Here is a 72,089-nt window from a genome sequence, read left to right as displayed (position 1 = left end):
GAGGCCCAACGAATCACAGCCATGATTGAACTAGGTCATAAAATAGTGAGAGCAGACTTTGTCTCTTTGTATATGCAGGTAAACACACATGAACACACGCGTGCACAAGCGCGCCCCTCATCCAACAGCTCATCTGTTCGGTTAGAGACGGTCTCCATGTCTTACATAAGGTATGTTCCCTCTAATAGCAGCTGCTTTGCCTAGCAGGTGAGAATGAAACAGAAACATATTGATTCTGGACAAACAAATAGCTACCAGCTCGCTCACTGGGCAGAACTTGCAAGTAAACAAAATAATTTAAAAAAAAAACACACATACCAATATTGATTCTAACAAATAAATAGCCACCAACTGACTGACATGTGCACCATTTGTAAGTAAACAACACAGAAATGGAGGCGTGTTTCAGCAGGTTGTCGTGTTGCTGGTTCGGACCCGCTGACTGAACTTCCCTCGATCACTTTAAAGGCTCAAAGTTTCCCCAACGGTGGAGATAATCTCACTGCAAATAATATTTAGGACGCATGAGCATGGAGGGAGAAAGCTCCAGTTTTGTGCTCATATAAATGCATAAATATACATGTTTTAGGAACCCATGCACCCTTTAATCTGTGGCAGTGTGTAATCCCAGTGGGTTCATTTACAGGGCTAATCTTCCCCTCTTCTCTTAGGCTTCCACCTGCAGGTAAAGGTAAAACTAATTCTCATACCTTGGCCATAGCTGCTAATCCCACTTCCAGACGATGATTAGTCTGTGTGTGTGTGCACGTGCATATCTGCATGTGCATTTGTGTGTGTATTTGCTTGTGTGTCTGAAAAAAAAGCAGGACCTTACAGTATGGTATGGTTTGCAGTGTGTGTGTGTGTGTGTGTGTGTAGCCTTCCAAACTCTAGAGGCAATGAGGTCTCTGATCTATTTCTGCCTGGGAGGAGCTGCTTCATCACCGACATTCAGCAGCAACTGCACCTGGATAGTGTTAGTGCATGTGTTTGTGACTGTGTTGCAGGTGTGTGTGTGTGCGTGTGTACTTGCCATGCAATCCACCCAGCGTCCCTCAAGTATTGCTGTACAGCTAGTTGGTGCTCTTTTATTTGAATACCCTTCCGCCCTCCTCCTGTCTTCTTTGTCCACTCACGAGCGTCCGGCTACAGTCCACCACACACACGCACACACACACGCACACACACACACACACACACACATTAGTTTGCACTAATTGCACACAAAATTAATTTTTCATTGTGGGGAGCTTATCCAAAACCCCTAACCTTAACCATAGCCAAATCCTGAGAGAACAACTGGTCCTGACAGGAACTCAGACCAGAACAGGTCCCTAGAAGTGAATGTGCACGCACACACACATACAAATACACACAGACAGACAGACACACACCTCTCAGTCGCTGCCTGCTGCGATGTCCAGCGTCCAGTGCTGAGTGTTGCTGTATCTGCATTCGCAGCAGGACATACACACATTACCCACTCACACAAACCTCCACACACACACACACACACCTCCTCAGACCTGCTCTACTAAAATGTGTTCACAGCGGGGTAAACCTGATTCCAACAGCTAGTCAGGAAGTCCTAATGATTGATGATAAAACCTGAAGAACCGCAGCCACAGCAAAATCACACAAACAGGTTACCTGGGACCGCCGAGCACTGAGCTGCTTTCACATGGCAGCAGAGTAGCACTTGGTACAAGCAAGTCTGTAATACCCCTTCCCTCGCCCAGGCATGCACATGCACCAATAGACATGAGCCCAGAATATGCACAAGTGTGTGCACATGTGTGAATAGGTTCTCGCGCACCAAATCACGCTCTTGTGCGCTCTACCGCTGCTGCGCTCTCCTTTTCGCTCGTGTACTTTGAGACAAGTTTCTGCTGAACTGCTGAGGAAGCAGGCAGGTAAGCAGGCGCATCAGCAGTGGGGCAGAGGTGCAGTTAGTCTGATGAGCAGTAAAGCTGTCTAGAACGCCGGAATAGCTACGAGGAGATGCATTTATGCTTGTGTTTGCCAGCCTAAAAATCCAGGCCTGCCTCATAACGCTCCCTTTCCTGCTACAGTATATGTTCATGTACACACATACACACACAGAGAGAGAGAGAGAGAGAGAGAGAGAGAGAGAGAGAGAGAGGGGTGTTAGAGCTGAAGGGTGTTATTTGTTGTTGTGTTATTGCATGATGAAGGTGTTGCAGCTATAAAAACAGTCTGTGAGTCTTTCCTCACTTATTCCGGAAAGGCGTATTCTCATAGAGAACAATGATGTAATGGACCATGAGTGTACTAGTTAGGCTCCTTCTCTTCACTCCCTCCTCCTCAGTGCCCCCCCTCTTTCTCTCTCTGTTCCCATCTCTGTGTTTTTTTGTTTTTTTTCCATTTCTTTTTTTGTCTTGGCAAGCTACTCCTTTAACTCCTCTGGGATCACTGAATAAAAACCCAACAGCTCCCTCACTAGGTCACTAAAGGGAACTACATCTTGATAGAGTCGTTTGCCTGTGCGCTCCCGTGGCACACACACACACACATCTTCTCTCTTTCCCTCCATTTGCTTTGATGTTATTCCCACTCAGTCACCATGTTATGATACCCAGGACAGTCCTTGAATAGTTTGTCAGCTACTTTCTAAACACAGACAGTTCTTTTGTCACATTAACTGTCAGAAACGTGAAACATTTATTAGATTCCCCTTCCCGCTAAGGAGTCCCGTTCTAGTGTTCCTCCTCCTCCTCTTTCTTCTCTGCTTTTCTCTTGGTGTTGCTCATCAAAGGAGAACAACTGTCTCTGTCTGTCCCAGGGGAGAGAGCTCCACGAGACAGAGGAGCCCTCCAAGCTCTCTGCTCTACTTGACCATCCCAGTGAGAGGTGAATAAGAAAAATGACACGGTTGCAGACTTTCACAAAGACACACACACACACACACTCTTTGACAAACACCACTTTTTCTTTTGGGGAGGCCATGCTTCAGTTTCATGTCGAATGCCACAAAGGGATCACCACAGAAATGCACTGAAAGTCACACAGACATGAACATCAAATGGGTCGACACTATACTTATATTCATAACACAGAATTAATAGATACTGCTTTGTCAGGCCAAAGGAGAGCAGTCACTTAGCATGTGTGTGTGTGTGTGTGTGACACTCAGCCACATGTTGGTGGTCATGAATATCACTTTCCTCCAAATACATATTATTAATCGCTCAGATTTAAATTAGGATTTGAATTCGCATCCAGCGGCACGTGCACATTTACATTTGCCTCAAATGTCCACCCCGACACAAAATGTGAAAGTCAGTTGAAACTTTTTTGTGATATCTCGGGGGGGGGGGCAAAGAATGCATAAATGAGATAATACTAAATAATGTAAATAATAACGTGCGCATTTTTAATGCCCACAGATATGTACGTACACAATTGCCTAAGTGTAACTGGAGTTTTGAGACAGGAAGCTCGCAACATAAATATCCAATTACGCACAGAAGATGAAATATTGATAACTTTGAGACATTTATGTAATCCACAATGGCGCCTTATATAAGTGTTCCATTTCACAAGGAGAAGCAGGAATGTGTAAGGAGGTATTGTTTTTTTTTTTTTTTAGATTTTTTTAACATCACAGAAATAGAATGGTGTTGCATGTTGCTAGACGATAATGTGAGCATGAGAGAAGAGTGGTTGAAAGGAGTTTGACAAATGCGCTGCCTCTCCAACTGTCTCGCATTAAGTGCTCAAAGCAAAGAATACACGTGCACAGATGCACCTCAGTCGAACGCCAAGATTTGACTGTGAGGCAAATAAGTTCGTGAGAAACAATAATTTTCTCATAAAACAAAAACAAAACATGAAATCGAAGCATGAAGAGTGATGACTTGGCCGCTCATGTGGCTATAACTCTGGTTTTTGGATGTTGCAGTTATTAGCAGGAGTGCTTTAATTAATTGTTTAATTTAACTGTTGCCATATGGAACTGATGGATTGTAATTGTAAATTATCACTTGAATAAAGCAAGGATGCTAACGGATGGCTGGATGGATGTAGGCTATGTGTTTGTGTTTTCATGAGCAAAAATGAGGGGAAAAAATGAGGGAAAGAGTGAATAAAGTTACTGAACTTTCATGCCTGATCAACAAGCCACCCTTCATGGTTTTTGCTTTTGAAAGTGCTATTCCCCACTAAGGCCGAATAAATTAGAACTCTAAATAGGAATAATAATGAGAGCATGCATTATTCCTGTTGTTGGCACTGGTTGATGTTGTTGTTGTTGTTTGTGTCGGCAGGAAGGCTCAGATCTCCATATATGCAAAAAAGGTAACTTCTCGGCTTGTTTTATGAGTTTGGAGGATCATTTTAATGATGACCCAAAAAGATGTCCTAGATATTTAGGGAAGATCCTTTTGAAAAAATTCCTGAAACTAAAGACGGAGAGACACGGAGTAGAGGAAAGAAGAGAGAAAGAGAGAAGAGGGAGGGATTAAATCAAAGGGGACTCCTTACTATGTTGTTAAGGACATATAATTAAAAACACTTCTTTGCTCTTTCAGTTAAAACAGATCGCTCTACCAGGATGTTTTAACATGTTTCGTACAGTCTGCAAACACAACATGATTTACGTGTGAGAACTGATTCATTCTATTGAGAATTAACGACGCATTATCGTAAATCATGCTCATTTGACTTCGCTAGACCCCTCTACTGGTGTACGGTAATTACCTCAGCCCTTAGCCCTTAGAGAGTTGCTGGTGCCATTTTGAATACATTGAAATCATATTGGAAAATCAAATATGCCTTAATTCTGTTAACCATGCATTTACTTAGAATGAATTTGTGGCTAAAGAGCAAGAAAAACATACCTATAAATAGATTTGTCTTATTGCTTTGTTCTTAGTTGAGTCTATTTTCTTTAGATTTTGGTACACTTGCACAGGAAGTAAAGACTTGTGTATCCCATATAGGCCTGTATGCTGCTGTGTGCTTGCAAGTCACAACTGGACTTAGCGCTATTCACTTGAGAATTTATGACCCACAATGCATGTAAAATGTAAGACGTGACCAGACTCTATGAACAGTGAGGGGCCTTTATAATGAATGTGATTGGATTTGTATACTGTGTTGCCTGACATCAAAAATTAATTACAGATTTTTTTTGTCCTGCAACAATGATTGCATCTACAAAGCAGCCTGCATGAAAGTCCGCTTGGATGCTGCATTTTTGTAATACAGACAGCATATTACTTACTAGTGATGACTTTTCTTGCCTGCCAATTGTGTTTATTGACTTTCTACATCTGCGCCGTGTTAGCTTTCAAGTCTAACATTGCCCCAAAAAAGATGAGAACTGAAAAATCTAAAATTTGTGGACACTGTAGCAATGGTTGAATTGTATTTTACTGGATTTACACATAAAACTGTAGAAGTTTTGTCACATAAACATCTTAGTTATACATGCTGATTGAAGGAAAACAGCTTTTATTGTCACTAATCAAAGAACTAATCAAATACACTCTCTCTTTTTCTTTTTGATTGATCAGTCATCAGTACTGGTGAGCATGGAGGGTGGACCAGGCCAGGGTAGAGGTTACTGTTGACTACTTACACCCACCGCCCCCTTTTCACAGAGAGCAAATCTGAAATTCCAACATTGACATGTGAAATACAGACAGCAACTCCGATGGACTCCCAGCAGCGTAGACCAACCTCACACACACACTACTTGCTTTCACCATCTATGCGCTTTGGTTCATTAAATTATGTCAAATCATGAACCGATTATTACTGAAATATGTGATTTAAATTTGTGTCATTATATTTTGGCTACATGTGTGTTAATATGAACTGTATGCATATGTTCATATCAAAGCAAGAAAGAGTTAATGGTTGTGCATATTGATATGTATGTAGACAGTGTGCAGCAATGTAAAAATTGCCCTCCCCAGCCTAGGATCACGTGGTGCAATGTGAAGCTCATGTGACTGTACTAACCTTTGAATCATAAATGACAGGCAATGAGGAGATATCAGAAAATTTCAACAACAAAGTATGCACAAAAAAAAAAAAAACACAAAAAAATTCAGATATGTTTCATTTTTCCTCTGAATCCTTCAAGTCTCAGCTCCTATCTGTGGTTTGTTTGACAGACAGAGAACGTAGACTTTAGATGTGCAGAAGTGCAGATTTGGCAGCGAATTGTACAGCAAATCGAGCTGAAGCAAAGATCACTGAGCAGCAACCCCCTCGTGGCTTCAAACGTAACAATAGACCACAGAGTATATCGCCGACGTGTTCTTATACCTCATAGTGACAGCAGAAACAACTCTCCGTTGTGAATAAAAAGAGAGTGTTCCTGCTGAGGAGCCAACCAGATTAAAGCATACAGATCAAGACCAGGTCACATTGCTGTTTGGGCATGAGAGTAGAGATTACTTTTAATCAGAATTAGCAGCAAGGACATAGCTTCACACAACGGCTAATATATGATCGACATAACGCATATTATTCTCGTCAAAGGGAAGGGGCAGATTGATATTAGACGTGCGTAAACAGAACCGTTATCTTTATCTGGCAGAATATATACATTTAAATTAGACTTTAATGCAATATTTAATTTACTTACTTTGAACTAAACCAATTTAAGACCCAGTCCTCATTTCTCATGGACACAGCCATGAATGAATGGAGCCAATTACATTGAGTATAAATGGCTCTATTTCTAACACCACAGTTGTTAGATGCTTTTAGCATGACAATAAATAATCAGGAATGAGTTAATCCTCTTTAAAAAAAAAAGAATGAAAATTGTTTATGTATGTATGGCTCAACATTTGAGTGCCAAGGCATTGCCAAAGTGAAATACCACGCTTGCTCAACTGGCGCTCCAGGCCCTGTTTCTGCACTTCCACCTTATGTGTACAACACATTTTTGTTTAGCCATCAATTCTATTTCATTTGCTGATTATAATAGACATATAATTAATGACAAGGAGCGCTTCCTTCATGAAGAAAATTGAAAGACGGCACACTGAAACGTAGTCCACGTGATTGTTTTGTACATTTGGGATGCCTCAATGATGCTGACCTGGATATGAATATAAATAAACCCCTGCACAAAACTCAACTGGGACTCATTCACTGCCCCGAGCTATAAACTGTTGCTGACACCGACACTTGCAGATAGATCCCGGTTAATGTAACACGTCTTTCAGTTTACCATGTATTCCTGCACTAACAATGCTATTATGACCCTGACCAGGGACACCCATGTAAAATGAACATACTTTCTATTACATGATAGGCATGCATGTCTTTATGAGAATACAAAATAGTTGTAAACCACAAGGCTTTGACTGCGAATAAAAAAAAAAACACTTCCAAGTAGGATCCCAAGTACACAAATGATTTCTGGTCTTATGTGTGAAGCACCCACTGAAGAGAATACTGGTTTCATTGCATGCATTATGCTGATACTATGAGCTGTCTTTGTCCTATCGTCAGATCTACTTTGTCTAACGCTTCCCAAACCCCAGTGGTAGCATGACTCAACTCACAGCCCAACTATAATTGCTTCTCCAGAGTTCGTCGTGTGTGTGACATGCCACCGAAGCTTCACCACAGACCCTGTAAGGATTTCAAACGCATCTAACACGAAAGTGCTACTTTACTGCCTCCACCCAACTCCCATCGAGACACCTGGTGGCATGAAGACGCCTCGGGGTGGCAATTTTTAACATGGCGATGCTCTTTTTCACCCGCCCTCATTTCAGCGTCACCTGCTAACATTACCCTCACTGGCCAAGCCCAATTTACTTTCCAGCCATCCAAGGTCGACACACTTGAGATTTTCAATTGCGAGAGTGTACACCACAACAAGACAGAGCACAATTGAAAGAGCAATAGGACATATTTGGATAGTTTTTGCATTTTCTCTGACAGCATGGAATACTGCGTTTTGAAAGGAGTCATACTGGTTTTGTTGATACGGCACTGCAGATCCGAAGGTAGGTGGAGCCAAGTTAACAAGTTTCATTACTTTTAATTCATGATGTGTTTAAGTGAGACTGTGAAACACGTAAGGATGAACCGAGGTATGCATTTAATAGTTAATCATGTAATCGGTGGTAGTAGTCACTGCATCATGTGCTACGCCAAACAAATAAACCCAAGCCTTGAACCTGTTCCTTGAGTCATCAGCATTTTGTCATCATCAGTATCAATATTATGAATGATACCATACATCAATTACTCTAGGTTAGTCAGAAGTTCATGGCTTCTACAAAACACGTATAAAAGATCTTTGATACATTCTCCTTAGGTCTTTCTAACTCCCTCCAAACTTCCACAGTGGCGACCCTCCAAGATGGCCAGGCTTCACCCCAGGAACAAGACTTGCATCCTGCAGAGGTGGTACCCTTGTTGGTTCCCCCTAGCCTGGAGGAGGTGCAGCAGGTTGTGCAAGAGGCCTCTCAGCAGGTGGATGGTCGTGCGGCAGAGGAAGTGTTAAAGGAGCTGTTAGAGAGAGTAGTAGAGGCTGCTCTTGGGCACGTAGATGAGGGAGACGAAGTAAAAGCAGATGATGTGGAAGAGCAAGTAAAAGTTGCGGCAGAAGCAATGGAAACTGAAAAAGGAGGCTCTGAAACTGCCACAGAAGCAAAGGTGGAGCAGGCAGTCGAGAAGGAGGCTATGGATGAAGATATGAGCATCACTGGGGGAGATACTGGTTTTGAGGAGCATGCAGTGTCAGAGGTGAACGCATTTGAAGAAGGGCAGGTTGAGATGGCAGCGGAAGAGACCAAGGAGGAGGCTGATGTAGAAACTGCAGGTGCAGAAGCAGAAGAAGTGCTAGTGATAGATGATTCTCTGGACACCAAGGTCAGTCATGAGGTTGTAGAGGAAACTACGTCGGAGGAGACTACAGAATATGAAGCAGTAGTGGAGGCTGAGATGGAGAACACCCGGGGGCAGGCTGAGTTGGCAGAAGGGAATGAAACAGCTAAAACAGAATTGCAGGTGACAGAAGAACCTCCAGCTACTGTTGGGGTAGCAGCAAGTTCAGATTCAGAACAGGAGACTGTGGTAGAGTCTGATGCAAGTCTGTCAGCGGTTGATATGGAGCAAACAGGGGATGTATGGGAAAAGGATGAATCCCTAAAGGAAGAAACCCAAGTAGATGAAAAAGAAAGGGAGGTCATAGGACCAGCTTCTGATAATTATAAAATGGAGATCACACAAACTGTCAAGAGACAGCCAGTAGAGCAGGAAGACATACTCATAAAAAGAGACAGTGAGGGACCAGAGGAAGAACAAAGGGATTTAGTGGTTGAGGGAGGAGCTATTGAAGAGGTAGTGGGAGATAGACCAGTGGGTGAAGCAGAAGGGGGCAAAATACAGGGAGAGAATGTCATTAATAAAGAATCAGTGGCATCGGTCAGTGGGGGGTTTGGCGGCCAACAACTTGGAGAAGAGGAGCAGATTGTTTGGGAGACATTCAATGGCAGTGGAAAAAAGGACAACGGTGAGAAATTGCTCCAATGGTTATAAAATAATATCGGAGGGAATGGGAATGTGCAGTGAAGATGAAAGTTGGCACCAAGATAATACGGTTTAACGTTGGCACTGCTGTCACCAAGAAACAATATGTTCAACTCCAAATCCTATCCAAATCTTCTCAAGGATTTGGTGAACATTTTACGAGGCAGCAAACTTCGGTCCATTCATTTAACATTCAGCATGCCATTGTCCAATAACTATTTGAAATGTTGACTACGTAATACATGTTCATAATGTGGATTAGAGAAACCTGAATCTCAAAGGGTATTCGTCTTCATGTTTGAATTTTATAGTAAAAAACTGTTGTCCTAAACAATTGTGCAGTTTGGTTGAAGTTTGAGCATTTTCATAACACGTTTCCGCAAGTGTCTCTTTAAAAATGTGAGAAAATCATTAATCAGAATATGAACATGAATTATTTACGAGTCAAGACTTCTAAAATTCCTCTATGGCCCAGTGGTTATATGCAAAAAAGCTAATTTGATGCATTGAGTTAGCTTAGCTTGTCTCTTGGCATCATTTTCGTATGTCTGTCCTCTCATCTTCTAGAGGTCCCGGTGAGCTCTGCCCCGGAGAGTGATGACAGTACGGATACCTCGATAGAGAAGAGGCCTGGAAACCAAAGTCCCACAACAAGCCCATCTCAAGTTAGGGTGGAGGCCAACAAAAATACCCTTGGCAACGAGATCATCACCTCTACTGATGACCTTTTACAACATGACCTTGTTGTGGCCCAACCTGCACTGGAGAATTTTAGTCAGGACGTTCTTGCTGAATTTCCTGAAAGGGAAGAAGCGGGGGAGGCCAGTGAACTGGTGGAAAATACAGCTAAAAGCATAGGTAAAATAGCAAACAAATAGAATATTAAAAGAAAACACGATATAATACAGTTTTTTTATCTGGCCATTTACTTTGTGATTCAAGCCTATTTTTTCACTCATGAAATATATTCAAAGGCATTGGACTTCTGATTAAGGAAGAGTTCAGTTCCGGAGCTGCATATCAGACTCCAAATGGTGATATGTTACAGCCTATTGTCTCCTGATCAAAAGTTGATTGGAATTAAACAGAAGAAAACAAATCATCCCGACTATGCCAACAAAATCCGCGGATGGCCAAATTGAAATTGTCCCATTTGAATAAACAGAAAAGCAGGCTAACTATACGCAGGGGGAAAGACCACATATATAAGAGCATTTACTCACAATATTATTTTCTATACTTTCTGAAAAGCACGAGAAATATTTAGACTTTTTTTCCCCCTCATATAAGACATGCACCTTCAAGCTCATGCAGTTTAAAATAGCTGAATCGTAGATTCTAAAAAGCACGCATTTTTTTTTCTTTAAACTTTATGATGAAAATAAATGGGCTGTCAGAGAACACTTCCTTAATGGGCACCTGAGGGCCAGTACAAAGTGTAGTGAATCAGTTTTCTTGTTTCCGATGGCTAAATACTGTATATTTCATCTCTAACGCCAGTGCCTCCCTCCTCTTCTGTCCTCTCTGCTGTCTTAATGCATCAGAGACAAGCGAGCTGGGCCTGGAGACCTGGAAGATTGGGGCTATTTCTGCATCGGTTTTGCTGGTTTTGGAGACCATTGTGATCGTTATCTATATCCTCAAATGTCGCAGCAAAAACGGGTAGGTCGCACTCTGCTGTTCTCTTTAGGAATACTCACTGATTGCAGTTGTCTTGTACACTGGGGATATGGACCAGATGTCCTCTGCTTATTTCTCCTCTGTTATGTTATCATAGCATTCCAGCCATTGATGTGATTTGGGGAGCTTGAGCCATGTTGTACATCCAACAGCCTCGTGCAAAACATTGATTTTAATTAAAAAACCTAATCACATTGTTCGTGCATGAACTTTTCTCCTGGCTCAGTCTGCACAGAACAGACTATTTTCCTCTCGTTGCTTTTTTCGTGAAAGGGAATAGAAATAATAGATTTTCTGCATTTACACTCGTACCAACCACGTCCCAGTGCATTTTTTTTTTTGGTCACAGCCAAAACTGCCCATCTGATTGTTTGTTTGCTGAATAGATCCAAAAGTGCTGCAACCACAGATGGGACTTAGAGCAGTGCTGGTTCGTGATTGCTTCTAATATTGTCCAGGCTGTAACTTACATTTCCACATTGATAGCTGATGACACGAGGGCACTTGTTTTAGTATTGGTTCACTATTTCTCAAAACAAAAACATGCTGTACTACTTCAAATGCATTACATTTGTCAGTAGTCGTGACTGAGATGCATGGTATTTTGTTGGCGTATGTCTGTGTGCATGCAGAGCCCGGTGCCTCCACCAGACATGTGAGGAAAGCTGTGTTGAAACAGAGGCAGCTGCGAGAGGTGACTGCAGCGATGACACACTCCCTGCAGACAATGGGGACGCTCAACAGTACGTTCAGCTATAAAATATTATTAAAGTCCAACGTTTGTTTGAGTGGCGGCGTGATTAAACACCATAAACCACAAACTGCTAGGTTCGCTTTGGCTCAGACTTCATAAACAGGACCGATGGGATAATTCCTGTTCTTCCACAGGACAAGGTGGGGTGTTTTGGTGATGGTGTCGGATGAGAGAGTGATGTCTAACATCCCTTTTGTTGTGATTGGAAGCATAGATAGAATATCATGTTTTTGTTTGTAGCTGTCAATAAATTCAATAAATACAAAAATCTCACAGTCAGCCTTCATCACAGATGACCTGGGAGCTATGCCGCACAGGTGTTTAAACCATTTCAAGGCTGAAGTGTTCTCAGCCATCTTAGACAGTGCTCCCCCCCACATACACACACACATACCCAGATAGTCTCAGTTTCTTAGTATCACAAATATTTCAAACGTTTCAATTAATTTCCACTATTGGGCGATTGGTGTTTGCTGTCCTCAATGTTTTTGGCAAAATCTGTAAAGAAGAGAAACTTTTAAAAGCTGTGATATTTTTCTTGTTTGCTCTTTGCGACCGTGTCTGAGGTCACGCGCTACTCTGCAAACATCTCCGTTGAGAGTAAGCATAAAATAATGTTAATCTGAGACAAATGAATATGACTTAGAACATTTCATTTAAATAACATGAATTAGATTTATGGACAGAAGTATGATAAAAATATTTCTGATTGCTTTGCTGCTTCTCTAGTGGATTATTTCGCAGCATCAGTTCCGTTCCCGCTGACACTAGCCAGATGTCAGATTTGTCCACTGTCAGCTGACTGAATGTGGTGCACTGACGTGAAAACTTAGGGTCCACAAGACCGTATGATCATCAGCTGATTCTCAACCTGAAAGCTGTGCATTCAGGAGGCTGATCCGTAGCTCACATGAGCGAGTGAGTCTTGTGAACCCAAATAATTACCATTTAATACCACAATTCCTAATCAGACTAGCAGGCTTGGATCGATAATATGTAAAAGGAATGAGTTCATGGAGATCAATCATGTGAAAGTATATGAAACAACAGAAAATCATGAAGACAGGCATTAGAAAAAAAAACCTTTGCACTTAAAGTTGTGTGTCTGTGATGCTTTGTGTTCTGCTTGTGCAAGTGAAAGCGGTGTGAGCCCAGCACAGATGATAACAAAGAAGCACTGAATTATTTAGCAGTCGTCAGAGTCCTTCTGATATCTTGTCCTTGTTTAGAGACTTTATAGCTGCAGTGACGAGCCAGTTGTCATTGGAAGAGGGAACCACATTCACAGACGAAATAAATAATTCAATTATTAAATATAGTCAAGAATCCCAAGTATTCACTTTTAGAATATGATGTCATACAGTAGTCTCTTCTATAGCTGTGGTACCTTTCCAACAATAAAGGAACCACAAGCGACTTTGTGTGTGAAAGGATAGCGGAAGGAAGGCCCATGAGAGATTAACCTGTGGAAGCCATGAGAAAGGCCTCACAGAGATCACACGTTCTGGAACCAGGAAGTGTTCTTGTTGCACTTCCTTGTGTTTGATCTTTCCCGACAAGATATACATTTTGAAAATCAGGCAAAATCCGATTGTACAACAGACAAATGTTGATTAAAGAGGTAAAGACATCAGTATTCACACCAACTCAGTATATTATTATATTATACTACTGTTATGCACATGTGGTTGAGCGGGTCATCCTACTATCGAGAGGTTGGTGGTTCGATTCCCGGCAAATTGGCAGCCTCGCTCCAGTCAGTCTGCCCCAGGGCAGCTGTGGCTACAATAGTAGCTTCACCACCACCAAGTATGGAGTGAATGAATGTAAAGTATGTTTAAATGTCAAGCGTCTTTGGGTGCCTTGAAAAGCGCTATATAAAACCAATGCATTATTATTGTAGGATATTTGTTAAATGGTGAGTTTGGAATCACAAGGAAGTGTTTGACTGCTTTTTAACATGACAACGTCAACAGATATTGGTCAGTAATGTCAGTTTAAGTGATTATTTCCTTCCAGCATCTTCTTCCAGCAAATTGATGGTGAGGACCTCGTAGTAAAAACGTTTTTTAAATAAAATTTACCATACTCTATACAAAGATTGAAAGATTGAAATCATCATAATGAACATGTCTTAATTTTGGTATAAAACAGAATAGATTCTTCTTCTTTCATCGACTGGATGGGCTGATTGATTATTCCTACCATCCAACAGCAAGCTTCTCTTTATGAAATTCATTCATTGCAAACTTTTGCTCTCAATTGCCCTTCTGTACTCTTCAAAAGGACAGCAACACTTGACACTTGTGATGTGGCTTCAACCCTGGGTCAAACCAAAGAGCAGCACGGAGGTGAATGTGTGATTACCATGGCTGACCTCCTGCCCAGAGCCACAGAGCAGTCACCGAACAGCGGACCAGGACCAGACTCCTCAAAGAACCTCAGGACTTCCATCCTCTAGGGAATCCAGCTGTTTTCTTGGGAATCCATGACACCCACTCTCCATCAAGGCACCCAATTCCCAACAAACATAGTGAATGACCACAAATTGTCAAACCCTAACCAACCAAAACACAGACAGCCTCGGCGTCTGACTGCAATAACTACTGTATATGTAACACACTCACATTTATGTCTTGGTGTTGATCTGTGTGAGAGAAAATGGGAAGGAAGAGATGCACTGGCACATTTGGCACATGTGAATGCATGGAGGCAGAAGTCTGCACTTACGCCTGCGCTCAGTTGTAAATGTGTGGGAGAGGAAGAGCGGGTTTTAAAATAGCATGCACAATATATGCAAGTGCGTCGGAGAAAATGGCGTGACTCTTGTTTAATGTCTGTAAACTCTTTAGGATGAAATCAGGTTGACATTTTTTAATTCTGACAATGCTGTACAAAGCCATTGAACGTGTTGCACAAAGAGCAGTGAGTGTGATGATGTTTGAGTTTCATCAACAACTCAGTACAAGTGGATGTGCAATAATTGAATGTTGTTGTGCAATGAAAAAAAAACGAAACAAGATTTCTCATTGTTGAGATGACGTTTAAATAGCTTAATTAGATTTTTATTTGACATATCTTCAGACATTTGTCATAATTTGAGCATATCAAATGAAATGAAGAGGTTGAATTGCGTCCTCATTCTTGGGCCCCTTGCAGGAATGCTTTAGTCGTATGTCTGCACTGTGGAGGGAACAGTTTGAAATTGTTCCATTTCTGAGATCACACATTAAGTATAATTACAGAGAGCAAATTGCTCATTGACTCTATGAAACCTGACCGTCTCCACGGAGCGCAAGTCATTACAGGTTGCATCTTTGTTGAACATGACTAATGTAACTCCAATAAGACAGAGTGAACATTATCTCACATGTTATCTTCCGTTATTTGAATGATCACAAATTTGGGGTATATGATCACATGACATATGAATAAATGTTTCAGAGAGTGCTTAAATCCTCTCATCCCTCTATTTTAAGTGTGTCTATTGTGTATGTGTGTACAAAACAAAGTCTGGTCATGTGCTCAATAACCAGGATAAACTCACAATTTGAAAGCGGACTGAAACTGAGGTCTGTCAAATTACTGAGAAAGTAACACAGGACAAATGTCTTCATTAAAACATTTGGTGTGTATGGTTCATCAATTTTAAGATGCAGTAGCTCTGCAAAACACATGATAAACGCTGGCAACTGCTCCTTGATTGCCAAATTATCCCATGCTTGTTGTTACATAATCAATTTGGTCAAATTATTCGGCACTCCATCATCCCCAGCCAATGGAGCTGCTGAATATAAGTAAAGCTAACTCAAAACAGAGCATAGCGTTCATGACCTTTTGAATTATGAAAAGTAACTGCTTACTGCATGCTGCCTGCAGGGCCGTGTGTGAAGTTAAGTTTCTGAATAATGCTCGGACAATGGAGTTTAGCAGTAGACCAACATACCGTAATCTTGATTGACAACCTTAGTTAACTGGAATATTTGGTAGTTGTCTTACCAAATGTTTGCTGGGACTGTGGGCCTTTACCAAGAACCCTGAACATGGATAGGAGATGTAAAACAGCAATTCTCAACACATTAAGCACCAGAACGGCCCTGATCCATTTTCTTCCTTCCTTCCGCGGGTTTTTGGAGAACGTGGAGAGTGGGTTTCCTGTTGGTGACTCTGTCTGTCACCCTATCGCTGGCCCAGTTCCCCCCCGGGAGTGTGTCAAACCCTGAGCAGCCAGTGCTGCCCATCTCCATCAGGCGCAGCGTGAGACGAGTGTGGAGCCGACACAGGCTGGGGGGGGGGGGGGGGGGTCTGTGTGTCCATTGTTGAAGACATCCGTCACCATGGACCCCAGTACCCTCATACTGGGCGCGATGACAGAAGGAGGTGGCCGCTGAGGTTTGTCAATCAGTGTAATGGGAATATCAGTGGCTACAACTGTGGTCGATGTCGACATGGTCTGACTGGCTGACAGAGATGCTGCATATGGTTAAAACCAAGGCAACAAACAAATCAATGCCTACTGCAACTCCGACTGTATACTGTACACATTCTCAGAGGACCCCAAATACATACCGGAGGAAAATACATTACTTCAAACTACTCTACTAGTTTTCTTCTTCCTTCACCACACCTCCGATACCTCAACAACCTATCGTTTCCTCTCTGAATGCCCGCCTGCCTGCCTTCTTTCGCCCATTGATCTCCCTTCAGTCAGGAGGACTATAACGCAGATGAGAGCAGCCAGGAAGCGGACACTTGTGAACGCTTTGGACTTAGCCAAAGAGAGCTGTCTACCCTGTCCTGGTCATCTGTACATGATGGTATGGGCATCCATCCATCCATCCATCCATCCATCCATTCCTCCATCCAGCCGCTTTGTCTGTCTTGCTGGAGCTGACTACAGGTACACCCCTGACTAATCGGCAGCACACACACACACGGACAATTTGGCGCAATCAATTCACCAGAATTGCATGTTTTTGGAGGTGGGAATAATATAAAATCGTTTCAATTACTTGCAAAGGGATTAAATGAAAGGATGATGCTGCTGGATGCTGAACATTCAATGAATTAAGGCAAGTCTCAAATCAAGACGGTGACATTTATGGGTTTTTTCAAAAGACCTGCTCAAGACCAAGCTCAAGTCTGTCGGATGATCTGTAATATACCGACGGGTGAACTTGTGATCTATTGTGAAAATTATTGGGAAACCCGGGGCAGTTTTCTGGTTAAACTGCAGGTGGGAGAACAAAATCATCCATTTAGTCAGGAGTTGACTGCTGAAAATTATTGTAGATGAATTCTCAAGCGTTTTTCAGCTTTTACATGTAACCCTCCTTTACCCACCATATGAGGTAAGGGCTCCAGAGGGTCTTTTATGTAGTGCTAAAAGACTAATAAAAGTCAACTGCTTTCTTTTATTTATTGTCTCTTAATTCATGCGCACCTTGAATTCCCAGTTTAAGTCTCATATCACCTTTCAGTGCACACAGTGATCAAATCACGGCGACTCACACATTATGATGAACAAATGATCAAACTGTAAACTCAATGAATTTATCATTTTCTGAACATGTAAACAAACAAAACATATCTGCTCTCGAATTCTGTGCTACAAATAATAAACTGTATGTCAGGGGCCCACTCACCAATCACACACACACACACACACAGGCCAGCTTATTTAGCTTCAGGCCTGAGCGATGCTTGGGAGCGGTCAGGCCCAAAACTATATGGCCGCTTCATTCTATGAGCAAACCAAAATAAGGAGGTACCTGATTTAGTAATTCAGTGCGTGGTCCAAGCTCACGTGAAGAGGAGGCGCCAAAGGTGTCCCAAGATGGCGGCGATCACCATCTGCCAGTCCAAGTTTAGACTCCTGTGAGCGATGTCCGGAGAAAATATATAAGTTTCTGACCACTTCACTTGTGGCCGATCTTCACACCCAGGCCGGAATAATAATAATAATAAAAAAAAAAACAGTCTCCACAGCAAGCTGAGTTGGCTAAACCGGTCCTTGTGCCGAGCATCCACTTTGCCAGCAAATGCTAAAGGTTTGTGTGCTTAACTGCTTTAAAGTATCACAAAACATTCCCTACTGCAGGACAAACTTCAAGCTGAAATGTCCATGAGCGATTCTAAAAACCCATTAACTGAGTGTCCATTACAATCGAGAAACTCATCTAATTAAACAGCGTCACACCTGAAAATCTCTCTTCTCACTCAATTAAAGATAATACCTGCAAATGACTGGCAGCTGTTGTATACACAGTGCTTCCTTTAGCTTTTCACAATAAAACAAAAATAAAATACATCAAAATAATTTTATATACTTTTAGCTTTACCCAGGTACCTTTAACAGTTTTTAAGCCTTGCAAAATATAAATGAAACACGATTCTTACAATTCTAACTTGTTCTTTTTTTTAATCTCTTCTAAACTGTAACATACCTTATGAACTTTATCAATACATTAATACATTTGTCTTGGTTACATACAGAAAAAAGCCTTTTGACCTTTTGTTTTAATCGCGAGGCACCACATATTCCCACTACTATACAGTCAGCAAAACATACCTGGGGCCGGGCCAGGCCAGCTGCGGTGGCATACACTTCTCTCATAAGGGCCCTGGTTTTGTCACCTGCCATCGTTTTTATCTGCTGCAACCGGAGAGAGACATGCAAAGGGAAGGAAGGGGACAGGAAAGAGGGGAAGGAAGAGAGGATGGGTGATGAGATGATAAAAAGGAAGAAGGAAAGAGCGTAGGGATCTAACGAAATGGAGAAAGTAAGGAGCGATCCTGGAGCGGGGAGGAGTAGCAGGAAAGGAGGAGAAGAGAGGGGGTGGCAAAGAAGAATATCAAAAGTTGGAAAGTAGTGAAAAAATAAGGTTCAAGTTCAACAGTCTTTATTATCCCCGTAGGGATAGGGCAATTTGGTTTGCAGCAGAGAAATTTTTTTTAATGAAGAAAAATGTTTTTAAACCTACATTTATATGTTGATTCCTTATTCTGTCTATCATATGCACATTCGCCCTGCCGTGCTGGAATTTTGCCATCGGGGGGGGGGGGGGGGGGGGCAGCGAATGTGACATCTGCACCGATGACCTGCTGGGAGCCAGTAGCTCCTTCAACATAAGCTACATAAGCCCCCAGTTCTATGTTCTCCCAGTAAGAGGGTCACCTGTGAGAGTGTGGATGGCTACGACACTTTGGGCAACCCTCCGCAACATTAACTAAAATCTCAGACACACACTGCGCTGATATACAATGCAGTCTCAGCTGCATCAGAAATGAGGACAAAGAGCTGATAAAGAAAGCATGTAGAACATAAGCTGCTATAAATAATACCTCACAGCTGTTGTGCTGCATTTGATATTGCTCGCTATTACTTCAGTTTGTTTCAAACTGCGCAGCTTCTTATCGGTTGATGTTTGCATTCAAAGTGCATTCAACTACTACAGCAAACAACAGGGGGAAAAAAGCAGGTTTTCAAGTTTTAATACCCAGTGGGTCAAGATTAAACTGGAATAAAGCAACTTTATAATATGCTGGATTTGCCAAAATCAGATTTGCGGGGATTGGATCTCATTTCTTATCCTTTTCTTTAGTTCTCAAACACATTCTCTTTCCATATAGTATTTTGGAATATTACAATGAATCCTATTTTAGTCCAGCGTTTGACATTTTGGAACAATTCTATATGCATCAAGATAAAGAAGGGACTTATTTTGTCAGGGTTACAACATGTGAGTATTCATCGTGTGAACGATCAGTCTCATTAATCCATCAAGAGAGTCGTGACAGACCTGCTATTTTCTGCACAAACAAGCAACGTCTTCCGTAAATAGGTTAAGGGGTTGCCTCATTTGTGCATGGGCTTGTTGAAGACAGGAATCCAGCAGTATACCGAATACTTTGATCTGAGGGAATAATCTTCAAACGGCTCCGTTATGTAGCCGTCTGTTTATGCACTTGTGCGCCTCACAGAGTGTGCGCCTCACAGTGCATGTCTTTGGGATGTGTGTCTGCATGTTTGTACACATATGGGAGATAAAACCCTAAAACAGAAATATGTCACCGCGTGCAAGAGGGAATAAGCTTTGGCTCAGCCCAGAGCTCCACTCACCACTGTTGACGTTCAAGAAATTATCACCATCATTTGTCAAGGCTGATCAAACTAGTCGAGCCTCCTGCATATAGTTAGACTGTTAAATATCTCATTCTATTTCCGGGAGGGCCGCTTGGCTTGTGTCCGAAACACAAGTGAATGCGCCTTGAATCACAAAACTGCAACTGCTGTGTAAATGCCAAACTGCTCAACTGCGTATGGGCATCAAGGTAAGCAGATAACCCTTGATTTGGATTCTATCATCTCTGACCTCAGGTTCTGTTCTTATCACCCAGACACGGAAACCAGTCCCATCCTGAGGAACCCTGCAGGCCATGTTGCTCGGCCCCAGGATGTCTCGGACTGTCTGTAGCTCAGCACCTTCAACACAGCTCCTCCTCCGAAAGCTTCAGGAACAGCGTTGAAGGCGTGCATTTATGCCTCATAGGTCAAGAGTGAATGCGGCATGTAAGATTTAACATTAAGCTGTCAATCAGGGGCGATATGCTTGTTCAGTTGGGCTCAGTTCTGGCTGCTGAAATGCTATGTGACTGCGCAGATACAAATAAAAAAGAAAGCCAGAAATGCACACACACATGCACGAAAAACCAATAAACTAAAGCCTCCACCCACGTGCACATATGGTTCGCTCTAATACAGCATTTGCTGTTCCTATTGTTGGAGAATCAGAACTTTCATTTCACGCCTTAGTTGCTATGTATTTTCTAGGCTCCAGTGCCCCCCCCAAGGGACGTATGACCCCATCATCCACAGCCGCCACAATTTGGCCCACCTCTTCCTCAATGGGCAGACTCACCTCTCGCCCAATGATCCCATCTTTGTTTGTCCTGCTGCGCACGTTCACCGATGCAGAACCAACCAGGTAATCTGATGCAGAAATAGAAATGCAGCCAAGTCAGAGGGATCAATGGAAGAACTTATTCTTGTCTAGTCCTGCAGGGGAAATAGCTTATCCTGAGGGGAACGCTCCTATTGGCCACATCAGGAGATTCAATATGGTTCCTTTTTGGCCTCCTTTAACCAATGCTGAGATGTTTCACTCTGCTCCAGCAAATCTGGGCTACTCTTATAAGGTCCAGTGGCCGAGTGAGTAGCAACACCAGCTTATGCTAAAATACACACATACACACACACACACACACACACACACATGCACATATGATCATACATTCACAAAACCCCAGTGACCCTGATGGCCTTCCACTCTTCCTCCAAAGCTGGTGCTTACACCTTGTCTGAGATCATTAGCATAGCGGCAGTGCTCGTGGGTGGGTGGGTGGTGGGTGTCACTGTCTGTGCGGTGCGTGCCCCCCACCCCTCCCACTCCGCAGAGGCCCTGGAACCGCTGCTGCTGGGAGAGACTTTCCGAGGCTACTCAGAAGTTAACCGGAGGTCTCTTATGGGAATCCAAGCCTTTCTCGAGAAGTCTGAATATTTTCATGCTTTTGTTAGGTTTTTTTTAATTATTATTATTCTCCTACTTCTAATAAAGTTGAACTGGTTTTGAACCCGGAGTCTGTGCGTCAGTGTATTTGCTATAAATTGCAAGGCGGCCAAATTCAGGCTGATTTGCTTTTGACACCAACAGCAGGCGAGATCAGACTGCAGACAAGATGCCAGAATGTCTTGCAGCAACTCATCTTCTAACGAACAGTCAAATTGCAACCAGTAAACAATACTGGGGACTATTTTTCCAATAAACGGTATTGTCAGTTTGACAGTTCCTGGTTATATATTGCTAATGTATTCACACAGACAGTGAGATGTGTGTATTCCTATTCATTTTTATTCTGGGTTTAATGTGTGGCGTTATGGGAGTGTCAATAAATAATAATATTTTTATAGTTGGACAAACAAGACAAACACTTATAGTGTTAATCAATTCATTGATTAAAAAATATTTAATATACAATTAATTATTGTAAAAAAGAGAAATGCTATTATAATTTTCCAGAACCTAAAGTAATGTCAAACCAGCAGCCAAATAGTTAAAGAAACTTCATCTGATATTATAAATGACAGCAAAGAGAAGCAAATTGTATTTAATGCTTTTTCCTTATCCAAGTAGTTGGGAGCCAATTGCCTATTTATGTACAACCAAATAAATTTAAGTGTCAGACTTTAAATTAAAAAGCAAACCAACCATGAATCCTATTTAATGTTGCTTCTCTCCCATGAGTTCGATCAGGTCTGTGTGCAAATATCCATGCCTTCATAGCAACGCCAACATTTCCCCCATGTGGACATAAAGTATTACTGCAGCAAGATGCTTCTACCTATAAAATAAATCATAAAGCCACACTGGTAAAATCAGCTATAATATATTTTTTGTTATTCGATTCATTGTGTGAATGTTTTTATCTACTGACCATTTGCCAAAAAGATCTCACGTTTCTGTGGAAGCAGAGATTTCACAGAAACTGAGCAAACACGTGGTTCTGATATTCAAATGGAACCCAGCAATGTTAAGTGAAAATATTCCAATGCATCAAGGGGATCAAAATTAATCTACTAAATCATTAAAAGGCACAATTTGGGTAAGACAACAGATATAGCTCATTTATCCTCATTACACTGCCCATGCCTGGGATACGCTTTGTGTCTAACTGTGCATTTATGCATTGAGGGGAACATTTTCACAAGCTCTGATTTTAAATAATCCATAATGGGAAAAATTAAGAAAACAAGACGTTTCATTGAGTTCATATTTTTGTTGAGCATATATAATTTAAAATCTGAGTAAAAGGAGAGAAAAGAAACAATAATGCAGTTTGAAAAATGATTTGATTGGCAGATTCTCATTTTAATGAGACAAGGCTGGTCTAAAAACGTGTTAAATGTTGTAACTTTCCATTTAGTCGATCTCTGCTAAACGCGCCTGTGTCGAGTTATTTTTTTGCTTGAGGCTATGTCACTGATAAACGAGACACATCAGCCAAGAAAACTGTAATTTATTAGTATGGACTGTTCCGCAAAGACCGATCATTTGAATCCCTGATGATTTTTTAAGCTGTGGCGGGCGATACACTTGAACAAATGTCCCACTGTGGTCTGCTGGCGAAATACTAATAAATGCTTGTTTGAAGGGGAACTTGATCCCGGTTGTGAAAACCAACAGATCAGTTTTTTGGTGGTAAATGAAAGAGAATAAAGGGAAAAGTCAATGCTGTAGCCTCCTGCTGCTACTCCCAGAACAGCAATATCGAAACCTCTTTGAAGTTCGCATGACAAAAAGTCATATTACAAAATGCATTTGCTTTTAGATGTCAAAACACAAAGCAGTTAAAATATTTTTTTTCCTCGTCACAACATTTCATGAAACCGTTCTTGAAATAAATACACAAGGAACATTTTTCCATTTCTCCATCTTCACACTCGGCCTGCAGGAGAGGCAGGCGTTCATCTGGACAAGGATAAAGCAGCCTGTGGTGGCGGGGCTTCAGTAAAGCTCGCTATGTGAACAGATGGTTTCCATTAATGCAGAGCGCCCCCCCCCCCCCCCCCCCAGACAGAATCTCTGTGGATGCCTTCTATTTTCTAAATGAGACTTTCACGTGTAAATATATTGTTTGCTGAGTGGTCAGCAGTAACTCCAGTAAATGAAGGTCCAGTGCTGGTAGGAAAATGGCGTGTTGGCTCATCGTTGGTGTTTCAGGGACTGAGACTGATAACATACCGCAAGGCTGCATTGCTTTAGCTAATCCTCCTCTCCTCTGTTGTTGTCGCAGTAATCCTCTCGCTGACTGTCTCCCTGTCATTCTGTGACAGACGACACACACTTCATCTTGGCACCTTAACTGCTGTCCTTCTGACAGAAAGAGAGAATCAATAAATACTACACAATCACATTTATTTTAGCAGTTGCTTTTCAGTTTTTATGTATTTACTTATATATATATATAGTATATATTTACTCATTAAGTATAAATTATAGCATTTGTGAACATGCACGAGTGTACTGAATATGAATAGAAGTTATTTCAGTATAGCAGTGAAATAAATATTCAGATGCAGACCAGCTGGTGACCTAAGCAGCAGGCTTCCATTAGAAATAAGCCTATTCTCTTTTTAAAACCAAGACCAATGCCAAATTATGGGCATGAAATTATATGTATACAGATATATATATAATTATTTAGATACATTTTTTAAATCCTTTTTGCTATTCGTTCACTTTTTGTCAGGAAGTTTGCAGTTTACAAGATGTCTTCAAAAATGTATGTCTCGTTCATTTTTCTAAGAATAACAAAATAAGTTGTTGCCAGGGAAACACCAAATTTTTTAAATAATACAGATTTCTAAATAGAAAAAGGGTTGCAGCATATGGTTGATGGGTAGCCAGGTTTCATGAAAAATCTCAACAATAGGTTCACAGACAGATGGATAGCATGATAGCTTTATCCCCATATTATAAATCCAGTGGCAAGAAGTAAATATAATTTGTTTTAAAGATGTAGTTTCCTGTCACATTTAAGCAATAATAACTGTAGTTGCAAACTCGTTTTACAATCAGTTTTTTGTTTCATAATTTTTTCAACCATTTATAAAACAAAATGTCAAATGTGAATTTGCTTACTTTCCTTTGATATATATATATATATATATATATATATTGTCTTCTGGCCTTTGGTAATTTATAATGATACTTTCTGAAATATTTGACATTTGATTGACAAAATGATTAATTGTAAAAAACAAAACAAAATTGCATCATCAAAAATGATTCACGTAATTGGATCCACAGTCTTCGAGTTAGTCCTGACCCTCATTCCGTTTTATTGTGTATGACATTCACAACATCCCGGCATTTAATTTGATCCAGGTTAAGGTGTTCAAGTTTGACAGAGACAAGTCTGTTCTGTTCAGCAACAGAACAACAAATCATGTTCAAGGTAAAACCGTTTTGATAGATGTAAAAAATATGCACAAAAAAGGAGCCAGCAGTACTTTTGTAACATCTCAAGAATGTGTCTCCACTACTTCATCCTGACCAGCTTCTTTGATCTGTGAAAGTCAGAGAGTGTTGAAGCCGCTGGCTCATCCTACTCGGTATTATCCCAAAGAGAATCCCATAAGAAAAAAACCTCTTGTTGTTTTCATAATAAAATACAATATGACAAATTCAAGGTTATTGATTGTTCCACTGTGATGTTCTACACAGAGGTCTGAACAGAATCCCTGCACTATAATATTAAAAAAGTTGTGCATGCAAAACGCTTGCAAATGAACATTTAATAACAGAATCAAGGTCACACAAGGTCAAACACAAAGCTGTGTATTGAGGACTAACAGAAAGGAAATAAAATGAATAGCTGTACAGAAAACTTAAACTCCACTGTGTACGGTACTTATATTTTCATATAAAACACACATTCAAAGATTTCTAAATAATAAGGTGCACATGCTACGACGACAATACTTATCTGAACAGCTGATCATGTCGAAGACTGTGAAAACAGTATTAAATAACACAACAAATACAATATTTAAACATTTTCAGCAACAACTTACTATTGATAATAATTTCATAACAGATGTAACACATTTTGTTTCACTTGCTAGGGAAAATGGGGCTACTGTTGCTAAATAGATGTCAAGCAATATATAAATACTGATTATAATAAGAGAATGAAGAATCAAAGACTTTCATTACAAATGTCCATCAACCGTATTGCCATACAAAAGATTGGCTGAAGCGTTTGGCATGTCATCTAACTCAATATCAGAATATGTTGAGCGAGAGAGAGAGTTTCTGCATTCATATCTGCAGTTGGCATCAACTTTTTATGAGTGTGTTGACATGAGTTCTAATAATTCAAAACGATATCATCTATACCTATATGGCGTCTTTTACATCAGCCTTTGACGCTTTGGGTTCGGCTGGCATTGCTTCCAGTCGTCATTCAAGAAATATTCCTGATTGGGGACACGGCGATCCAACAGTAAAACTTCACAGGAATTAATTTATGAATGTGAACACACCCAGGCTGTGTTTGAATGAAAATAGATTTTGACCTTATTTTATAAACAAAGCAAAGGTAACTTAAAAAATCCCTTCTTAGATCCGTCTGATTTCCACAGGATGCAAGCCATGCCATCTTTTAGGCCTCATTGCAACAACACGACAAAAGCGCCCCATTTTCTCAGGAGAGGACAGTTAGGACTACATTTCCCTTGGTCTTCTTCAGGATGTCCACAGCCTCAGCGTGAGTCACGCCCTCCAGACAGTGTCCGTTCACAGCAATGATCTGATCCCCGCTCTTCAGCCTGCCGTCCTCTATGGCCGCCCCCTGCAGAGCACATAAGCTAGTTTATCAGCATGTGCGGTGCAGATGTAACCAGTTTAACCTTCACGACTGAATTAACAATGGCTCTAAAGTCGTGCTGCTAAAAAAACCTCCTGCTTCTTCTTTGTGACATTTTCTCTTTTGCACGAGCTCTCTGTTGCACGGAAATCACATCTCTAAATCCCGGAATGCACCGTGATCTCCTCGCAGGTGTCCCTCCCCTCTCACCTTGTTGAAAACCGTTTTGATGTAGATCGGCAGGTCTCCGTGAGGGCTTCCAAACCCACCCACGATGCTGAAGCCCAGGCCCGAGGAACCTCTCTCGAGAGTGATGGTCTTATACATGCGAGCGCTGCGGGAATACAGTACGAAACAATGTGTCTCTGGGCATGATAGTGTTCAGAGAGCAAGCGCTGGTCCGGGAGTTTGATAAGTGAAACTGATTCTCACTGGAGGTTGTTGTGAAGGCAAGGCAGGCTGCTGGGCTGGCAAGACAACAGGGCATGGGCATCACTGTTGTCCTTTATGTTAGACCCACCAGAATCTGCTGCCACCTAGAAACACACATACACACAGAGATAGTTAATTATTTTATTCCCAAAGTTGTGGTTTCTAATAATTAATTTGGTTCCCTCAAAATAATTAAAGTATTTCCAAAAAACTCATCATTAAAAAAGCAGAACAAAATCTTTTGTCTCACACTCTGCTCACATGATCATCCAAAGACAATGAAATGCTCTGCTCATAATTTTTTATTCAAAATTAAATTCTTGAGGATCTTTCGTGCCCGAGAGAAAGCTGATATCTGTACATTTACTGCCTTCCTCTCACAATATTGGATGGAGACTGATGAAACAGGAATGTAGTACTCCACAGATGTTATTCTCTGTAACAGTACCTGCAGACTGATGGTTCCGGTGATGTTCTCCAGCAGGTCTTCAGCTTGAACATGAGTCATTCCCAACACAGACACATCATTGATACTGAGGATGAAGTCTCCTCTCTGATTAAAACACACATACACAAGTGCAAATGCAATATATACATATACTGTATACACATATAGTTTTGACATTATTCACTGCAGATAACCATCTCTCTGTAAAAAAACCCAAAACATAACTGTTACTCAACTTGACATCTGTAAATTAAAAGTGCAATAATATTTTTAAAGAATAGAAATGGTAAGAATTAAGAGTGACAGTAGGTCAGGGCTCATGATGTGATTACAGGAACAGACTTGTCCCCACGATGCCATAAATTCAGTCAAGTCCAGGCTCACACTCTTCACCTGCAATTGCTGTGTTTTGGCAGCGAGTCCACTGGTAACCATGGCAGCAATAAAAAGAGGTATGTTGTCATGGGGACTGTCCACTCCTCCTGCGAGACTGATGCCCAGGGAATCGCGTGGACCCTGTAGTGATATGACACACACACACGGCACTAAAACGTGAAGAAATACTCAAAAGTAATAAAAAAATGCATCTCAAAGTCAAAAATACTATTTTTTATGTTAAAAATTTCATGCTTTACCTTTTGTATTATTACTTTTCTGATGCCAGCGTATAACTGAGATGCTGTGGGAGTGGAAGGGAAATAGACATTCACATACACGAAATTGGGAAATGCGAACAGCATTCTCTTTACTCAGAGTAAATAAAAAAACAGGATAAATGATGTGCAGGATGTATTTTTGTAAAATCAACATGAAGACCACTTACAGAAACATCCTGTTTTGCTATCAGTCTCCCTCTGGTGGTCGATGGAAGCATCAGATCTCCTTGTGGGTGTCAGGGTTGAACAGTCAGAGTCTTCGCTCTGGATAAAACACAACTTAAAGTACTCCTAGGTTCACAAAGTGTTTTTGTTAAAAAAAAAACAAATAGTTGAACTGCTGAAAATTCTAAAATAATGCAAAAAAAGGTAACAAATTCTGATCTCTCAATGCTGTAGATGTGACTAAATCAGAATTGAGTAGATAATCATAGTTTACCTGACTCCGATGTGTGTACTCAAGCCCAGCTTTAAAGCGAGCCACTTCCAGGTGGACCACTCCCCTGCAACTCTGACAGAAAAACAACATTTTTGGCATTTGATAATGAGCCATAAAAACCTTGAACTTAACTTAACATGGCATGAATGTGTCAAACCTGCAGTCTTCTCTGTGCATGCTCCTGGGATGCTGTACGGATATCCTCTCCATTGATTGACAGAAGTTGGTCACCTAGCAACAGCCTGCCATCTGAATCTGCTACGCCTCCTCTGATGATGTCTGACACAAATATGCCTGTGTCGTCACTGTCAGAAGGAGACAGAGGTCAAAGCCACAGTTCAGTGAATTCTGTGAACTGTAAGCATTCAGTTTTGCATGATCACACCTGAGTGCATAAAAACATGAGGCAACTTTGAATTCTGCAACATTTGACTTCACTGCACCTAACCTGCCTAATCCTACGGCCAGGTTCTCTAAGCTTTACTGAGATGAGTCTAGTTACAAATACAGAAACAGCCTTAACAATGGCATCACACCAAAACACCACTTTACTTTTAAGATATTGCCACACAAACACATTTCCTGGCCGTGAACCTCAAAAATGAAGATACACTAATTAAAGTTAAGCGTTTTTTTCCCCCTCTGAAGTAAGTCTGAGAGAATACTAACGGCATTAACTCTTCAAAAATGTCTTCTACTTAAAAATGAAGTAATTTGTGCAATGCATCAAAGTAAACATCTAACTGCAGTATAGGATAATTTGGTCAGACTTGTATATGTGAAGGTTCTAGACTTGTTTTATTTCAGAAACACCTCTTTCCCACAGTCATGAATCCCGGCCCCTCTTCTGGATGAGGCTTCAGCTCCACACTGAAAACATCCCACAGGTCTTCCTCCCTGTAAGCTTCCTGGTGCCTGAAGACACATAGGCGAACACGCTGCGTGGTGAGGCGCAGCACACTGCTGGCTTCACCGTGAGTGGCCTGCCGCAGGTCTATATCATTTACCTGAGAAAGAGTGAGAAACATGGACACAGTTCAGGGGGGGGGGGGGGAAACGGGGATTAGATGAGATTGGCGTTGGACCTGATGCTCAGGGTAGGCACCATGGAGCAAGCATCCGTTATCTGGTCCACCTAAAAAAAGTCTATTTTTGCTTTCATGCATGGGTCCAATGAAAAGATTTGCCAACAGTGACCTGACTGCTAGCATTTAAAAGACAATGTTGAATATTTGCAACAGTAATTACAGTGGAACCTCGACTCTCGAACATAATTCGTTCCGTAATGCTGTTCGAAAACCATTTTGTTCGAAAACAGAAACTCTATTTCCCATAAGAAATAATGGAAACTAGATTAATCCATTCCAAGGCACCAGATAAATGCCCATTTACACGCCTACGGTTATATTAATATGTAACTACATGTAGCTAAATAACAGATAACAAATAAAAGTGTAAACAGTATTAAAAACTAAAACATAGTAGAAGTTAATTTACACAATTCTGTATCATTTACATACCGTTTTGGTATTACTGCTGCCTTTCTTTGGCTCCATGACTAAGGGCTAATATACAAACCTCATTTTTGATATAACAACTAAACTTAAAATGAAATTGCCCACAACAATGGCTTCCTTCCTGGTACTGAATTAGCACTCTTTAGTATCATTATCATTATTGACATTGAATCCACAACGATTTGAATGAACAGTAAAAACTGTGACTGAGTCAGTTAAATGAATACTTATACTTATATTATGGTATCGATATGGTTGTGTGTACCCATAATACCTCTAATATCTCGTCTCCAGCCTGAAGTCTTCCATCTCTCTGAGCTGCTCCTCCATCATTTACCTCATGGATTATTACTGCCCCCTAGTGGTAAAATCAGAAATCCCTGTATTACCAACTATAAAATATACAGTACAGTATTGCACTTCTCAGTATTTCAAACAAACGAAATGCTATAGAATGTGAAAATGAAAAATACCAACCTACATTGCCAAATTTGGTTATTATAAAAGATTCACAACAAATGTCCCTCCTCCTAAAAGCGTCATAACATTTATATGTCAAATATCAACTGACTCTCACCAGCAGAGAATCACATCCTCCTACGATGCTGAGGCCTAGGCCTGTATTCCCTTTGGAAATCTCTATGGTGGATTCCCTACCAGCCACAACTGGGCAACTCAGGGGGTCAGAAGATGTGGAAGACTGTTCCATGTGACAAGTCGGCATGGTCTTGAGGGATGAAGGTGAGGAAGGGGAGGAGAGAGGGGCGTTTGAGGAGGAGGAGGCAGAAGTTTGAGAGCTGGGTAATGAAGAAGATGATGGGAGATTTGGGGAGTGACTGATGGAGAGCTTGACGGTGACTCTGTGTTTGAGAATCAACCTGGACACCTAAATAAAGAGAAGACAAGCGAGAATCAGACCACTGAATCAGTTTGACCCGGAAATTCACATTGTGCTCATGTTTGTAACCTGGTCGACTGATAGTCCTGCAACTGGTTCATCACCCACTGCTATTATTCTGTCTCCAACCTTCACCCTTCCATCCTGGATACAAACAGAGACACCATCGCTTCAGTCTTAGCTGAAGAGAAAATTAGGCGATGCATCATAATTAGTTTGATAGTTAACAAAGAATACAATTATTTCAGAAATGGTGGTTCTGATCACCCCACAATCTGTCGGTATGTCTATCTGACAGACAGACATATTGATCTCTATATATTATGAAGGGGATACAATAAGTCAGAGGAGCAAAATGCATTTCAGTGCAAATCAAAACACACCCTCTGGACAAATCTCTGATGAACTGTAGTCTGGAGCCCGACATGAACGCTTCTGAGAACATGACAACACTTTCAAACACAGCAACCATCATCTCAGAATTAATGCACTTTAGATACCACCAGAAATATACAAGTAAAGAGACGAGACTCAACGCATCACGGTTCACGACTGCCTCTCTTGTACAGTAATGCGGTGCTCTCACGGTGCTAAGTGATAGCAAGGCTCGGATGAAATTCAATGCAACCTGTGTAGTACTTCCATGTCATCCAAGAGCATGTGTCAAGTTAGCAGCCAGGCCTGCTCAAGGGCCAGAATCTTTCTAAGCAGAAAAGTAAGGGGGCCGGACTTAAAAAAAAAAAAAAAAAAGTATTCTTCCCAAGTATAATTCAGGCCAAATTAGGTGATTATTGTTCAGTTCAACAAATGAACGACTCCTTATCTCAGCGAAACGTCTACTTCTGGAACTCAGAGAGCGAAGGAAAATACTAATTTGAGACTCAATACAACAGTTGGCCTATTAAAATAAACACGAATGACACCTCTTGTGACCCATAGACATGGCTAATGATCCTCTGATAACTCTGGGGTAGCTCCTCTAGTTTGGCCCAGGTGCTACCATTAGCTCTGTGCAATGGCCAGTCTGGGAGTCAGACGTTTTAATGCTGGGTCCATGAAGGAGCGAGTATGGGGCTGGGGAATAATCAGATTATGCTTCTTGACATTTTTCCAGGGTTTAACAAGCTAATTTATCACTTTCCAGACAGACCGGGCCTTCTCCACTGGTGAGTAATGTTAGATATGCGCATTTTGTGGCCGTATCAATATTCAGGTTTATTAATATTTTATTCTGCACACCTCCCAGAAGAGGAATGATTGGGATCAAATGCAGTGGAGGAAATTACCAAAGTACATTAATCCACTACGTCAACCTTTGCTAGGTATCCTTATTTTATGATAATAGTGAACGTAAAATATATGACAGAAAGTTATTTAAATGCAAGGCTCCAATTTATGAGGCTAAAACAATAAAAGCTTCAAGCACCTTAATGCATCAGCAATAAAAATAATACAATCATACAAACACTCTGTCAAGAGCCACTCTATTCCCATCAAGTACACGTTGACACTCAAGTCGCCTTCACACCAGAGCTGCTTGGTCCGTTTCAATCAGATCTTCCCAGTCAGGACCCAAACTAGGATCTGAACCCAAATGCATGACTCAAAGGAAAGTTAAATCCAGTAAGTTTTATTAACAAAGCATCAACAGAAAATCACTCTCACAGAGGAAGATAACTATGACCCTGAAACTGAGCAAAGTAATAAATCATCAATGGCAAAGTGACAAAGAAAATCAGACAAAGTATCAAAATCCAAATCTCACTTCTCATGACATGACTTCTCTGGGTCAAACCGCTCAAGACGGACCGGCACAGGCCAAAGGGAGACACAAACAATTTATGCATGAGGCAGGGGAACACAGGTGGAACCAATCAGGGCGGGATTGACAATCACACAAAGGGAGGAAGTTTGGGTCTGTAAAGAGGGAGGATGGATGAGTGCCAAAATAAAACAGGAAGTGGGAGAAACACATAGACACAAGACAAAATATAACCTAACATGACTTCCTGGACATGACAGTCGGCTTCGTTTGGGCAGGTGTGAAAGCTCATCCGAACTCTGGTGTGGACCAAACAAGCGAACTCTTGTCCGCCTGAAAATGTGGGTCTCGGTTCACTTGCAAGTGAATCCTGGTTCGGTTCTTATGCGGTGTGAAAGCTCACCGTACCAAACACAGGACCAAATGTACGTAGTAACGCTATACGCAGTGCATCTAGGGTAGAGGAAGTACAGCATGGGAGAGGGAGGGATTTCCCCTCCTACTTTGTCCAATGACGATGATGATGATGTAATACCTTAAAGGCCGTGCCATGGTGAATCAGGGACCTAACCACCACTCCTTCCCTGGACTCCTCCTCTGCCAGGCTGAGGCCGAGACCTTTGAGATCCTGGAGGGAGAATGGGAAAAAAAAGCAGACCGTCTAACTCTGGATGAAGAGTTAATGATACGGCCTGTTGAGCTGCTTAATAGATAACCTGAGGTAGGGTGATGTTCTGAGTGTCTCTGGATAATCCCCCAGAGTCCGTTTGGGAGTCGTCTGTGTCCTCGTGACCGGTCCTGCTGTCTTGGGTAAGAGGATGGCCAGCTTCGTTATTTCTAAACAAACAAAGCCACATCAGATTTCATCTGGATGTTTTCTATCATTCCCAGCATCCTGTTTTAGTGCAGGTTTGGAGGAAATGTAAATGCCATCAGCAAATCGCTCAGCATGTCCGACCTGATGAGAACTAGCTTGACTTTAGATGGAGCGTTATTGATGATGGTGGAGGCATTTTGGTGACTCCTGCCATACAAGATCTGTCCATTGATCTGGAAGAGAAATCAGGTCATGAATCTCCTCACCGATCCTTCTTTTGTCCCATCCATCTCCACATTCATCTGCCATCTTCTGTCATCCACTTCTGTCTCCCCTCCCCCTCTCAGGCGCACCTCTGCCCCAGTTCTCCTCATCATCTCTGGTTCTCGCAAAAAAAAAAAATCCAGCTCTTCACCATCCTTCAAACGGTGATTTGTGCGATAAATCTACCGTGCAGGTCCTCAACACTCGACTCATCAAAGCCGCCTACCCACAACCTTCTGCTCTCCTTATTCCGATCTTGATCTCAACCCAATTTTTGTAATTTTGTCTCTGTAGAAACTCCAAAACCTTTTTTTGGTCTCTACAATCAACCATCCATTACTCTAAACCCTCCTCCCACAATCTCACTTGATGTTCAAATCCAATATCTTCCTCACCTCCAATAGCTCGTCTCCTGCCCTTATCCTCCCGTCCAAACCAGCAGGTCCCTGAGGGTCTACGTCAGCCACATAGATGCTCATCCTGGCCCTGGATCCATCCCTGTTCCCTGTGAGGCTGATTCCTAGACCACGAGCAGCAGTGTCCTTCTCCAGTTCGATCACGTGGAGTTTCCCGGCCAGGCTGCCATAACGCTGAAGCATCTTTTCTAGGAGAGACAGAGTTAACAAACAAGATGCTGTTAGCAGAAGTTCTGATGGGCACGCCAAAGAGTGGAAGTGTGGAACGTTCTGATTGACACGTCGTGTGGAGATGAAACGGCGCAGCCTGGTAAGTGTGTGTTGCTGCATTTTGTCTGGTGAGGATGATGTCAGTCACGCTGACAGAAGGGTGAAGAATGCCTGTGTTTCTGCACCACTTGTGTGTGCATGCTTGTGCCCAGGGAGAAGATGTGTGTGTGTGTGTGTGTGTGTACGTGTACTGTATGACTAAAATATATGCTGTGTTTGTTAACTACTGTGTGTTAATGTGTGCGTGTCTACGTGTGCGTATTTACAAATATGATTAAAAGTCATATATGTGGTTGTCAAAGAAGCGAAATATTTCTGTCGCACTTTGGATGACTGTTTTCCACTTGTGGATCCCTATATATTCTTTATTTGTATCCATGCTGGTAAAGCATTCTACAGATTCTTGCTGCTTAACACTATTTTGCTGACTTACGCGCTTAGATTTCAAGGTTGCGTGGCTCCAGCTGCGACTCCCACTTAAGATCCATGGGTTTCCTTGTTCTCTTTATTTCCCTTGTGTCTGCCCACCTCCCTGTCTGTGATTATGTGTATGCATTTGCACTGCTTCCTGCTCCCCTGCGGCTGGGAAATCTCCACACCCATCTGCAATAACCTCATCCGCCCTATAATAAACACGCTATTTACCGGATGGTGCCACCTGACTCTCATGCCCACTTTTTTTTTTCCTTCTGTGTGGCTTTCTTTCCTGGATTGCCAGGACCGGTTCGTGAGCCCATGCCACTCCAGCCAACGGCCTCGAGCCTCTGCCTAACTCAGCAACGCATTGCTCCTCAAAGCCTTTCAGCTCCCTGCCTCGATCAGCCACGGAAACAAATAAACCTTTTGCTCAAACTCATCCTCTGTGTCTTTGTTTGCTTTTGCTGTACCTCAAGGATTGGCACGAGGGGGCTTTGATGCACAACACTGGATGTAAACAGAAACTTTGTTTGCAATAAAACTCCACAGGGCATTATCACTACTGTATGTACACAGAGTAAACTAAAGAAAGACTATAAGAAGAAAAACATTATTTTTTGGCCCAAGAGGAGAATAAAATCCTTTCCCATTTTTGTTTTCTTTTTCCAGGAGGTAATGCATTCTCATCCTGGACCAGGCCAATTGGCTTATCATCCATGGATGGATGGATGGATGGATGGACAGAATAAGTCTGATGACAAGATCATTGGTGGACCCTTCGACAATGTTTTGAAAAGTCTGTGTCACTTGTGAATTTGAGACACTCGTTTTTATTTGAACATTACACTTTTCTAACGAATGGAACTACAACATAATGATACAGGATCACTGCGCGATGAAGACTCACTCATGCAGGTATCATCCTCATCTTCAGCTGAAGCTGCGAGAGGCGTTGCTGCAGTTATGGGGCGTTCCCCATCCGTTTTCTCCAATGTCAGCAAAGGCACCTTGGGAGAGGTTTTGCATTATTGAACAGGCAGAGTTGGAGATGCCTCAGGGGTCCTTACAGGCATGAGATGGACTACCCCTGGGGCTTGTTTAGTGTGCTTGATGTAGCGGTGAGAAAAACTGACGAACAGGATGAATTAATGAGCACAGCTTTAATGCCGGCTAAAAATAACATGAAAGATGACCAGGAACATGCATTTTTGTTGTTGTTGTTGTAACAAACATGCACAGAAAAATAACTTCAAAAGAAAGTGCAGTCTATTTAGAGAGTTACGCCTTTCCGCCTAAAGAGAAAAAGAATGGGTTTAAACAACAAGGTAGCTGCAAGGGACTTTGAACTGTAAGGCTTCTCTCGATAAATATGCACCTTAATTAAAATGTTGGGAGGTTGGAATAGTGCAAATGCTAATACAAGGCTGTTTTTCAGATGTTCCCATGATAACACACACACACACACACACATGCACACAAAACAATTTACCAACCTTAAAAGGGGTGGGAGTGAAGGGGTTTGTGGGGGAGAGACTAAGGAACAGACCACTGAGAGTCTCTGCTTCCTTCCAACATAAGGGAAAACACATATGGCCATCAATACAGCAGCGCACCCCTCAAATCGCCCTAAAAAGCTTCGCCGTTCTTTCTGACATACCGTGTGGGTGTTAATGACTCACCTCTCTATGTATACCATAGTGTATATATAAAACATTCTCTACGCACTACAGTCGTACACATCCAAAAATCAGGAACAAAGTGGGAACAAAACCTGAGAAAAATGATTTCTTAACGTCCACTCATATGGAATCTGAAGGCATCAAAGGCTTGCAGAAGCAGCTATGGTGCACGACATGTTTCAGAGCGGAGCTTTTTCTGATCTTATCCTATCGTCTGTTGGTAGAATTTAAACCGAATGTTATGTATTAAGTTAGTTCAATGGTACCTTGCTGCTGTGTGAGCTGGGCCGTGGTGTCGGACTGAGTCTCTTATGGTTGGGAAGCATAGGAGTCTGTGGGCGAAATATAAGACGCAGAATAGACAGATGAGTATCTCTGTAGCGGTGAAACACAGATGATGAAAATGCTTCCATTGTTCTACGATGCTAGATTTATTTTATTTTATTTAGAAAGATATACTTTTGTTCAGTGTGTTGCGAGTCCAGAGGACATATTGTAATGTCACAAACTCCCACACACACACACACACACACCTCAGCTGGAAAGTCTGATGGGATTTTTCTACGGAATATACAGCGGCACCTTCCCTTTGCACTTGTTGATTATTGAAATTCAATGATAAGAGAACATAAAGCCTGAAGAGATTTAAATGCTAGACATCAAGATGTCTGTACATCTGCATATCATTTCACAGTACCGGTACATAAAAAAAGCAGCTGAAATGTGAAATGTGTTTTTCCTGTGGCACAGTACCTGAGATCGCTGCTGTCCTGATTGGACCAGGAAGATCACAGCGTCTCCAGCATTGCGGATGGCATCCACTGCCTGCTCATGGCTGGCATCTCGCAGGTCCACACCACACACCTTGACCAATTTAACACAGAGAGAAAAATATCATAGAAAAATAATATCTGTCTGAAGCTTTTATTTAAAGGGAAGTTGAAATATCTGGGTGGATAAAATCGAGCGGAATGTCTGTATGTGGGATACTCTAATGAAATAACCTGGGAAAATAACGATATGCAATCAATGTGTCAAACTCTAATGTAGATAAGAGCTGGAGTGAATAGCATTTTTGTGGGTATTAGAGTTGCATTATTGTTATTGTTGCATTAATATAACACATTTGCACCATGATGAATGATGTAAACTGAATAGCAGAATCTTCTGTCCTGTTAAATTTAAAACTATAGCCTTCAGGTTTTTTTCTGTGCCGCAATAGAAACCTTTGAATTGCTCATGTGAAGCAATTCAAACAGCCTCATAAATCATTGAAATAAACTGTGAAAGAAATCACTCATGTACCAATTTAACACACAATAAGGAACTCACCTGTACGGCCCCTGCTGCTCATTATAATTTAAAAACGCATTACAGCCTGCAGAGACCAGCAGAGGCAGAGTAAAAGACCCAGTGAGGGTCTTTAAATAGAATTACACATAGTTTTGAATGGGTGGCCGATTGTGTGTATACACTAATTTGAACGTCCCACGTTACTAATGAACGGATCAGGCAGCTTCCACTTTGATTTATGGAAGGTGCTGCTCATTAGCTAATAGACAACCTGTCAACCAGTGAGTCACGGATTTAGTCGGATATAATAAATCTTCACATATCCATCACCATTCTGCTGCCGTGGGTGGGATATTTAAGCAGTAAAACTTACAAGTGTTGGTAAAACTAACAGGACAGAATAAAAAATCTCTGAAATGAATGTTCTGAGATAGCTCTGATTTATCAGGAAAATAAATGATTTACTCCAAACAATTTCACCGCGGGACCCTGGAATGTGTGTGTAAATCTTTTAATTATCGCCCCTGTGTGATTGGATACACACAAGAGTATGCATCATCTATGACTACTTATAAACACACACACACACCTCTAGTATCCTGTCTCCCGTCTGGAGGGTGCCATTCCGTGCTGCCGGGCTGCCTGGGCTGATGTTCTTGATGAACACTCCTCTCATCATATCTCCACTGCTCAACCTCCGACCCATACCTCTGCCTCCCATGATGCTGATGCCCAAGGACTGGCCCGGTTCTCGAGCCAATCGCACTCTGGACCATGAATAAAAGGAACACACAAAAATTGTGACGCTGTGCACATTTTTCTTAGGAGTAGCAACCGTGATGATGAACTTTTGTATCCCTCGTGAGCGCCTCGGTTTGAAGCATTACTGCAGAAATGTGCATGAAGGAGAATTAATCCACAATTTTCTTCTTCTTTTAGTCTCCCTATATCCGCTGCTTAGGGCTGCAGATAAAGTTCTAGAATACACCTAGAACGCCTTCCAGGGAAAGACTCAAGGAAGCTCGTCTTTGTACGTAGTGCAGCTTATGTGATTTATCCAAGGGAGATGGATTCATTCATTTTCCAAAATCCAGGTCACAGGTATTGCTGGAGCTTAGCTTAGACAGTCATTCACACACACACTACCACACTCACACCTGTGGACAATCTAGCGTAACCAGTTCACCGAATTTGCACATTTTTGGTGGTGACGAACTTCAAGTCGGATTTGAACCTGCAGTGTTCTTGCAGCGAGGCAACAGCGCTACTCACTGCACCACCGTGCTGCAGGGAAGCAGTCATAAATACAGGTCATGAAGGGAGCTGCTCGCTATCGGCCTAAGGAAAGCGATCATGCTGAGGCTTGTGCTGCGCTCCTCTCGCTGTGAACATAGTCTGAGCACACTGGGATTTTTGCTAAGCTGTCTCTGGCAGAGAAAGGATGAATTACATTTTGGGCAGTTTTGAAAAAAACAAAAAAAAATATGAAGAATCACTTATGTCAGTGATTTAACAACCTTCTGGGTTGATCCCAAGTCACCGAGGCAGGAGGATGGAACTCCTCTTCTCCCTCTGCTTTACCATCCGTCTGTAACTCCACCTCCTCCTCCTCCTCGTCCAGCTTTGGTGCTTTCCCATCCGCACTACTCTCGTTCTTTTTCTTTTCCACAATCGCTCCATCTTTTCTTGCTTCCTCCTTCTGCTTCTGAGGGGGACATTTTGGAATTTGCCAACTGATGTTGAGACAATATCCAAACAGAAAAATAAAGATGCAGTTTATGACTCTGAATAAAAAATCCCTCTTAAATATTGACGGCTCTAAAATGTCCTTTTCGTCAGCAGCTAACTGTGTGAGCACAAGTTTAATTTGATCATTATTCTGGAATTTATTCAGAACAAATATTAACTATACACTGCAAATGATGAAACGCTGCTGAAATGGGAGGGTTTGCTGTCTTACTCGACCTTTTGTGCTTCATAATGCGATCAAAATAATCAATGTATTGATCTCCTTCATCCAATAGATCAAATAATTGGCATCTTGCTGTGCATTGCTGTTCTTTCAAGTCCTGACACCCAACCCATGTGATTTGTTTTTTCTTTGGCCAGCAGTAATAAATGGATATACCCCTGACAACACACATTTTTCTCCAATGGAGGTCACTGTAAGGTAGCAGCTTTGTCTTTACGTGCATGTACAGATGATGCCTATGCATATATACAGCACGCACACTGTATATGTGTGCAGGAAAAAGGGAGAGAGAAGGAGAGGATTTTTCATGAATATACTTAACGGTGGAAGGCCGTAATAAGCCCATGGAGGTGAGTGATAGTGGTGCTATCTGTGAGACAGCAGCCTATAGCCAGTAAAGTTACAGAAGAGGGCAGAACAAATGGTTCCACCAGGGCTGAAAGAGAGCATCCAGGATCGAGGGATAGGACCAAGGCAGGGAAGGAGGGCGAAAATGAGGTAGAGAGAAAAAAAAAAGGAAAATGACTGATTGTGGGAGAGATGAAAGACAGATGTAGACAAAAAGAGTCAAGAGAAAGGTCTAGCAGAGAGGGGGGGGGGGGGACAAAGACAATATATTGAAAGATAAGAGTGAGGAAAGGGCTGCAGAGAGAAATGGGAGCAAGGGAGGAGAAAAGCAGAGGCACAAAGACGGAGTGAAAGCAGGGACAGACAGAAGTGAAACAATTCATTTTCGCTGACAGTCAGCACTGAGATCCATAAGCGAACGGCTAAATATAATTCAGCGATTCAACAGTCAGAGAGGCTTTTGCCTTTACCAGAGGAAAGAATGGAGAGGCGTACGGTGCGGAAGAGAAGTGCACTGAGCGGGCTGTGCACCAAAATGCATTGTTTCCTCATGAATGTGGTTAATTAAAGTTTCAGATAATAACTCAGATCATTAGCAACACTCAGGAGCTGCTGATAAATTCAATCTCTGATGTTTCACAGCAATAGCTGCTATAAAAATCAAACGCCTGAGGATAATGCATGAAACCAACTCACTTTCAGACAGAATGCGTAGCTTTGACTCTGTGGGAATTTTCTGCTGTGAAAATAACAGCCCATCCTAAAGCTTGAGCCTTGAAGTCTGATGATAATAATAAGACTCGTAATGATTTACCTGTGGATCTTACATTACCTTGAGTCCAAGGCCAGGGCCGTGCCAGGACCTCTGAAGGACGCGCTGAATGGAACAGAGGCTTTAACAGCTGGCTCGGAATGCGCAGTGTTAAATTTGACAGACGCGGCGTGGTTGAGGATGGATGAAGCCAGAGTTGGAGATGTAGCTCCGACCGGACCAAAGGACGTGACTGATGCCGAGGTCGGTTCTGGGATTGGTGGCGACGGTGATGGAGGGGAGCTGTCTTCACCGATGGAGCCCAGAAGGGGCAAACGCAGACGGGTGCGGTACTCCTCCACCTGATGGGCTGGGACATAACTGATGCTGAGAGGAGAGGAATATGGGAGAGATTGCTGCACAATCAATGAGTTTCAGCATCGATCAAACAGGACAACAAGGAAAGAGACAAATTGCACCTATGCAGTATAAAGTGCAGCTCTGCTATTGAATCGGAGAATGAACCAACAGTATGGTTTAAATGAACAGTCCCACATTCAGGAAAATACTTCATTTCACTCTCCTTCAAGGGATAGAAGAATAAATATAAAGCCGCATCCACCTGCCGTTTAGCTTAGCTTATCTCAAAGATGAAGGAAGACGTGACTAACCTCGTTGCGTTCCCAAGTGATACTTTTCATACTATTTTTTTCTGGTTTAAAATGTCATCTAACTCTTGAGAATAGTGTGAATAAAACCTATTTCCAAAAAATATCAATCTGGGGGATCTGCTTTTCAGATATGCATCGCTAGAGTTTTTAAACACAACAAAGTTGACCTAAAAAAAAAAAGGTCGAAACTCTTTATGGGTGCATGCATCTGTGGCCTGTTGTGCGTATTCATATTGCTCCAGAGTTTTCTACTAACAAGCTTCCATAACATTGGACGCCTCTAGTTTTGCTTATTTAAATTAAAATATATTTCCCCTGCAGAAGACAGTCAAGCGCATAAACGACAACTTCCATTTACTGAGGATGCCGTCAATTTATTTAAGTGCTCTAAAATTAGAGATGTGTCCCACACCATTACCATTAAATTTGCACTCCATCTGGTAAAGAGTCAAATGGAAAATGAATCTTCAAGTTTAAGTGAGTGTCGCTCAAAGATTCTGCTCCTATGCAAGACTCTCTGAAACACAGCTTTTATTGTCGAAAAACGTGTTTTGCCTGGATCTGGCTCCAATACGGCAGAATTGATGTCACTTAACCGAAGGGCCAAGGACACCATTCCCCTCCTCACAGCAGGCAGTAGACATGCTGTTTAGAGCCCATTTATCTACTCTGTGATGGTAGCAGATTGAATGTGGAGGTCTTTTACACTAAACTGGTGTGACTGAGCCACGTGGACCGTTTGATAGTGACAAGCCCTCGCCTGCCTGTCGGACTCTGAGACTACCAAAGCAACTCGATCTGCCTGCATTCTGGCTTAGTTTGTTTGCAATGTTGTCTGGAGGAGGTAGAGTGAACACGTGTGTACGGGTGAATGTTTTTGTGTGTGTGTGTGTGTGTGTGGGCGCGTGCATAATGAAAGACACGATGCATGGATATGTTTGCAGATTGTGTGTGCATAAATGAGAGGCTCTTTAAAAACGCTCCTTTATTCAGAATCGCGCTGTTCAAGGTGAGGTGACTGATGAATTATTCAGGATATTTTCAGTCGCACGAAACATTTATTTTTGGAGGTTAGAAAGGTTGTGTGAGTGTGTTGGTGTGTGTGCCTGTAAAAGGCGGTGATGGCGAGGGAGTGGGTGTTTTGCTGGGCAGAGGCAGGGGGGTAGGGCCAGTCAGCCAAACGAGCATTGTCACTGCGGAGCAATCACTGCTGATGTTAGATCAAGTAATACTTTACTCGGTTTCCCCTGGAGCAATTTTTTTTTACGTCATCATCCAATCTAATTTAACATGACTGCCGCTCTTCTGTCAGCCACAGCACTAAAAAACAAAGTAGTAATGGAGCTCCAAAGTGAGGCAAGATCATTTATACTTAATGATACAGTGAAAGCCGAGTTTGTGACTGCCGGGAGGACATTTCTATATATTTATGATGCATATACACTCTCTCATCCGAGCCACAGAGTTGGTAAACATCTGCATCGGTTGAGCTAGAAAATGTGAGCAATATTCAGTCACAATTTTTTTTTCTGAACTCCCAAATGAGCTTTTTTAATTATCTCTTAATGAAAAGCTCAGTCTTTTCTCTTTTTCATTTTTCAAGGCCAGATTTGGCACACACACACACACACCTACACACACAACTCTGTAATCTTCTGTCCAATGCAGGACCCTGTAATCTGTCATAAGTCATGTCTGCTAGATATTATGTGTCACATTTTAGCCACACACACACACACTCTATCAGATATGTTATGTTTTGTTATCTTTGTTAAGATGAACTCTTAGACAAAGCTTTCTGTGCATATAGTTATAAAGAATTTATCCACCACAATAAAATGTATTCCATGTATTAATACATTCCATTCATTGAATGGTGATGCCTGTCCTTGGGGAAATCTCTCCTTTTGTTATCATGCTGCTTCATCCATAGCCTTTATCATTTGGCCAGGCAATCTCATGTAAATGCAACACCCACCTTCTGCAGGAGCAGATGTGCAATTAGCAAGAAAAAGATCAACACTAATCAGGTTGTGCAGGTTCTTTTTCACAGAAGACATTTTAACAAGTCAGGAACAAATGCAGGAGTAAATACTGGCAACGGAATTAACAATAGCTGAATTACATTTAGCTCCTTTTTCAGGATAGGCTGCCATTTTACAGATCATGGCTTGTCTTGCTATACTTGAAACTTAATTGCAAGCAATAAAAATCATGTTGTAAAAAATGTTGTAAATATTAAGTATTAGGTTTATATATATACACACAGCATATATATTTCTAAATAAAAAACCAAACCAATAATAATAAATATTCTGCTCTGTTTTTATAAACTCGCACTTTAGCAACAATATTTAATTCTGCGACTGTACTTTAGGGATAAATAATGATCTACAACGGAGGAATGTCAAGTTTCATGCAGCGTTTGAGCCCCTCCCTGCACAGAGGTAGCGGTACAGAGCTATTGGATGTAAGTTCATTGCTATTCACATGAGGTGGTAGATCTGCTGTAGAAAGTGTGTAGAGATGGAGAGCGAGCGCTACACCATGATGAGACAGTATGGATCACCTTTCTTCTCTACATGTCGTAATGCGGTTGCTTGGCTCCTCACCTCATCTCTGGCCCTGTGACAGAGTGCCTGCGGAGCGCGGCCCTCGCCTTGGCGTTGGTCAGGTTGCAGGCAGCTTCTCCATTGATGGCTAAGATGGCATCCCCAACCCCCAGCCTCCCATCCTGGCTAACAGAGCCCCCCTGGACCACACTGCGCACGAGCATGCCTGAGCCATCCTTGATTGCACTCACCGTCATCCCTGCCAGCAGGCGCGCACACACCCACACCCACACCCACACACACACACACACACACACAAGCACAGGTGAGTGGAGGGTTGGCTAAAGCTGCTGTGAATGCTTGCCAAATAGACAGAGGCGTAATCAGCATAATCAAGACAGACACTTGAGAGATTAGCACACAATCATGGCTGCACATGCTTGACATTTGCACAGCATGACCCTTCACACTCACACAAGATGCACAAACACGATTGCAATCACCAACACACAGGGTACAGGGCACAGGTGATTCAAGGGCTAACGCATGTCTGCTTTCCCCCGACTTTGGCATTATCAGACTGAATGCTAGGCCCATTACACACTTCATTAATGCAAACAGGCAAGCAGCAGCACACACACCCACCCACCCACACGCACACACACACACACACCTACGCACACACACGCTGCAGACAGGGAAGGCTTCAACAAATAATCCTGGTCAAGGTCATTACTTGACTACATTGCTATCTAATGGCGGATTCACATCCACAACACTATGGTCATATATAATTTGAAGTTGGTCAAAGAAATGACTTTGTGCTAATTCGTGATCAAATAAATAGTTTATTGCTTTTTGGTGTTACATTCAAATTACAATACAATCATAGTGCCTGGATTACAATCAGCTGAAGACACAGCTACCGACGCCGACTGGCAAAACAGGAGACACACATTTAAAAGACATCAGAGGAAGCCTGAAGAAATAATAATGAGCATCTTTAAGTCCCAAAGGAGTTGAAATACTACGACACGCAGAAAAATCCATGTTTGCCAGTACAAAACTGGACTGCAAAAAAACATTTAATCATATTTATGGTCAATGTCTATATGAAAAAACTATACTTGTTTTGACCTCAACAAAACACTGTCCAGGTACTAAATGTTATAGGTTCACAGCATTCAAGAATAACTTCTACACAGGTTGCTTGAATTCATGACAAGCAAGGCTAGATAAAAGTGTTCCATCAATCTTTTCCTCAAACAACCTTCGCTAATAGGCAAACAGTCCCCTCTGCACAAAACAACCATAAAAAAGTATTTGTGGTACTTGTCAATCTGTGGCATCGCTAAAAATGGGCATGATATCGTAGTTACACAATCGATAGAATTGTACATGACACCTAACAACAGGAAGAACGTAAAGTAGTACATATTGTACTACAATAATAGTGTTCATTAAATTATCCACTACTGAATCATTACAGGTACAGACCATAAGTCTGGCCTAATAACCCCCCCCCCCCCCCCCGATGACAATACAGGAGCGTCTTACACCCTGTTGATTCCTGCCTATCGTCTATAATGAGACCAGTTATACTCACTACACTCACTGTAGTCAACACCAGAGTATAAAAACAAATACATAAATAAATAAATCAACATTTCAATTAATGTTATTAATGAAATGACTAATTATAAAGGGACTTCTTAAATCTATTTTTCATTACTTGACCCTGCCCCCCCCCCCCCAGCCTCTCAAACAAACACAATCACACACACACACATACAAAAATAAATACATCAAGAATCATCTCCTCTCTCAGGCAATGAGGACCATGTAACTACTCCTCTTCAGGGCAGTCTTCATCGCCACCACCCATTAGAGATATTAGCGCCACGTACACACACCAAGAGACCATCACCATGAGAAAGGCGGCGAACATACCAAGGCTACGGTTGCCCCGTACAACAGTGATTGTCCTCTCAAAAGTAGCATGGGGAGGGAGAGCCGCCGCTTGCTGCCTATTGTTGTCTTCCATCATGCCCAAACGATGACGGAGTTGGTTTTCCTAGAAAAGAAAGATGGAAAAAGAGATGGATAATTGACTAAAAACGTGCGAGCTGCACTGTGAGGATTTTGCCAGGCACAGTATTTCACGGCAATCCTTCCAATACCCCTCTACCCCCCAACCCTGAACCATACAGGTGGTTCAACGGAGGACCACACAGACACTTGGACTGAGACCACCACCCACAAAAACTGAACGACACAGAAGGTCATTTGTTCCTGTGTCACTTAACTTATTATTCAATGATTCATTGTAAAATTGTATGACTGTTAAGTATTTGTATATATTATTGTTTTCTTTATCTATTTCTGCACTATGTGCATACTGTTAATTATTCTGTTTCTTTGTTGAGTGGGGTAATGTTGCTGATATAATTTCCGTATGGGATTATAATAGTATTTTGATTCTGACTCTGATTCTGATTTGTTCCAAATGCAGTGATTATTTCTATCATTTTAGTATTTTATGTATATTTAACTTATTTTTTTCCAGTGAAACTTTTCAGGTAGCATGTGCATGTGTGTGTGTGTGTAGTGTGTGTGTGTGTGATTGAGCTGCACCAGTGTTGTGGGAGCTGTAAGCACTTTCCATCAAGAGGCTTTTGTTGGTAATTACACAAAAGCAACTACAAAAGGCTGCTTCAATAGGATTGAGTTGAGGCTGCAACAGAGGAACACGTCGTTGACACTGAACACTTTCTCCATAGGCTACCTGATCCAGTCTGCTCTAAGCGCTAACACTGTCATAGCAACCTCTTACAGAGCAGCTAAAATGTGCTCCCCGCAGGATCTCAGGTTCGCTCGGCAGCTTGGGAATGAGCGATGCTTCCTGTGTGAGACACTGCAGGAGTCTGGCTGTTTCCTGACCACCAAGCCAGTAAGAACTCAAAGGAATCTTTTTTTTTATAATATCGTGATTGATTGTGTGTTTGATGAAGAACCAATTCAACTACTGTTCTATACATTCTAGAAATGTTATTTATTTTTAACACACTAAAATGTTTCTGTGAAACAGAAAGTCGGTACAAAAGGAGCTGTGTCAATGGCCTACCGTTGTGGTGCCCCACGGCTGGACGATGCTGTTGTCCTCCGGGTCGTAAGTGGCGTCGCTTGCGTTTTCCTCCTCTGCCTGGGCCAGCAGGCCGACCTGAACGTGGCTCTCAGTGTCATCGCAGGAAGCTCTCATGCTCCTCTCCGAGATGGGCGTTAAGTTGCCGCACAGCTCCAGCTACGAAAACAAAAGTGTCAAAAATCAAAGTATCAAATGTGTTGATTCAAATAATGTTTTAAAAAATCTGTCATGGAAGCACGAGGTAAAGACGCTGACTAGATTAGGCGGCCTCTTCTCAACCCAGTTGGTTGGGCATTGTGTTCATCTCTGAGCTTCATTAAATATTGAAGAGCGCTGTAACTGGATTCTCTGTCCCTTGTTACTAAGCCACAGTCCACAACAAAAGATGAACCGTGCTGTAAAAAGACATATACTTAACTCATTGAGTGCCAACCATTTTAAACTCAGCTATATGCCGAGTGCCCCAGTTTTCGTGCATTTTTCCCCGATTTTCCAAGCCCCACAGAATATTCTTTATTATGACTATGCAAACTCCGAATACCGAAATGAAAGACTAAAGCATATTCTTTCATCAAAATAAAAGTGTGTTCCGGAGTTATTGGCCGTTGAAGAGAGGCAGATTTCAATATCAGGGTTGGCAGTGAATGTTTGGGTTTCAAAAAAACGTCTTTAGACGTGAATGGCACTCAAAGAGTTAAATAATTGTTAAATAATAATTAAACACAAAATTCCCCACTTTTAAATTAATCAATGCCACAATCCATGATCATTAATATATTTACATGTTTTTGTTCATTGTTTGCTGAATTTCCTCAACTTAAATAATAAAAGAAAAAATATATTGTTATTCTAAAAGTGAGGCATATTTTTTTTATTGCAAAACATGTCAGGATAAGAATTATTTCCATATCACACACTTCTCATAATCTTTTTTGGAAACATTTTGTGACACAAGATAAGATAACTTGCATTTATTTATGTGCCTTAAGGAAATGCACTCAAAAAGATTTACTTACTGGCAATGGCTTGGCAGCTCCAATGCGGACAGGGCCATAGCCAGTGGACTTCAGGACATGCACAGCATAATCCAAGCTGGAGCCCTCCAAATCAGTTTCATTAACAAACATGAGTCTGTCGCCGGGCAACAGGCGGCCGTCTCGATCTGCTACGCCTCCATGCACAAGTGACCGGATAACCAAAACTGTTTTAGCAGCATCTTCTGGATCCTACAGATGGACATAAGGAAGGATAAGGTGGTCTGTTGTAGACAGACAATGATTCACACACACACACACACACACACACACCTACACACACACTTACACTCACACTCACACCTACGGACAATTGCACTTAGCCAAGTCACCTAATTTGCATGTTGTAGGTGGTGGGACAACCCGGAGAGAACCAACGCACACACGGGGAGACCAGTGAATGAGAAAGGGATGAAGAGCAGACTTAAAGACACCAGTAGGTACTGCTGTACATAAAAGCAAATGGATTGGGTGAGTTTGTGGGTTTACTCTACAGAGAAGGAGTCGTTCCATTCTGAATGGGAATTGCAGAGTATAAAAAGCAGAATAATTCAACATGCTCGTCTATCTTCGACGTATGTGTTCGCCTTCTATCTCTGTCAAACCTGACGCTGCTATTCTTAGATGGCAGCTTGTTCCAGTCCAATCTATTTGAGGGAAGGCTCACCGCCATGTCTCTGACCTGATAGTCCAGGATGCTGAAGCCCAGGCCAGAGTCGCCTTTCTCCAGCTCAACCACCTGCGCCTCCCTCTCCCACATGGCCAGTGGAGGCGACATTGGGGGCACACCACGCTTGGCGATGTCCTCAGCTGTAGGGCAGGGGATGACACAGCCCTGGTCCAACTGGGACGAGTAGAAGAGACACAGGAAATAAGACTGATTTACAGGAGAATGTGTCTGTGTCACTTCAGATGTAGAGCATGTGGAACAATCCTAATGGGGTTAATCCCTTTTTACTTCCTCAATGCCTTCACCTTGTCATTGAACTCTGCCAGCAGCTCTTTCAGGGTGAGGTGCATGTCATCATCGTCTTCCTCATCACTGTAGGGCATGGTGGGAGGTACGATGCGAGAGCACACCAGGCAAACATACATGGGCAGCTCCTTCAGAACGCTGACGACGTCCTTGTGTGTCTCTCCAATGAGAGGGATCCCATTCACCTGCAGGATGATGTGTGATGATGTCACACCTGACATCAGCCGTTACTGTTCATTTTGGTCCGTATGCTAATTTTGATTTTAAGACTGCCTGTTTATCAGCATGACACTAAATGAGTCAGATGCTACTGAAGTTGAATTTAACAGAGTGCATCAAGCTATTTAAAAAAATAAAGAAAAGTAAAGATGAAAGCAGCAACTGAGAAAGCTCGTTTAAGAATGGTGACGACTAATGGCTCTGCCACACTGGTGTCGTCTGCAGGAGATTAAAGGGTTGAGCTGCAACACGGATGCAGGCTGTGCACTCAAAGATAGGAAGGACACAAGCCAGTGCAGTGTACTCTGTGAGAAGAAGAAAAAAAACATCCACTCTGCGTTGTCTGGGAGTATATCAGACGGCTCATCATGATGAGTGATGCGCGTGGGTGTTTGATCTTGCCCAATGGAGGAGGAGGAGGGCAAGCGCCCCCCCCTTCAATAGAGCAAAAACTGCACAAAGGCAAGCACACATACTCACACCCACCTCTTTATGACTGTTTATTGCTGCCTTAAGGGAAAGCATTGCAGAATGCATTGATAGATTAAAGAGATGATCAGTATAGTAAGAGATGGAGTGTATTGAATCGTGTCTTATCACTAATAGTTCACAGATTTGGTCAAATCTGCCCCATGCAAGTTTGAGTGTTATTCTGTCTGATGTGAGCTCAAGGCTCCATCAATCCATGCCATTCAGGTACCTCCAATATCTGGTCTCCGATAAAGATCTTTCTGCTTTGCCCAACAGGCCCCTCTGGCAAAATGGAGCACAGGTAGTGGTGTCCTGCTCGAACCTCCAGACTGATGCCAAGACCACTTGTCTCACCAAAGCGCTCCAACTGACACACCTAAAACGGTGATGTGAAGTATAAAGGTGGAGAAAAAGAAAATTCTGAAGCATTTTGATGAGAGCGATATATAGAACCCCACCTTCTGTCACAATAATTAACGGCTTTGATCTTTGACCTTTTTCAAGGCTGCAACTTGGCCTTGTCCCCGTCGCCTCCCACCACATTAAATCACTGGTCCTTGTAGTAGTGAATGGGTTAGTGAATTGACCTAATGTTAGGGCATCACCAAGTCCCTCCTTTCTCCTTTCTTGTCATTTTTTTTCTTTGTTTGGTGCTCATTAAAAAAAAAAAAAACAACAGCAAATTAAATCATAGAGTTTCAAATTCACATTTTGCTGCCCTTTTTTTTTTTTTATTAAGAAACGACATGATAAAGTTTCCAATTTAAAATTTATATAATGTCATGATCATGGAGATGCGGTGGGGGATGATGGATGTGTGTGTAGAGTATAAAAACATGGATGAAAGCAGTGCAGAAGAGAGAAAAAGCAAGGGAGATAAAACAAAGTCTTCTTTTTCTCACTTGCTTTTTCTCTTTTCTCCACCATTTTCAACCCTGTTTTTATATCCTACGCACACACACACACAAGAACAATTGACACCCTTGAAAAGGGTCTAAGGTCAAAGCCATTAATCATTTTGCGAGAAGGTGGGGTTCTATATCGCTCTGATCTGCACAATATAGATATTTGTCTCTGTCTTAATGTCTACTTTCATCACAAACAGACATACAATAACTTCATATCGCGGCCCGACTGCATGCTGCCACCTTCTCTTCAGGTCTTCCTCTTCAGCTGGTGTCAGTTTCACAACTGTAAAATGTGCACACATAGAAAAACAATCATCCTCATGTTACATGTACACGACAAAGGCACAAGCGATTGAAAAACACATCCTTGTTAACATTGTTCTGAGTCCTAGAATGAAAAGAAAAGGATCCTATATAAAGCAGAAAGGAAGAGGACAGTTACCATTTTAACAAAGCGGTACATAAACCACAACCACGAGGACACACACACACACACACAATGCTTGTGTAAATAATGCTATCTGATTATTTCTTGGCAAACTAATATTTTCTCATTCATCTCTTCGAGCCTTGCAGCAATCAGGGGTTATTTGGCTATACTCTCTAATCAAGCCCAAAAATCCTAATCTAAATACAGCCGGCGAAACAATCGAAAAATCATTTGGAATAGAATAAATTATTTGAATAAGCAAATGATGGAGCAACATTATAAATAGATTGCCATCAAAGAACTAGCTTGCTGCCATACTGCTGTTCCCTGAGCCAGTCAGTATATCAGATTAAGTCCCATGATCCAGTTCCAGACTGCACTGCAGTGTAATAAGGGGAGCTTACTGTTTCTGGAATCATTTCGGGGTCGTGTGAAGGCGTATGCTGCTCGCCGGGAGATTTCGCGAAGTGAGCATATTCCTGGGAGACAAAAAATACAGAAATCCATGCTCACAAACAGACAAGATTATGAAACGTTCACGTGTACAGATTCCTGGCAGGTCTTTGAATCATGCAAAAGACAGGAAGTTCATTATCAGGTAAAAGAAACCGCTCGATATGTTTTGCTTCTAGTTTGAACTGATAGCAGACGGTTAATTTGTTCATCATTTACATGCAGCACAGCGAGCACCTGTGCAAACTTTCATAACCATGAGGTTTATGTCAAAAACATTCAACTTAAGATGTCACTGATTCAATATGTTCAGCACAAAATACCTGTCTCTTGAATCCTGTTAAGGCTCACTCTGTAGGGATTGCCCTCGTGGAAACTGTGGGAGTGCCGGAGGGGCTGCAAGGGAGGAACCGGGGGCAGGATGTGACTCAGACGGACAGCCTTCCTCAGCACATTCAGCCTGACCAAGGAACCCGTCCTCCTCAGCACCTCCATGGCACGCTGCTCACTGCAGCCCTGCAGGCTAATGCCATCCACCTGAGACAGAGGACAAGCTATGAGAAAAGAAGGAGAAGCATGGACACTAAACCAAAAAAAAAAAGAAATCAGTATGGGGGTACAACAAATTCATGTAAACTTGGGAAAAAAATCAATAGCAATAAAAATAGGGCGAGATGGAAAGCATATAAAAATAGCAAAAGGTGAGGCGGGGATGGATTGGCGTTCGAGTAAATCTAGAACAATTCTCCTTTCTCAGCTAAAAGAGACTCATTGGTGTGCACCCTGAAACGTCAAAACTGCAGAGTTCAAAAATACTCAGATCGCTAAGATTCTTGGGACAACAAAGTATTTGTCATCAGGGAAGCACAATAGAAAAACCATCTGTTGTATTTGTCCCCCCAACACTCACAGACAGGATGATGTCTCCAATGTGGATGTGTCCATCTTGATCAACAGTGCTGCCTTTCACAATGCTTTTCACGATCACGCCGGCGCTGTAGACTGAACAAAGCAAAAAATAACTCACAGCGGGGGGGGAAATGGCATTGATTGTATGAATGCAGCTCAAAGCTCAAACAAATTCAGTGGCACCACACGGAGGTTCTATTCACAATTGTGCTCCCCCACTTTACTTCCATCAATTCATCTTGGAATAATTATTGACCTTCACTCTGGGCAATTTTTTTTTGCCTTAATTATATGATTGGCATGACGGGAAAGATGGCAGGAAACGGAGAGCAAAGACATGCAGCAAAGAGCCACCGGTGGGAATCGAGCTTTTGCTAGCTGGAGCTCTGCAGCCTCGGTACAGGGATTGCACATTCGATCCTTAACACGCTCAAACAAATGTAACATTTTACCTGAATTTAGGTCACCTATGTAGCTAGAAATGGTGAATCCCAGGCCCCGGCTGTTTTTAGTGAACTGCACACTGAACTCATAGTCCTCATTCAAGTCCTTGAGCTGGAAAAGACACAAAGACTGATCAAATGAAGGCACATCCTCTGGGCTTAGTGAAAACTCTATTCCATGTTTAATGTTGCTGGCAGCTATTTCTAGTTTATGAATTTTGTATTGCTAGACACACACACACACACACACACACACACCTTGCCATCCAAGCAGTCCTGGCTGAGGACAGGAGAGGTAAGGTGGTTGTTGTCCTTCATGGCGTCCCTGGCGATAAGCAATTTCACCTTGCTACCAGCATTTCGCAGTACCTGTGACAAGCGATCATGTTGGAACACATAAAAACTACACTGGCCGTGCCCATTTTTGTCTTTAATTAGTATGGTTCAAAAAGATTTCAGAGGAAATGAAGTTTTATTGCATGTCAGCTGAAATGTTAAAGAGAAACAACGACAGGGATGGCTGTCTGGCCAAATCTACATCTTCTTAACACCCACCTCGATTTAAGAACAAACCACACGTATATATGTCTCTGAGCGTTCTCAAACATAAAACCATGGGCTAAAGGTGCACTGGGTTAGAGCAGGTAAGACTTGACAAGAGACAACGAGAGAAACGAGAACTTGTACTCATCAAATACAATTGTAAAGTCTTACAAAGACACCTCACCTGCGCCACCTGCTCACTGTTCATGCCTGCCAAATCAGTATCGCCGATGCGCAGGATTTGATCTCCACTTTGCAGGCGCTTATCCTGGGGGGAGGCCAACATTCCATTTAATACATTTCCCTTAAATACAACCTTTACGTATGTTTGTCCATTAATAGGGAAGGAATGGATCGAGATTTTGACAAATGCACTTCCCTTGCTGCTTTGTGGAGAGTTGCCAAAAAGAAATACGACCTCTCTCTTGTCAGTCTGTTTAATATGAGGCCGCAGCCATGAGGCAGTTAGCTGAGCTCAGAATAACTTTCTGTTGCCTTCATGTTGATGTAAGGCTGGCAGGTGACCAGTGCAGATTGAGAGAACCGAGCCAAGAAATAGTCCATCAGAAAACTCAGTGCAAAAGAACCTTTCTGCACTTTCTCCGTAAGTCTCTGATATTACTTCAACTATCTGTTTGAGGTTTGGCGAAATGATTGACTGGCAGGTTGATCTACCTGTCCGGCGGCTCCTCCCGGAAGGATGGTCTTGACCATGACTCCCGTGCTCCGCCCCCCTATGATGCCGAAACCAAGCCCCTTGCCATCATTGGCCAATTCGATCATTGCCACATGGCGTCTCTACAATTGCAGGGTCGAGAAGGAAAACAGAAGGAGGCAGAAAGGAGATGAGATCTATTGCAAAATGGAGATGGTGACGCGCAATTCCCATGCTCACATCCACAAAAAACACATATTTGCACGCGCTACATTAACATCTCATGTTAGCTTACTGTACCTCATGAGAAATAGCAGAAAGGTTTCTCCCCATCGACATGGTGCGGGAGATTCGAGGCGGTGTGCAGTACTGGAAAACAAATGTTATGTTTGAAAGAAGAAAAAAAAAAAACCTTCTCCTCTACAATTGCAATAAATCGCTCCATATACATTATCCCTTATTCTGAATGAAAAGGCTACATGCCTGTGATTCAGCATGAACGCAGTTGTCTGGGAAGATGTCTGGGAAGGACAGATCCTGTGAGCCCAGAGAAGTGATGCTCCCATCCCTATGGATGGACCTGGCAGCGATGGGCCTTCGGTTCTCCATGGCCCATGTGTAGGAGTCACTGTGACTCAGGCCTCGTGGCATGCCCTGGCACGGGCCACAGTTCATGGACACAGATTTGGAAATGCCCTTCCCCTGGTCAGAGAGACATCATTCGTGAGATGAATAAATAGAAGGGAAGGAGATGATTAATGCCGTGAAGGATGGCCGAGAAAAGAAATGAAACATCACATGCAATGCAAAGACAGATTAGATGAGTGAGAGAGGGATTGAAGGGTGTAACTGAGTGGAGAAAGGGACCGTGAGAGAAATAGATGAGCGTGATAAAGATATGGGAAAGGGCATTGATGGTGAAGGCATTAATTGAAGTAAGGAGATACGGAGACGGAGAGAAATTGGGTGATTGGAACGGGGAGTGATGGAAGGAAATAGAAGGGATAAAGAAACTGAGCGAGGAAGGCATTGTGAGAAAATGAACGGAGATACGTGTGTGTGTGTGTGTGTGTGTGTGTGTGTGTGGTAGTGAAGAACATTTCTGTTCACCAAAAAGAAAAAAAAGAAAAGATGGCTTTTAAATGGAACATTGAGAGAAAAGATAGGAGAGCAGGGACAGAAGAATCTGAGATTAAGAAGCTTCTGTTCAATAGCACCGAACCGAACCACTGCTATCTTTTGTATTTCAGCTTTTATTTATAAAAGGCTTTTTGGTGATTGCTTTTGTCTGATCTGAGTGTCATTCCATTACAACTACTTTGACACCTGTTGAAATAGCAATGGGAGAACAAAAGAGAAAGCACTCCACGCAACACGCTCTATATAAAACCTGCGACTTTTATGATGAAACAACAGCAACTCAGATTTCTATCGACAATGCCTTTGTGCCTTTCGCAAAGAAAGGATGATCACAGCCAAAAAAAAAAAGATGCTTGATGTCGTTAATCTCACACACCAACGTGTGTGCACATGTATGTGTGTGAAGCAAATGTACTAATGAACATAACTTAGCGATGTCAATCAGCCGCCACCACCACGACAACATCCCCACATCCCACACACGCACCAGCTCAAAACTTCCACCAATGTTCCAGACGCTTCTGCAAACTCCCTTCACATGATAGCTTGCTGCCCCCACCCCCACTCTCCTTTTCTCTCTCCCTCGCTCTCTCTCTCTCTTTCTCGGGACTTTAGTGGCAAGCTTTGTTAAGCTGATTACTCATCCACTTTGGTTCCATGCGTTCAGTATTTTGGGAATGATTCCGGCTCTGTTTTGACATTTCAATAACGCCCACATGTTCGCGCTTTACCTTGGCTGGGGGCTTCCACTGAGCATGCTGTAAATTGAGGATATGATGAAACAGGGGGCTCTGCAGGACAGTCTTTAGCAGCATGAGCTTCTCCTGTGTGGGGGCCTCTCCTCTCTCCCTCAGTTTTGCTTGCAGTCTCTCCACCGCCTCCAAGGCACACTGAGTATCTGCAGAGTAATTGCACATCATTTGTGTCATTCAGAATCTGGATATTTTCCCCCCATTGAGGCTTAGCAGTGTTCATTTCCAGATGTTGTGGCAGCTGCTATGTGATTGTTGCTAATGTTTGATAATAAGCTTTCTGAAATGTCAATGCTTAACAGGGTCCTTTAATTAACAAAAAAAAAAGACATGTCCTACCTTAATACAAAATCTGCAATTATTAAGAATATAAAGACAGCAGAAAACATGTAATGCCATTATCCAAGTATTAAATAAAACACATTTTGGAAGCATGAGGGGAAAGGATGCATTTTTTTCCAATACTTGCACCTTTGGCAAGCATGGCTTCTTTTAATTACAGAGTGTTTTCTGTTGGCATTGAACTGGAAAAGTTAGCAAGTTTCTAAATTCTGAGTTCACTTGAGGCCAAATCCCAAACGTTCAATTCGAATCGATCAACAAGAAAACTTTATCAAGAATAAATATCTCATTTCTAATGAAGAAAGATGTTCGATCCTCTCTGCTGCTCTAAAAGGTGGAGGCAACAACTGACTAAGGATCAGGTCACGCTGCTCTTGTTTATCTACCGTTAGCAGCAGCTAACGAGCACAAGCCACAAAAGGAGTAGGTGGCAGGAGGTTAAAACTCCGCGAGCTCCGTCTGGCCGTGCCTGCAAACCTTAATTGTAAGTCTCTGATTATGGCGGAGGTGGAGAGTCTTTGCTGAGGTTACTGGAACATGTTTGGCTTTTAGATGTGCCGCACAACTCCACTCACCCATGATGTCCATCGTTGTCTGTGAGATTATTCAGATTATTTCTGTCACTCGGAGCTCATCGCCGTCACATGCGAGGTCATTCTTCTGTGTTTCCCACCTGGGAAAATGTATAAAAATACAAGCCGTTTCCAAGTGAAGAGATACACTCAACACATTTCCAGCTTTGTGGAGATACGGTGTATTCCTGTCTTGTATATATGTGCCATGTTCTGGTGTCTCACTGAAGATCTCTGAAGGCAACCCAAACTATTTTACTTCCTCGTGTGCAAATGAACAATTGGAGAACCGTTATGTAACTTATATTTGTTCTTTATCACTTTACTTCTATTGCCACTGCTTTTTCCGAGGCCGTGCTTGTTTGCATGAGCCTTGCCTTGCGCTAATGCTCTTTAGCAAGGATTTAAGTCTTCTCCAAAAGGCTTTATCAGACATTGATGCTAATTAAGGGGGACGCTTGGCCTACCGACCGCTCTGACTTGCGGGGAAGCCTGTATAGCATCAAAGCATGATACCAAATGACGTGATTTGATTCGATTTGCAAAACGACGCCGGCTGGAAATGATCCCGTCTCATTTTAGATCTAATTAGAGGCCATTGATAGGCACTAGTATTTATTAGTCCTTCACGGCAGCCAATAATGAAATCTATATACTTGTTAACATATAGTGATGCAGACTGCTTCAAAAAAATAAAAATAAAAAATACAGATAAATGAAGTGCGGTATCCATTATACTAATTTGATATGTCATCTTCAATCAGTTAATTTCCATAACATGATAATCTGGGCAGATTAAACGGAGCGTTATTACCGTGACGAACAGACGGACTCCACGCACAGTTCAGCCTCTTCTCACCTCCGTCGCAGCGCCGGCGCGCCGGCGCGCTCTCAACAGGTCGCCGCTGCGCTCCAAGCGCGGCGCAGACACCGCGTCCGCCAGTCCGCACGCAAGGTGACTTTACCAACACCGAAAACCTAGAATGACAACTTTACTAATGGGACAAGTGATAAAAGCTCAGTGAGGGATATCAAGACGCAAACGCCTCATTTTCCATCACGGTGTGCGAGGCTCTTGAGCGCTCCGCGCAGTGCGCATGTCAACCCTCTGATCTTCAGGCACAAAGGGATCATCCCTAATGAAGAAAAGAGTAATCCTAGAATGACTTTCAGTGGGACATTGGAAATAATTCTGTTCACAGAAAACTATACATTTGATTTAGCCACAGCCCGCACGATCAGTACTAAATCTAAGGGTACTTGTACATGGCTTTGCACCTTTGTACAAGGACTTTGTACATGGTTCTAAAGCACTCAGAGAAAAATAGTTATTCTAGAATTTTGGCTATAACAAAAAAAAGATATAGATATATTTTGATGAGATTACCAAATAATCCCACGTAAAAATCACTGCCAAAGAAAGTGCTTGAAAGAATGCGAAGAACATCATAATAAAACATTTCATGAAAAGGAGGCTTGCTATGATATAATCTATGGCCTGGCATGAAATTGAACATTTCATTTTAGTTGAAAGAAAAATGTTCATGTTTCATTTTATGAAATACCTAGCCTGTCGTCTTGCTGAAATGTTTTGATCATTAGGCAGTCAACATGACTTCCCCCCCCAATGTTCATCTTTTTAAATCATGTGGATCCAGGCACCAAAACGCGCCATTTAACACTTTCACTGCAGATAATAAGTATATTTATGAGGGTTGTGATTTCACCTCTTTATTTAAATTTGAGTGTTGCAGTAAATGGAACTGCAGCAACTACACACATATAATTTTTCCTCAGGCACTTGCACAATCACAGACCAAGTCATGTCTAAAGACAAACACACAATCCTATCCGGCGGGGGTCTGATGTTCGATCGTCCTGCGAACCCCTGCAGTGTCTTCCACACGGCAGGTGGAGCCCGAGGTCCAGAAACTTAGGAGCCAGATCCAGTTCCATGTTTTCCACCAGACACCCCATTTCATCTCTCTCTCTGTGTCTCAGCAACCCCCCCCGCCCCCCCTAGGCAGGAATCAACACCCTCTCCCCAACTCCTCCACCCCGCCCGCCCGCAACTCAGGGCTCCGCTCGCCGGGCTGCGGTCGATCAGCCGTGCATCCACCGCCTCTCCAAATTGGTTTGTCATTTCTGACCCCCCCCCCCACGGTCCTCTGCTCTGCGCCTGTGGACTTCAGCTGAAGTCAGTAAGAACATAAAGATAAAGAGAGAAGCGAGGAGGAGAAGGAGGAGAAGGGAGGAAGATATAAAGAGAGAGAGAGAGAGAGAGAGAGAGAGACGCCTCTGTCCTCCAGCAGTTCACTGGGCTGAGTGGATTCAGAAGGACGGGCAGCATCCTCTCGTGTGCGCGCTGATCGGGATACTGAGCGCGCATCTATTGGTTTACACCCTCACCTTTATCTCCCGTCCCTCTTTTTATTCATCCCCCCAAACAAGCAGAACAAGAATAACCCACAGATTGGAAGGCGTGGTGTCGCTGAAGTTATTTTTTTCCCCCCCTCCCTCCTACCGGGAACATATTTGCTGCCCAGGACCCGCGTCCTGGGAACTGAACGACAAGGACAAGGTTATTCCCGACTCCTCTTTGCGCTGGATGTGTACACACACGCACGCACACGCACACACACACACACACACACGCGCACACAGACAGACGCCCGTCGCTGTGAGCAGTGATACGGTAAGGACCCCGCTCTCTAATTCCAATTCAGTTGATTTATAATGAAGGGTTTTCTTTTGTGCGCATCGCTCGTTTGGACGCCGCTAAACGTCCTGGCTGCGCGTCACCGATCGGCTGTGAAGGAGGATATCTCGCAGCGCGTATACTCCGGTTCTCACGGATGCCCATGGGAATGTGGCCTGAGCTCATTCCACCTATAGAAGAGGCGCGGAAACGGGCTCCGATGGACGGCAGAGGGTGAAACGCGTTTATTTGTGCAGATGTTGATCCGGAGACTTGTGGCTGGATCGGGGCGTCGCTCGCATGGGAGGTGTCGCCGAGGAGAAATAACAGGCAATTATTCTTAATAGCTTTCGGCAAACAATCAATGCGATCACAGTATCCCATGGCGACTCGTTCTCCGAGGTGCGCACAATTTTAATTCCGTTGCCGCGCGCGTTTGTGTACGTGTGTGTGTGTGTGTGTGCCACACTGCAGGATGCAATGACACACTGCATGCTCTTGCACATTTGATGACAGACTGAGTAAAAACGTTTTTTGACCCGCGCTTCATTTGAGCGCATTGCAATGCAAGGAGGTTTATTTCGAGGCCGGACTGGTTTGTTAACCGCAGTGGAAGAGCCAGAGGAAAAAGGAGCATCCAGGCAGCCCAGGACACGCCAATTATGCAGATTCATGAGTGAAGGCTGTTATTTAGTGGAGAGGCATCCCAGGTTTGCAGTTGACCTTGATCTGCTGCTGAAAACTACACTGAAGGTTGCACAATTCTTCCGTTTTGGACCTACGCTGTGGAAAAAGCAGCCGGCTTCAGGTTTGTGTGCCGATAAACGTGGAGTACATCATTTGCAACCAACTATTTCTAATTTTGGGAAAAAGCAAATAGCATCAACTGGTCTCCCTGCATGTGCCTCCACCCCCGGTGATGCTCATTCTCAAGTGTTCTGCCCCCCCCCAAATGATGCAGATTTCAGACAATCAGAACCTCATTGTGTGCAAAAACTCTCCGTGTTCAGCGTGATGCAGAAGTGTGTGTTGGCTTTATTGGTTTGAGTGGCTGACAATATGTTGACTCTTCTGTCGGTGCTGCAGCTGCAAAGTGTCTCCAAGGAATCTACTGAGCAGGTGGGACAATGGTCAGCGCTGAGCAGTTATGCATGGTGGGCACAATTTGACAGATTTAATTGGCTGCCACTTTGGCAGCATCTGTTAAAGCACAAGTCTGTCTCCAAGAAGATTATTGTGTTTGCGGATGAGATGGATATGACAAAATAATCTGTCATCAGTGCATCTGTTGTGTTTCTAGTAATCCCGCAGTTCTTTGTTTGCCCGGTTGATTGATTGTTCTGAATATTTGAGAGCAAAATAAAAGTATTTTGCCATCAAACTATCCTCGTTTGTTGACAGCAGATGTCTTACATGTTGTTTTTCAGCTTCAACTCTGAAGGAAAAAAATAATATTGTTGCTTCAACAGTATTTATATTTAATACCAGCGGATGAGTCTGGTTTTCTTGTTCGGACCAGATTCGACAGCCTCTCCAAAGAACTGCACAGCGTGTGTGTGTCTGTGTGTGTGTGTCTGACCCCGCACTATGAATTCAGTGTTTCAAAGAGCATCCTTAGGGCCGTGCTAAGTGATGACACCCACGCAGCACTGCTGTTGAAGGACCTGAAGCCATATATGGAGCAAAGGAAGCAATCAAGCCTTCTCTTCTGTCTGTCTGTCTGTCTAGCTGTCGGTCTGTCTGTCATCCTTTAATGAGGCCACTGATTTATTTCACCTGTGATGGTTTACAAGGAAGACAAAGTGATTGGGAAAACCAGGAGCAAATTGCGCCGATAGTGATCACGTGGATTGTTCTGCCTGATTGAGCGTTGTTTGACTGTTTGTTTTCGAGCTGTAAATAAAACATAATGTGTGATTTTGATTTGTTTAGTTTAAAAACAACAACAATCCTCACAATATAGCCTGCGATTGCATTTGAAATACCTTGTCTACACATTGAAACCTCAAGATAATTCAGTTAAATGTTGCCCGTCGTCATGATACATTGGAGCATGCCGGGTTCTGTTGCAGTTTTATCTGCTTGTTACTGAAGTCTCTATTTCCATCTTCAGGGGTTATTAGAGAGTTAGCGTCAACTTTTGTGCTTTTAATTAGTTTAGTGGTCCCATAGAGAATGATGGCTGATTTCCTCAGAGCAGTTTTAAATAAGAGCTTCCTGAAGAATTTTGAATTTCCTTGGATCCAGTCGTCTGTTTATTTGAATTATGCATAGCAAACGTAAAGGCCTGTGTCACGCTGTCTTGTGGATAAACAGAAGGTGTCATTTGTGCACACAGAGATGTTCAACCATCCTGCAGAAATAAATTGTCACCATTGTGGTTTAGGCTGCAAGGAAAACCAAAACAAATCTTAATTCTGCAATTATAATATTAAGTATCAACCGCCGCTGAGCCGTTACCTTCGTCCTCATGCGATGATGACTCATATCTCCAGCCCCGCATTGTGTGCTGAATTTAACTTCATTCCAAAGCTCTTCCTGTCCTAGACGGCATCTCTGTCTGTCCCTTATTGAAATATTAAGGCCAAAGCTTGCCTCTTAAAAAAAACCTTTGCCTCATTTTCCACCATGGACTGAGCGATCAGCTCAGTTCACCTTTCTTAATGTGTCAGATTGGCCACCAATATCAGTCAAGCCTGTTATGAGGTTCAGACCATGTGAGAAGACGACACAGTTACTTTGCTGCATGATAAGAACTTTGCTTGGGAAAGTCAGTATTAGTTGACTTGTCAGATTTCCGGACATTCTCTGACTTATTGCTCTTCCATCTTCACTGGCTGCATTTACATGGACACATTTAATCGGATTAAAAGCCTGATCGGAATAAAAATGCTTCATGTACGCACACCAAATTCGGAATAGTCTGACCCGATCAAGGTCATTCCGATCAAGATTTTATTCCAATTGAGAGGGGTGGCTTTTGCCGTTGCCGGAGATATTAAAGGCGGAAAGTAACAGCGCAAATGGGAATAATGCGCAAAATAACGCTAACGTTTCAAGCGGAAAAGGGCAGAGTGATGTTTTGTTTACAACGGAAGTTGCTACGGCTTCTTCTACGACTATTTCCGGTAGTGCGCATGTCAAAATAATTTATACAGATCGAAAGTGTCCATGTAAACGCAGCCAGTGTCTTACTCTGACTAAACATGGAGCTGTTGGAGGGGCTCGGGCTCGTGCTCGAACCACCGCGGCCCATTATCTGTGTCTTTGGGCTGACACCGCTGGTCTCTCTCTGCTCAGACTCTTTACTTACTGGGCTGTTTATGTGAATGGCACTGTGGTAATTATATTTTTTAATAGTAGGTTGTTTTAACACCACTGATTAGCAGCAGTTCTGAATCAGTGATAGGTCAAAAAGGGAAGATGGTAATTCACTGGACTAATTCTATGAAATAGAACCGGAACAGAGTCCATTAATCATTTGGAGGATTACTTTATAAAATGGTGAACTCAATAATAAAATGCCAGACATCTCCGTGCAGGCCATTTGTAAATGCCAACTCTTGCTTTTCTATGCTTTATTTGATAAACTAAATACATTTGGGCTTCCAGTGTTGGTCTGACAAAACCAGCCCGACAGTGTGTTGGGCTTGATGAAACTGATGTTTACTAGTAGTGACAGAAAAACTGCTGAATAAGTTTAGAAATCTTGAAACACCCCGAAGGATTGAAAGCATCTTGCTTTAAATCAGTGTTTTGCCTATTTAAACAATTCAGAGGACCTCAGGTCAGGTCTAATCTTACAACCTGATAAGAACACATTTAGAAATTAATTTTTCTTTTGCTCAGTGTTTTTTTGGGGGATACTAAAATTATCCAAGGTGATGATGTCATATTCTCTACCCCACTTTGCATTTCTTGTTACCTTGGTGCCATGAACAGTCCAAAAGAAAATACATACACATAATACAATAAGACTAATCAGTGAAACCAACCATGCAGTAATCACTCATTCCTTATCAGCTTATTGATTTTCCTTTGGAGTGATACATTTGTGGGTCGTGTGGAAAACATGTCATATTTTATTTTTGCTCTGACCAGTTGGCCAGTTTCGGTCTTTAATTTTTCTCCAGAATTTAGTAGTAAGTGAAGTGAATTATTGACTTTCATTTACTGCAGTTATATTTGTTGCAAAACATCCTGTAGTTCTTTTTTTTTTTTTTTTAAGAGGGTTATGTAACGGTATAAGATTAAGGCTTTTATTGTCCTTTCTGAAGGACAATAAATATTAGTTTTGTTTATCTAATATTGACATAAACCCCACTGCTCAATGCCTAATTAAGCCCGAGCGCCTATCCTAGTATTACTTTATTCTTCAAATGGCCCCTATTATCATGACTCATTTTTTATATTTAAGCAGCTGCTTTTCATGCTAGTATTCCATATCCACCATCCATTGTTCTTGTAATAAAACCACTTGTTCTTCCAGTCAACACATCTCCTGCTTACACTCATCTTGTCCTTCACCTCCAGCGCCCCATTCAAAACTGGCACCGCTCATTGAAAGCACGTGCAAATTTCTTTCCACAGGTACTCCTAACATACATCAATGTCCTACAATCAACTACTAACACTCTGCAGCACACGCTTTTTGCACCGCTATAGTCCCAGAGAGAATCACACACACACGCGCACAGTGTCATTAGGAGGCTGAATAGAGAATTTGTGTACAAGGCCAGAGTGCTTGTAAGACGCGCACTCTGTCGATTATTTTGGTCTCCACAGGCAATCATTTACAAAAGCATCCCCTTCTCACCTCCTCCCAGTTCAGTCCACTGAAACCGGTGCTTGTGTGTTTGTGTTTGTGTTTGTGTGTGTGTGTGTGTGTGTGCACATAAGTGTTAAATCAGTCACCGCGCTATTGGCGAGGCGATGCTTTGCTGCGCTGTTTGCATGCTGGAGTGCGGTGTGCTGAGGAGGTCCCACTTGTTTGGAGAATGGGGTGCATGGACATGAGTCATACACAATGTGATGCAACACAGCGTCGCAGATTTGAATTATGGGGCAATGAGCAATGAGGTCATCACAGGGCTGGGGGCTAGAAATCTCCCAGGGTTGTGGTGTAACACAGCATTTCTTATCAATGGAGGAAACTGCAGCATGGCTCGGAAACGCAGTATTGTTTAAGGTCCTTATTCTACCACGCAAATAATGGACTGGGTCAGTTTACTTAAGCGACGGAGACAATGGAAGGGGAATTCTGGTGTGATTACTGCAAATATATTTTTTTTTAGCACCACAGTGGAGAATTCATTTTGAATGACTGCTATAGAATGTACCTGGGTATGAACAGACAGTTACGTTGTTTAGGTTTTTCCATTTCCCTCATCTTTTACAGCATTTACATGCACGTGTTATCCACCACGCTGCATCCAATGATATTTTCCATATCTTTCTTTTGTCAGTGGAATCTCAACAATCAGCGTCTGCTAATAGCATCATCCCCAGGCCCCTCTTAAATGTCCTGCTTACTGGGCTTTTACTTTAACTGCATTACATACATTTTCCACTCCTTGTTCATCTGGTTCCTTTTAGCATAAACCAGACTGCAAGATCTAACTTGATTCAGTTGATGTGATTGGTTGTTTGATGGTGAATAAAAAAGCCCCCCCCCAAAAAAACTCACCACCGTAGCCTTTCAGCAGTACAGCTGCGATCTTGATTGATATCGAATGGTATTTTCATTTCAAGTCTTTGTGAGTATTGATCTGGAGCTTTCACGATGGTGCAGTTTGTTGTATGCCAAAGACAAGGATGACGCAACAGTCATGCTTGATGGGGGGGGGGGGAAATATACCAATGTTCAATGGGTTACTAATCGACATTTATCATTCCCAGTGTTTTATGTTTCCTTCACGTCAATGACTTTTCATCAGTGTAAATATAGCTACTACTGCATATGCATTGATCGCCCTTGACTACCGAGTGAATATCGCTTCGGATCTGACAAAGGAGCTTGAGTCATCTAGCTTGCTGTTAGCACGTTCTCAACACGTGACTCTAAGACAAGCTGTGTGGTTTGGCTTCTGCTCAGGAAAGGACATCTTATTTGGGCATTTGAGATAAAGACGGCATGTCCCTTTTGGCATGTAGTAGCACCCGTCAATTTGCCCCTGATGTGTCTCGTACATTTGCAATAAAAAAAAAGAACCCATTTTAAAACCACCTTTACCACCGGAGCCTGATACTGTCACTCTAAGACAGATGAGCTCTGCTCAGTCCTGTGGGCCTGCAGCAATAACGACTATGAGCATATGTCTGTGTTCTGACCACGTGAGGAATTGCATGCCGCTCCTCCTGCAGTGTGCTTGAGTGTGTTTTGAACCCGCGATGTGCTCCAGTTCAGATGCTAGATGTGTAAAAGATAAGACAGTATCAATCATGTGTATCAAGATCTGACTTGCAGGGAATTGAAGGAGGATCTTTAGTGCAGGGCGATGCAGTGATTGCTTTTGATAAATAACATCTGGTACTTTCAATTTTTGTGTAAAACCTGCACAATTTCTATGGTTGCAAATACATGTTTAGGTGGCTGTTTGTGTTTATTTCTATGTGTCTGGGTGTGTATGTATGCTCATCCTTTGAAAGATCTCATTGTCCAGGATTGAGTACAGTTGGTTACAGTTCACTGGTTCACAATTGCCAGAAAACCAGTCAGCCAGTGTTTTGTTTCATCATGTGCACCACCCTCTCTTATTCACACTCTATCACTTTCTCTCGTCCAAGGATTTATGTGGGCCACATAGACAAGAGTATTTAATTTTATGCCTGGATAGACCATTGCTCCATATTGTTCATGGTTATATTGAATCTGTTGAAGCCCAAGGGAGAGTTGTGGTTTTAATATGAACATATAAGGGACCTTACCAATTAGGGAGACTCTGCATTGTTTCCGTTGTAAATGCCAGAAATAGCTACAAATAGGCACCGTACCATTTCTGGGGCGCTGATTATGCGATCTATTGTTTAAAGCACAATTACAAAGGCTAATAGATGAAAAGCCTCAATGAGAACACACTTTAGAGTAATCCTAAGTACATACAGCAGGCTCATGAGTAATGGTAACAGCACGAGACATCAATACAACCACTGTCTCTTATGATGGAAACCATGCCCTTTTATAGTGAGAAAACTCTCAACATGTCCCACATGGAATCAATTCTCTCTTTTTGTTTTGTTTTTTAGGAAGCGATTGAGCCCTAAGACTCATAAAACAGCCCCTTCCTTCTCCTCATCACGTCTATCCATTGTTCAGTCAGGCAAAGCCATTTGCCAAAGCTTTCACGATTGTGAAAGCTCTTAGCATTCACCATTTATCCATCTAAAGCTTTGTCTTTTGTCCTTATCTTTGCATCTCTGCTGACTCCTCTCAAAGGAGCCTTCTCACCTTCATTTGATCTAAACCTTGCTTCAGTCTCCATTTCTGACCTCAGACAATCAATGAATGTTAATCCTGCATTCATATGGGAAGCCAGCTGCTGAATTTTCTAAAACTTTTGTAGCAATATGAATATGAATTTGAACCATATAGATGCCGACATATTATCCATTCGATAGTCAGGCAGTTTAAAAAGTGGCATCCCATTTTCTGCAAAATGATCAAATATGACCAGGTCCTGACTTCTGACCCAGACGCCGTTGAATCTTAACCTGGACCTGAAAACTGTCATCTATAAAGGTTAATATTGGATGTATTTTCTATTTCTTTTAAATTTGCCTTTCTATTTTAACAATGCTCCTTTTCTAGCATATATTTTACAGTGACCCCGGAAGCGCTCAGATTCGCTGCCAGAGCTCAAACCTCAATATTTTTGATAAACTCTGAAAAACAAGTCAGACAGAGGGAAGCACCGAAGAGATGCCACGAGAACCTAGGCACTGAAAACATCTTTTTAATCCAGCATGGATAGACTTTACATATTCATTCGAACCATTGGCAGCTCAAAACCAGCATGTCTCATAAAGCTGCAGTGTCACGCGTCGCCTCTGTACAAAGCACATGACATCTTTTCATCTCGCTTGTGACACCAATGCATAATGCAAATCAAATTTTAGAATATTACGCATGAGGAAATATTGCATTCTTCTAATCAAACATTTTCGTATGTTTGTACCTTGCATTAAAAAGGGTCAATGACAATATCAACCTATTAAAAAAAAAAAAAAAAAAAAAAGAGGCCTGAGTCCTTCCACACAGAAGAATATCTGAGAGTTCCTCTTTCAGTTCTCTCAACAACAAGAATGAAAACAAGAACAGTGACATAAGATGATGCTGACAATACATTCCCGTTACATTTTCCATGCATGCCAAATGATGTATGGATAGGGTTAAGTAACAAAAATATTTAGAGATTATTGAAATATTCCATTATGGTTAAAAGTAATTGCGTGTCTGCAGCAGGAGCGATGGATGAGCTGCAGGACCATCACCATGCTAACCTTAATATCCTTACTTTTAGTTTTCACCTTGCTAACGGGCAAACGATTAATCCTCCTGGACGAACGGCGGTCCTTATCGGCTGGTAGGCGACAACAGATAGCAAACCAATTCATGTGTGGCTTTGCGGTGGACATCTGTTTCTTCTGATGAAAAAACGACAACAAAGCAAAACTAGAATTTAGCCGAACTAAAGCAGTGCCGCGCCACTCAGGCATCTGTAATAATCTTTTTCCTCTTTTCAATTTGGTCCTGGAAATAGGCCTTAATGAAAAATCTAATTTCCCATTTAGCGGCCCGCTCCTAATATGAGCCTGCTCCTTCAGCCCCTTGCCTGTACATCCAGATGTGTTACCATGCCTCCATTCCTGATTCATTGATCTCTCCACCACTGAGCTGCTCTGTATATATGGTGTTTGGAGAGACAAGAACAAAGGGGCTGCATTGGTGGTGGGGGAACTCGCTAATGCTCTGTTGCTTCTGAGAGCTTTCATCGTGGGTGTATGAACTGAATAAATGAGGTCTTGCAAACACATGCATGCACACAAATGCATGGTACAGTCAACTCAGCTTTTGTTGTAGCCTCTGCCCACCCAACCAATGAGATATTGCTCATGCCCTCCTGTGCTTAGTAATATACCCAATTACTGCACAGCCCTGCCAGAGAGCGCCACAGAAGTCGAGGCTCTAACACACTGTAAAATGCATGCGTGTGTGTGTGTGTGTGCCAGTATGTGTGTATTACAGTGTTTGGATGCACTTGACTTTATGAACTTGTTTTGGTGAAATCTGAATGAAATCTTTCTGCTGCACAGTTAAAGATTTTGAAACAGCAAATTCATGGCCAAACAGATATGCTGTATGCTGTTTCTTCCACTTCATCCACTCTCCCATTAAGCATCAAAACACACACATACACACACACACACAAATATGATATTAGTTTGCGTATCAAGAGGTATACACAAACTCACAATCCAATGTCTATCACAATACACACAGTTGAGACTGACCCTGGTCAGATGAGGTTGAAAGGTTTACCCTAAAGAGAAGGGGGTTTGGGGAAAGGGTGGAAGTAGGCACTGTGAACAACGTACTCTATATATGCATTCATCTTCTGAGCCGCTTTGTCCGTTACCGGGTTGCGGGTCGTGCAGGAGCATATCCCAGCAGTCAACGGGCGAGAGGCGGGGTGAAACCTGAACTAGCCGCCAGTTCATCGCAGGGCCACGGTGATGCAAAACAGAACGAGATGCATAGGCTGTTAGGGAACGTATGCGAGACGCCTTATTATACAAGTCGGTATCACCGGCGGCACGGCGGCGTAGTCGGTGGCCGCGGGTTTTCTTCAGGGTCTCCGGTTTCCTCCCACCTCCAAAAACATGCACGTTCGGTGTGTTGTCCGCCCATAGCCAGCTGGGATCTAGGCTCCAGCAGACCCATAACCTGCAAGGCGGATAAGTGGCTGTCGACGATATGATTGAGGTCGTCTCATCTACAAGAAAATGGATGGATGGATGGATGGGACAGTTTGACTGTATATGACTGACACTGCATTCTAGGACCAGAGCAGATGATTTCCCTCTCTGATGGGTCTGAGAGTAGTACTCCCCCCACCCCCCACCCCCAAAAAAAGTAACATACAGACCCATATAAATAATCCCAGTCATCACTTTTAACCCACTAGAAGTGGGCTGTGAAGCTGTGCTCCCTGTCTGCATTTTCTTCATTATGCTGTTTGGGACATGTGTAAGCACTCCCTGTTTGGCCATTGTGTCTGTGACCCCTTTCCAAAACTAGTGGAGGTGTTTTTTGAGGGTTTGGGCTCTGAGCCGGTAACTAAGCCAGACTAATTTAGAATGCTTCACTCACAATCCACAAATCCTGCTCATTCTGCCTTTAAGAGGTCGTTAGCCGGCAGAGGATACGCACACACACACACACACACATGCACATACGCCGTGCACCCCAACCATAAGTGTGCACAAGTGGCTTGTGAACTGTCTTGTGTTTCAGCGGGTTATGGGCTATTCGCACAATTTGGAGGAGGCTGTTATTCGCATTGCACCTCACATTCACTACGTGTTATAGCTAGTATCTGTCTCTATTGAGTTCAGCGAGCGTGAATAACCCCTGACCTCCCCCCTCTCTTTTTTCTTTCTGTCTCTGCTTTTACTCTTTGTCCAGGACTAGGAGGTCCTCCAGCTGTCACTGAGATGTGATTCTCTGGATTGCTTTTCACTTGGACAAAGCAAAGTGCACTAACAGGTAGGAATAAGTTGAATACATATTCTATGATACTATCATCACTTTAAACATTAAACAGTAATGTTGACTTAAGTTTATTCCTATTTACAGAAGTCCTATTTAAGCATTGGGGTAGTCACAAACAAGATAAAAATCACACCTGCTGTGTTATATTTGCTGACTCTACAGTACACATTATGCTTTTTTAGAACCCAAATATGACCCATTGTTCTCTCAGGAGATGTTAGGGTTCCATCTGTGCTAGGAAAGGCGCTAATTAGCCCCACAAATACGTCCTCTTAAACCTACTAACCCAATCAAATGTGACTCACCAAGACAACAACAAAAAAGAAAAGCACAGCCTGCAATGAGCAGCAAAAGCCGCAACATCATTTACTAGGTAGCGTAAAAGTGCACAGACGATCTGTGGTGACAGTTCAGTTCCAGAGAGAATACACAATGCTGCACAGAAATGGAGCAAACATGAAAATTAACTGCAGTCAGTTTGCTGCTGAATGCAGGCATCAGCAGGAGTTTCACCACAAACTCCAGACCTTCATCTGCCCATGATGCCACTTCTACATCTTATTTACTGGGTATTTACAAGGTGAGCCGGGCTTGTAAAAATGTCGAATTTACGAGCTCCTTTTTAATTAGATATACTGTCTCCTAGAGTCGGGCTGATGAATTGCACGTTCAATGTATTGACGATAGATGAGGGTGCAGTTCTTGTGTATTGACAGCTAGTCAGACTGTCCGTGGTTGACAACAGTTTTATTTTCAAAGAGGAGAAATATGTTTCGTCTTTGCAGAGATGCAACCCCCTAAGGCCATGTTTTATGTGTGATCCGATTTTTAATTGATTGAATTGGCTGTGAGTTCTCTCTTGCTTGCTCCTACATTTGGCAAATATAAAACAAATTACTGACAGAAAACATTTCAAAATAAAAATATGAATTAAAATTACGTTCATGAGTTGCAAAATCTTTTTACAGCAGACTGTTAATAAGGTTGCTTAATATTGTGTGAGTAAAGTGTGTGTTTAATATACTTCCTGAACACATCCTTCATTCCACAGTCTTTCCTTCCTTGACTCTTATATGACTCTGAATGCTGCTTTGAAATCTAATTCTGTGATATCAAGGCTGCATTTTGTCTGTTTTTTTCTTTTAACAATGGGCACAAAGAAAGAACAACAGGAAAGGGGATACATGCATTTCCATCTATCCATTTTCTTGTGGGGGATATATCATTCTTCTTATTTTCCTTTGTGTGAAACAGGTGTTTCCTGCTCCGGATGCACAAACACACAACCTAAATTTTCCACAAAGCCAAATGAGAGCACAGATTGAAATACAATCAGAATCAGTTTTATTGGTTAAACAATTGCGTGTAAAATGAGTCATGCGGCAGCACAGTACACGTAAGCATGGGCAGATGAACAGATTAACGGTCTCCTGGTGGTGCAGTCACAACAAATAAAACTGAAATTAATAATCTTACCTACTTTCAAAACTAACATTATATAAAGTGGTTAACATTTTTAAAATTTCCTGTCACTTTGGTCAAGTCTGGGTTATTTTTTAAAGAAGTAGACATAAATGAATTAGCATTTAAGCTGCAGATACACCTCTCTCTCCTCTCTCTCTTTTTCACAC

General features: G+C 42.3%; 1 protein-coding gene across 1 annotated transcript; it reads right to left on the bottom strand.

Annotated features, from left to right (window-relative positions):
- Positions 1-26,233: 26,233 nt before the first annotated feature.
- Positions 26,234-57,005, bottom strand: LOC137916059 (multiple PDZ domain protein-like). The gene is made up of 43 exons (XM_068759176.1): positions 56,993-57,005; positions 56,055-56,221; positions 54,667-54,885; positions 54,484-54,552; positions 54,204-54,326; positions 53,713-53,796; positions 53,244-53,354; positions 52,995-53,097; positions 52,544-52,635; positions 51,957-52,170; positions 51,585-51,659; positions 50,954-51,033; positions 50,072-50,218; positions 49,152-49,337; positions 48,859-49,020; positions 48,159-48,368; positions 47,138-47,298; positions 46,687-46,696; positions 45,948-46,071; positions 44,058-44,256; positions 40,856-41,161; positions 39,221-39,436; positions 38,293-38,470; positions 37,164-37,274; positions 36,677-36,742; positions 36,225-36,296; positions 35,639-35,738; positions 34,024-34,232; positions 33,506-33,597; positions 33,264-33,384; positions 30,855-30,929; positions 30,465-30,773; positions 30,162-30,245; positions 29,184-29,377; positions 28,528-28,675; positions 28,371-28,442; positions 28,105-28,222; positions 27,911-27,954; positions 27,669-27,791; positions 27,276-27,380; positions 26,916-26,931; positions 26,606-26,760; positions 26,234-26,380 (listed from the first exon to the last, which is right to left on the bottom strand). Exons 1-43 carry the CDS (start codon positions 57,003-57,005, stop codon positions 26,234-26,236), a joined length of 5,610 nt encoding a protein of 1,869 aa, XP_068615277.1.
- Between the last annotated feature and the right edge of the window lie 15,084 nt (positions 57,006-72,089).

The sequence above is a fragment of the Brachionichthys hirsutus genome, unplaced genomic scaffold (assembly GCF_040956055.1).
Source record: "Brachionichthys hirsutus isolate HB-005 unplaced genomic scaffold, CSIRO-AGI_Bhir_v1 contig_237, whole genome shotgun sequence".
NCBI classification, from domain to species: Eukaryota; Metazoa; Chordata; class Actinopteri; order Lophiiformes; family Brachionichthyidae; genus Brachionichthys; species Brachionichthys hirsutus.
The sequence above is the reverse complement of the archived record's forward strand: the minus strand, read 5'-3'. Positions and strand labels throughout refer to the sequence as shown.

Excerpts from the sequence above, each read along its gene's own strand:
- LOC137916059 (XM_068759176.1), bottom strand. Across the intron at positions 53,797-54,203 it reads CGGGAGGAGCCGCCGGACAG|GATAAGCGCCTGCAAAGTGG; the intron begins GTAGATCAACCT and ends GCCTCCCCCCAG. Across the intron at positions 29,378-30,161 it reads CTGGAGACGAGATATTAGAG|GTAAATGATATAGACCTGCG; the intron begins GTATTATGGGTA and ends ACTCTTTCTCAG.